General features: G+C 38.3%; 1 protein-coding gene across 2 annotated transcripts; it reads left to right on the top strand.

Moving 5' to 3' along the window:
• Positions 1-543: 543 nt before the first annotated feature.
• Positions 544-56,350, top strand: CPE (carboxypeptidase E). 2 transcript variants are annotated; one of them, XM_031504723.3, is made up of 9 exons: positions 544-873; positions 36,490-36,686; positions 38,402-38,569; positions 39,505-39,622; positions 40,674-40,856; positions 47,509-47,648; positions 49,663-49,762; positions 52,155-52,273; positions 53,636-56,350. In XM_031504723.3, exons 1-9 carry the CDS (start codon positions 594-596, stop codon positions 53,732-53,734), a joined length of 1,404 nt encoding a protein of 467 aa, XP_031360583.1. In that variant the 5' UTR covers positions 544-593; the 3' UTR covers positions 53,735-56,350. The 2 variants fall into 2 exon arrangements, with proteins under 2 accessions (XP_031360583.1, XP_085434132.1); XM_085578006.1 differs by having other exon boundaries at positions 550-903.
• The last annotated feature ends 4,598 nt before the right edge of the window (positions 56,351-60,948 follow it).

Genomic DNA, 60,948 nt, shown 5'->3' with positions numbered 1-60,948 from the left:
TTTGCGGTCTAGAAGAAACTGATTTATTAATATATGGTGAATGGTTCTTCACACAAGCATTTGCTTTGAACAGACTGGAGTATGCACTGTAAGTAATGTCAGTATCAGAAAATAAGTCTTGCTTTATCCTTTCCTTTCTGTAATGCAGCAAAGACGCCTTATAAATGAGGGCAAAGCGACCCTGCAGATGTGGGTTTATAGTTTTCCCTATCAATCAAATGCATTTGTGTTGCCCTGCAATAGCACTGAATCATTCATGGAGCACTCTGTTACTTTCCATTTGTGGGTTAACCCGCTGGGACCGCATAAAGTGACGAGGCGGTGCGGCAAACGCGAGCCCGGATTCCCGCAGCGTTTTTCTCGCAGCTGGTTGATCACAACAGCTTGAGCGGCTTTCCCCCGCATCCTGCGGCCGCGGCGCCCGCCCTCCGCGGGAGCGCTCGGGACGCGGATCGGGGCGGAGCGGCCGGTCGCGCCCCGCCCCGCCCGCCGCCCCCCGGCTCCCTCCCGCTCCCTCCCGCTCCCTGCTTCCCTCGCTGCTTCCCTCCGTACCGCTGGTGCCGCCGGCGCTGGCGGAGCAGCAGGCGGGCGGGATGGCGGCGCGGGTGCTGCTGCTGGCGCTGTGCGCGGTGCTCGCTGCCTGCCGGGCCGCGGCAGAGCCGGCGGCGGGGGCCGCCAGCCGGCGGCGGCGGCTGAGCGCCGAGGAGGGCATCTCCTTCGAGTACCACCGCTACGCCGAGCTGCGGGAGGCGCTGGTGGCCGTGTGGCTGCAGTGCCCCGCCATCAGCAGGATCTACACGGTGGGGCGCAGCGCCGAGGGCCGGGAGCTCCTGGTCATCGAGATCTCGGACCGGCCCGGCGAGCACGAGCCCGGTAAGGGGGCGCCGCCGCACCTGAGCGCAGGTACCGGCGGCGGGCGCGGCCCCGGGGCGCTCGCTGCGGCACCGGTGCCAGCCACCGTCCGCGCCCGGCGCGCAGCGGCTCTGAGCCGCTGCATTTAGCGCCCGGTGCCGCAAGACACGCCTGGGCTCCCCATGAAATACCCGGAGCGGGCTCGCCGGCAGGGCGGGCGCTGGCCGCCCTTCCCCGCACGAAGCGCAGCGCCCGGGGAGCGGCGAGTCCCGGCCGGGCTGTCCCCGGGACGTGTCACCCACCGCGGCACGCTGCGCCCGCCGGCACGGGTGCCTCGGGCTACGTGCTTGCGCGTACTTAGAGTTTGGGACACCTTCAGAAAAGGGAATTTGATTGATGCCGTGCGATTTATTGCAACTAGGATTGTCTCGATTTCATTGTTTCTGCTTTTAGAATGGATAGTGTCGCTAATGTCAGTATGTGGAAGGGCTTATCCGTGAGAGCTGCTCGGTACCTTTGGCCCAGCCATCAGCCTTCTGCAGTCACGTCCTCACATTTCCTTCTCTGGGTTACAGCACAGGTCTGGAAGTCCGTGACTTTTAGGTGGAGGTGTGGCTTCTGTGGCTCCCTGGGGATTTGGCAAATGCAATTAGTGCTTAATATTCTGCTTTATGGCCTGAATATAACCTTGCTTTGTGTCCTCAAGAGACTTAATTTTGGGGCTACAGATAGAACTTAGAGGTTATAGGATACTGGACATAGGGGGATGTAAGAGGAAGGCAGGGTAAGAAAGCATTGTCTTGGAATGAAAAATGTAGGGAATGCAGTGAAATTTGAATAATTTCTTTGTGGTGTGTTGCCATCTTGATAAGAGGGGATGAGGATCCCGAAGCTAAGAATGAATCTATTGCCATTGTGTAATTCGCACACTAGAGTAATAACAGTAATTCTGGGATTTTGTGTTGCTGCCAGGGAATAGCCACTATAGCTCATTGATGTGACTGTTGTGTCAAGACAGCTGAAAAGGACAAAAAGAGCAGCACACTGTGCAGCTGAGATGGAGCTATGCCTCTTCCTGGAGACACACTTCTCTTGGTGTCAGTGATGTGAGAAAGGGCCTGTCATTGAGCCCAAGCTAAAGGGAATACAGCAGTATATGAATAACAAACTACAAAAAATAAAAATTCCTATGGATTGCATCCACATACAAGCTATAGAGAGTGCCAAGCATTTTCTGGAACATGCTCGGGCACCTTACTAAGGGAGCCCTATAGACAAAAATGCCACATGTTGCAATGTCCAAATCACATGTCAGGGAATGTGATGAGGCCTGGCAGTCTTTAGTGGTGGATGCTGAAAATGCTGGTTTTTTGAAGGGGATTAACCAGAGTATGAACCACAGCAAATTCATTGTTTTATTTCAATCCTCACTTTCATTCTATGAGGTTCTGAACATTTTGCAAAAAGTGGGGGACTACTCCTCTCTGTAATAGTGCATGGGAAAAACTCGGGATCTTCTTGGGAAGGGTAGCAAGACAGACCTCATGCATAGTTACCCTTGCCCTCCTTAGAAATAACTGTGAAAGCTTTGATACCACCCTTGCTGCTTTATTACAGAGCCTAAGCACCTATATATTGTGCCAATGGTTGCATTAGAGGTGTTTTCTTCTTAAAAATGTGACCTTTCTTCTACTGTGTAGTAAAAGGCAGCACTGTTTATTTTTCTATGGGAGCTTTTTTAGCTGTGCAGTAAGAAAAGTGGAGCCTTGTATTAGCCTTGGCAGGAAATGTGAGGCTGATTCTGCTCATACCTGAAGGGGGAACCCTGCTCACTCTGAGCGTCCATGCTTGATCGGGGCAAAAACCTATTATTATTAAAAAATGATGGAATCAAAGACACACATATACAAGCACATAGTTACTTTTCATTTTTCCCAGACAGCCAAAAAGTTGTACGTTTTGAACATAATCTCTTCCTGCAGGACATCCTGAGTGTCACAGGATTTAATTTTTATATATAGGGAAGTATTAACAAAATATATACTGTCGTTTATAGATTTATAGTCTATAGAAAGCTCATACTTCTAGAAGGCTGATGAGGATAGAAGGATGATACCTGAATCATCTAGTGAACAGCTGTGAAACAAAAAGTTTGTGTTCCCTTAGTGAGCAAGTTGATGACAAAACAGATTAGGAAAGTGTCAGCAGAGCATCAGTAAAGACTCTTTGTACTGAGTAAAGAGGCTTTGTTCTGAGTAAATCAAATACTGCATATACATGCAACCATTGCATAATCACATATATTGCATGGTTGTGTAGCCTTGTGTGAATGCATTTGATCGTATGCAAGCATATAAATCAACTTCAATTTTTGAGCATCAGCTATTTTTTAAAATTAATTTGTAAAATATGTGCAATGTTTGAAAAAAAAATACTTGAGAGAAATAGAAAGACTTCAGAAATGTGCTTTAGACCTCCAAGGCAACTGGAAAAAATCCTCAGTGAATGAAGAAACTGGAACAAATCATAAAGGCCTTATTTTTTCCTGGGGTAAATATTCATTAGGAGGGGTTTTTTTTTGAAGTCCTGATACTGCGTTGGAAATCAGAATGACTTCACATGAGCCAGTGTGGTTTCTTGCACAGTCATACCACTTGTCTTTGTGACTCTTGGAGACCTGAATTAGTCACTTGCACACTGTGAGCTGAGCCTTCACTGAGCTCTTCCTGGGGACACGATAAATGCCAGAAGCATGAGACTGCCTGAAGTTTCTGCTGCTACATTAAACACGTAGAGAATGTGCTGCCTTCCTGCAAGGTTGAACACCACACTACCTGTGCTTCAATTGTGCTTCATGCCAAACAGTGTTTGGACTAATATCTGTAGTTTTGTGCATTTTGTTGTGATTTTTTAAAAATATTTGTTTGGGCATTTATTGTGGCAACAATTTCTCTAGGCTGATACTACATTTGTGTGGGAGATTAGAGCCTGCAATCACTGATGGAAAAGAAGCTCTTGTATAAGGAAAAGCACAATCTGGAGATGAAGGTATTTGAACTTGATAAAGTTTTATACCAAAGCAGAAAACATCACATTGAGTCACTGAGGACAAGGCAGTGAAGGCAGAGAAGACTTTAATGAGACTGTGTCAGTGCTTACATGTAGAAGATGTTGCGTGAACATAGACTGGAAGCAACCAAAATATTTTGAAGTAGCTGTGATTACATGAGGAAATACTGTTTTGTCCCTGTGCTCACCAAAAATTGACAAAGTTGACAGAAGCCTGTGGATGGCAATGTCAGATAAAATGAGGAGAAAGAAGTTGTGGGAAGTTCACGGTGGACCAGAGGAAAACAGGACATTTGATGGTAAAGCACAGATTTATTTTTGTTTTTTCTGGGACAATACTTTGCCTTCGTTCACATGCAGGAGAATACTGACTACTCCTGAGAGAGGAAATAGGCTCTTGCTGTGGATGTCTGATGTTCTGTTGAACAGAGTGTTAATGATTTTATTGTTCATCCTTTTCCCCACAAGCATCTTTAAAAATACTTCAAATAGAAGGAAACTACTAATAATTTGTAGTGGAGTGAGACAACAGATTTTCTATAAAATGACATAGTTTGCCATTTCAAACAACAAGGCATCATGAAGTGGTGAGGCAGGAGCACACCGAGTGTGAGTTCAGCAGTGCAGCTGTAACTTGGAACATTCACAGGGCCCTGTGGGTGTGACTTCAGTCAATTTTATGAGGTGCAGCTCAGCTACAATAATCCTTGGACCCATCACTTTATCAAAGACTCCACTTGGCAGGGTGAGGAAATGAGCTGGGTCAGTCACTGCTGGCACTGAGCCTAAATAAGCTTCTAGGCTTCCCAAATGGCAGCTTCTGTACTAGCCCCTCCAAAGCCCCAGATGTGAGGCTCTCAGTTTTTGCACACCCCAGCCATGCAGTGCTAGAACCATTTCCTCCTGCAAAAAAATAATTAGAGGGTGACTAAGAGAGAAGTGAAAATCGTGGCTCTGCATTGATGAATGAAGAAATCCAAGATCTGACTGCTAATACAAACAGGTTTTTATTCTGTTGGTCAAGTGCTCCTGTATTCAGCTGTGGCACCAGCCATGCAAACTGGTGCTTTCAGTGGTAAGAATTAGCAATAAGTAAAGCTGATGAATTTACAAGGAGAAAAATTGTTTCTCATAATATCTTCATCACTCTTGGACTAAACCCATTTAAAAATATTTCTTGATTTATTGTAATCTAAATAACTGCAGCCATTTAAGAGAACCATGAGCAAGTGCTGCTCTTTTTCAAAAGAGAGAGCAGGAAGAAGAAGGAGCTGCTGAGGTTTCAGGCCAGCATGAGCAGGAATCAGCTGTGCTGCTGTAGGTGGCAGCCAGAGTGGGATGTCACCATTGGATGTCACCTGTGGGTCTTATGGGCTGTCCTGCTTCAGATGAGTGGGTGCAGTGCTGGGGTTGGTGGCAGGGTGCTGTATCCCTGGTGATGTCAGAAAGCACACAGCTCGTCTCTTGGTTATGGAGTTGTCATCAGACACAGCTGTTCTGACCTCATTATCTACAGTTAATTGCACTTGATTTTCTGAATCTTTCTTTTCCTTGTGCCCCAAATCAGCACATAAAAATCTTATGAGTTCTTTGATTGGACCTGTTGGTTTCCCATATTTGAAAAGCGTTACTACAAATATTGCACATGGCAAGAGCTTGTTATTAAATCTAGATATTAGAGAGCAAGCCCAATTTGTGCTCGAGGTTTAAGCAAACGCCAGTTTTTATCAAGGCCCACTCATGTAGTGTTCCCTTTTTCAAGGGAGATGTTGAAGGGTACAGGGCTGGTTGCTCGTAAATGTGTGTGCTCTTGGTTCATACTCACCCAGCTGCACTGCATAAAGGTAGGGGCTGTAAATAGGTCGGTGTCAGCAGAGCAGTTTGTATCGGGAATACAGGAGATGCTGTGCTGTGTTCTCATCCTTTCTGTCAGCTGTGGTTCAGCTGCTCTCCTGGCTTAGGTTTGCAATCCTCTTTAAAGGTGAGCTGCTGCCTGGGCACCTACAGCACCAGATGAGCAGGAGCAGGGCAGCTGCTCGTGTCTCCATAGGGATGGATAGAAAATGCAGAGTAAAACATGGTTGAACTTACCTCTCATGTACCCTTCTGCAGTTGGAATTTTCTTTCCTTTATGCCTCAGGGAACAGATTATTTCAGAGCTTGTGAGGATGTTCTGGCTTTCTCATCAAAAACTGTCAGGGATATGCTACTGACTCGCCTGCTGGGAGTGCAGATCTGGGGCGGGCTGTACCTCCTGCGTTCTACAGAAGGCTGAGAAGCTGTAATTACCTTTCCAGCAAAATCCCTTATGGGTTTTTGTGCCGGTTAGGGTACCCCCTTGAAGTCACCCAGTCAGGATTTGGCCTGGGGTAGTTTCTGGCAGGATGATTTTAATGCTGCCTGCAATTCAGAGTGTCCTTCACAGACTGTGTAGGTTGTGCAGGACTCGGGAGGGATGTAGAGCAGCATGAAGACAGCTGCATGTATGTGCTCAGTGAATTTTTTTGACTTAGATTCTTCTTCCTTAATTTTATCTTTCTTAAATAATATTTCCTTAATAGTTCTGATTTCATGCTATCTCAGTTCTCATGTTCAGCTAAAAATAGAGGTGTAGAATACAAAACTAAAAATGTCTCACAGAATTGGTGGGAATCAAGGAGAGGCAGACACGTTTACAGATGACATTGGCAGCTAGTTGTTCATGCCATTCACGTTCCCATTGCAATCCATGGAAATTGCCAGTAGGTGTGGTTGGGCAGCTGTGCTAGGCAGTCTGCAGTGTTCTCCACAGATACAGTGCTCTCACTCCAAATCGCTTCACTGCCTGAGGTATTTAAAGACTTCTCTTTTTGTTAGAACATTTAAAATAGGGTTAATAGAGGCTGTGTGCTACCGGCAGGAGCACAGTGCATCACAGCTACCGCATCTCAGCAGTTTATCTTTTATTTACTGGAATAACATAAATGGTAAACAAGCCGGGGTAAAAAGGTCTGTAATCATTAAGAATAAACATGTCTCTACAGAAGGCAGTTGTTTTACTTTTCAGGCTTAAAATGAGTCTGAGTATGCAGATTATTCAGGGTTTGTTGATCTGACCCCAACTGCTTTTGACAATCCCACTCCTTTTGAAAGAGTTGATTACTTTAATTTCTTTCAAAGAGAAGAGTTGTCATCACCTCCCACACCTTCAGAATGCCTTAACAATTCCCAAAGAAAACAGAAGGGGAGCCTGTTTTGTTGTTGTCTTGGTTTAAAGTGATGTTTTATTAGGGTAACAATAATGCAAACTCCAGAGAATTTGTGAGAAGTCTATAAAGCATGGGTATTTCCCAAGGCATTGTGACATGTATTGTGAAAGCTAGTGAGTTGGTGTTGTGTGATTTATCAAAAGTGACCTCGTTATTAAAGTATTTTAGGATTTTTTTTTCAGGAAAAACTGTTTTTTTGTTTTGTAATTTAGTAATCAATATCTCAAGCCTTTAAATAGCATGGAGGGTGAAAAACACAAGAGAGGTGTTCTGATTTCAGAATAAGCACAAATTTTAGTTGCAACAGTGGAGTTGCTGCTAGACTCAGCTGATCATTTAGTATTAAAACTTGTTTGGAATCGGTTCTGTGTTCATTACATCTAATTTCTGTTTTCAAAGATGGCATGTGATTTAGCAGCCTACATACTGGGCATGCATATTCATGCTGTAATCTCCCTTTTCCTGGGCGGCAGGAGCACCTCTTGGTTAGGCTGCAGGGCTCTCTGAAAGCAGCTGTTTGCTCTACTGACTGTAAGGGGAGCTAACATTGGGCAGGCTTCTGGCTTAGGAACATGTGCAAGAGCTTATAGTTGTCTTATAGGTGAATCCCAGCCTTCATGTATCATCTTCTAACATACCTTGTTGTGCTTTATGTGTTATTTTTGCAAAACATACAGTTTATGTACCCTGTCTGAGCTTTTTTCTGATTAATTTATTTCGTTAAGTCTTCATGCCTATTTTAATTAATGTTCCTCATGAGTTAAAAGAAAAAAACCCAAACCATAATGTCACATATTTTTTTGGTCTACATTTTCTCTTTAAACAAAAGTCTCATGAATGTATTACCATAAAGCCTTGCTAGTTTGTTTTCTTTGTTTTTTTTTTTTTTTCCCTCCAATTGGATTGGAAATTAAAACTGTGAAGAAGACTAGTAACTCAATTGTCTTAAAATTTTGTGGAATCAAAAAAAGTGAAAACCACGGTATGTACTTCAAAGCTTCTCAGTAAGGTAATTGAAATGATTGCTAGGCTTACAAGGAGCAGAATAAAGGGTGCAAACTTCATTTTGAAGTGAGGTGCACATCAAAAGCCAGCATTTAATGAATTCAGTGGGAATGGGATGTTATATATGAAGATTATTTTCTAGTGTGCTGGGGCTAAATGAAGGCATCAAGGGTCTATGTGTTGCTGTCGGACAAGAAATGAGTACACAGAAGCTTGGTAAGTTCAAAAGAGAAAGAGACTCAGTTTTATTCAAACATCTGGTATTTATAGAATTCTAAAGGTGACCATGGATTGGAGGATGGAATTACCACTGCTCTAACCACACTGGTCCAAAGATCAATCAATCATTTCTCTCCACTCACAGAGAAATAGGTAAACCATTTTATTTATACATGAAATTGTGTGGGAACTCTGGCTCTCAAATATGTAACTATTATCAGAAGGCTAAAGAAATTTTATGAGAACTTTAAAACTTTCAAAATAACTATAAATGAAAACACTTTTAAAAATCAGGGCAACATCTGTGTGGTAAAAAGGTTGGAAAAAAAAATCCTTATCGGTAAAACAGTGGCAGAGTAGGCAGGTTTGACCTGCTGTGGGACAGGAAATGGAGCTCTTTTGTCTGCCATCCATCAGCTGGTATCATCTGAGGATGGTGATGTTCTGGGAGTGGGCTAGGAGCTCTGCAGAACAGCAGTGCTGAAACTGAGCTAGTCCCTGCTTCACATGCTGGGGTTTTGGATTTTTGGAACAGAAGTTCTGCCATACCATGAAGAAATGGCTGTACATGGCAAGGTGCAGTAGCTGCCCCTGGCAATGAAGTTGTTGCCTCTCTTGCTGCGAATCCTGAATCATATACCTGTGGCTGGCAGTTCAAAGGCAGTAAATATTTGTTTTTAATTAATTTCCAAAGAGAGATATTTATAACTGCATAAGCTAGTAGCTGCTTCCTGGGAGTTACTCATACTGAATTATGACCAGAACCTCACATCCTTGTTTGCTTGCAAATAAAGTCCCATGGACACAGCTGTTCTTTGCATGGAGCTGCACATAGCCTTGGAGTGTGAGCTGCCTGATTTATGATCACAGATACTGCTCTGGCTGCAGAGCCTGCCCTAAGCAAGAATAGCCTGAATGCCCTTTTGAGTACTTGTGCTTAGGTATGGACTTGCCTTAAAGCCAAATGAAAAGAGTTGTTTGATCAAGGGAAACATCAGACTGGCCAAAGTTTATTGAACTGTTCTCTTGGCATTCTTGCTAGTCTGCTGATATGGTAGGTGTCTAGAAATTATGGCCCAGACATTTACCATATTAGTTCTCCAAACAAAAGAGAAATCATACAGTAATGTGAAATATAACTAAGAGTTCAAAGATACAAAGAAAGTGGAAGGACAGTGAAACATTTCAAAGGTTAAAACTTTCTGCATAGTTGTGTTTCCCGTACCATCATATTAGAGATACCTGGATAATACATGTGAATTACCACATGCTTGTCTCCTGACATTTTTGGCTGCAAAACATTCATTTGAATTCTATTTTTGTGTCCCTCAAACTCAGCATAACTGCCTTGTTTCACGTTGTTGTCCTTCAGTGTTATGAGTGGTGCATTCCTTGCACATTGATCATTCAAAATGAAACTTTTCTTCCTGTGCTAAACAAAATGTTTTGCGGTTTTGGGAACATTTTGGCTTATTGTACAAAAGCACAGTTCTAGAACTATAAGCAAAATTGGGGTCAGTCTAAGACATAAATAGACACTTCTTACACACCTGAAAAATGGTACTTCAAAGGAAGCCTTGTGACTGTGGTAAGCTGCCTCTCCATGTCAGATCTGCACTTGATAAGACCTAGACCCTGCTTAAATTTTTCCTGCTGAACATCCACAAATCAAGCTGAAGTCAGTAGGAGCTATTAATCTGAATTTAAGAAGGAGGCTTATTAAATCCTGATACCAATGAATCCTAAATGTTTAAGCCAACTTGCATGTGTACCCTAAAAAAAGAAAGCTAAATATGACTTTAATTTTGTAATAGCCTGTACTTAAGGAACGAGTGGTCCAAGTTTAGGCTGCTCTTGATGAAATGTCTTCCTTCTCTTTGGTGACATCTGTACATAGAGGGATGGAGAGGAAGAAAAGATGTGGGGTTGGGAGCTGGGCTTTCACATGCTTAAATTTTAAACATTGTCATTATAAGAAGATGTTTCACAGAGAGGAAAATCTACTTTGTGGTAAAGGATAGCTGGCTGCTTTTCTGCCTCTGATGGGAATTTTTTGTGGTTTTGGGTAAGAGCATCCTCTCCCTGTGACTCAGGTTCTCCTCTCCATGCCTAGGTTCTCAGCTTCCGTGCTAGGTTTACGTGGGGCTGTGCCATGTACCTGGTGTAGAGGTACTTGAGAGAGAGCATGTGGTTCAGCATTTGATCTGCCTTTAAAACAGGCAGTTCCTACCTGCTTCCTGTCAGATTTTTCCTAGTAGCAAGTAGCCCCAATATCTGTGTTGACTTAGCTATGCTAATGGACATATGGTGAGGAGTTGTCAAGAGTTTCTCTCCCTATTTTCCTGCTGCAGATCCACAGTGTTTTGTTTTGTTTAAAAATCTGTCTTCATAGCAGATAAATATAAAGGAGGAACCAATTCCTTTTCTTCTGGTGCTGATAGGGAGAGTCACAACAGAGACATCAATATTTGCAAGGTTTCCACATGTTGCAGATAAGGGAACAAATCTATAGTCAAAATAAATATTGCTAACCTTCAGTGAAAATGTTTCAGTACAAATCTTTAGTGGAAAAGCCTATAAATAAACAGAGACACAGGAATATCTGTTCCTTGATACTCCATGAAGCAGCTGATAAAAATAAAATCTGTATTATAACAGTAGCCAATACAAGATGAAAAAGTACCTGACAATGGAACACCTCCTGAATAGAGAAGTTTAGGAGCCATGAAGCTCATCTGACTTGAAAATTGAAGAACTGTCTGAAATAGATGTTGCCATGGAGACAGATAGGATTAGCAGCCTGAGACTGATTTCATTGGTCTGCTGCTAGCACAAGTTGCTTGTTTGAGTAGCATTAATATGTTGTCTCATGCTGCTTTATATGCTGAGACCATCTGGCATTAGTGGTATTTAAAGGTGCAGTTCTGTTACGGAAGCAGTTGGCCAACACGGTTTTATTTATGTTTTTAAGACAAGCTAAAAGAGTTACAGGGTCTTTGAAAAGCTGTCTTGTGCACAAAAATATTCTGAGAAATCACAGCTCGTACAGAAATGAAGTGGGGCTTTGGGAAGCAGCACGAGGAATTTCAGAAGTTTGCTTTATACTCAGTCAGCACATATTTGAAATACTCTCTGCACAAACACACACTTCTGCATGTTTCTTCAGGTGTGAATGTGAAGGCAGCCACGTTTTTCAAAAATAAGCCTTTTCACTGCAAAGCTGCTTGGGAACTACAGCTCCACCACCTTGAACCAACACAAGATCATATTGTGTATTAAGGAAAAGTATGTTGTAATGTTGCACTGTTAAATGAAGAAATTAAGGTCTAACCAAACAGAGTCCCTTTAGCTTACTTCAGACTGTGATTTCAAGAAAAAAGTATTTTCTTTTAGTTTGGCTATATGCCTTCAAAAATGTATTTTTTAGCAAGGGATTTGATAAGAAAGTTTGTAGTGACTAAGATAAACCTTCTCTTTGATCTATTTATATCAATGAGTCTTCATCTGCTGTCCTTAATACCACTCTGGAGTGGGAGTTATCTTCCAAAGTAGCTTATATGACAGTGCTGACGTGCCTCAGATGCTTATAAATTTTCACTGGTTTGTTCTTTGATAATCATCATTGTGATACTTAATTATTCCTAGGACTTTTTCCCCAGGCAGAGATGAATGGTTAGAGTGACCGAATAAGAGTCAGGAAATATTCCTATCTGAGTTTGAGTTCCAGTGTGGAGGTTTTTCTGCAGGCTGGGCATGGTAAGGAAAGTGGCTAGAAGGAAAACTAGCTGGAGGTTTTGTTCTCCTGGATAGACTTAAAACTGGATGGAATTTGAAGTAAAACCTTGATAATTATCCCTAAGCTTGACAGGCATTTTTACATTTATATTACACTTTTAGAGCTTACTGATGTTCTGGAAATACTGATGCATTTCTAGCAGTGTTCTGCAGCAGTGTAACATTTGTCCTCAGGTATTGATGTGATTGATATTTCTTGGATATTAGAGTGAAGTGTGTAGTACGATAATAAAATGAAACAAGGGCATGGGGTCTGTTCTACAAATCTTTAGGTTTTAAGCTTTTATTCTGAAGCTCTGACTTTGCTGCCAAAACGAATTCTTCATATAATTTTGCTTCAAGTGCAGGACCCAAGAAATACATAGCTGTGGATGTCCTTACTCCTTGAAATAGCTTTAGAGTGATTATGTTTGGTGCTTAATGTTTTTACAGCTTCGTTCTGTTTTAACGAAATGAATATAGGGCACAGGAAGAAAGCCAAATAACTTGTATTCCCAGTCCATTCCCAACCCCTAGTTCCTAGTTTGCGAGTCAGTCTGCTCCCTGTTTGCTCGTTTTTAATGCTGTCATTCAGCTGTGTCTGAAACAAAGCTTGGGTGCAGTTTTGGGTGTCAGTTCACCCGAAGACCCACCTGATGGTGATGCAGATGTTACTGCCACAGAGCTGTTTGCTGCTGTTACCCCTGAGCAGCCTTCCAGCATTACCTTGGTATGTCTCGTAGCCTCCCATGCATCTTCTTATTCCCACAACACACCCCACTTCCACAGTGTGCAAAAGTATTAAAATCACCCTGGGAGGCTGTGACGCTACCCCTGCATGACTGTGGGCCCTTTGCTCTAGCTGAACCCACAAGTAAATACTTCCTAAAGACCCTGTGGGGCCAGGAGTAGCCTTCTCCACCTGTGGGGGAGGATCAGGAGGGAGCCTGGCCGGAGGAGCTGGGGTGTAACCACTCACACTGCTTGGTCTTCTGGGTGCTTGTTAGTTTTCTCTTTTATTATTCGTACTTAAAAACTTAATTTCTGAAGCTGCTAATTTTGGCCAGATGCTACTTCATTCTTTCACATTATTTCATTTGTTTCAGTTCTTCAGATACTGACATTTTACATACCAGTATTTATAGACTAGGAATGAACTTTTGTTTTTTTCTCCATTCCATTCATTTCCAGGGATGGAATGCTGCTTCAATTCTTGCTGCATTTCCATAGCATTTAAATGAGCTGACTACAGCCGATTAAGCTATTCACTGAATATTTCAGTGTGAGAAAAGGTGATAGAATTGAGAAACAATAGCATCTGAAATAGCACCAGTTGTGCTACATAACATTCTGCTGAGTTGCAAAGTCTGGTGACTTGACTGTCTGAAATTGAAATAGTTGCAACGAGGCTTTCTTGTCTGGAGTGTCCAACAAAGTTCTTTAAATTTACTATTAATGTGAAGTGGAATGAACACATATTAATGTACAGTAATTTTTTGTGATATATTTTACCAGTAGCCCTGAAAACTAATGTTATGGAAATGTGCTTTTGAAGCAACCAGCCATAGCTGGCTAATGATACATTGTTCTCAAAATACCACTGCAATAGCACTGTAGATACAATAGATTTATTTTAATAATAGATTTTCTATATTCAGTGGATTACTAAAATATTATTCCATATGATGGGGGAAATTTCAGAAACTTGTAGGTAAAAACAGCTAAATTATCAGAAGGTGGAATGTGTCCTGTATGAAGAATCAATAAAAGGCTCCAAAAATGCTTTGCTTAAATATAAACAGAGCTGTTATTAATTTCATACTTCTTGAGGTTTGTCCCAGGAAAATTACACCTTTGGATATCATTCCAGTGCAGCTCCTGTAATCCCAGTGAGGTCACAATATGAGATCAATCTGGAGTGCTCAGTTATTTGATCTGAAGACTAGAAGAAGATTTAGTGCCCGTGTATACCTCTGACTTCCCTCTTGGAGTTGCAGAGAGTATTTGTTGTGCCCTCTGGGACCTTGGGGCAACAGGGCTTGCACAGCTTGTGGCAACCTGTAGGGAGTCATTTGGTATCTGAGTTGGCCAGACACCACAGAAACTGTCTGGGACAGTCCAGTCCAGTCCATTCTTCACTTTCTCTTTCCTAGGAGCTGAAAGGATTAGGATGACCTAAACAAGAACAAAAGAGTTCTTTAGTGTCTTCTCTAATGACTTAGTGGCACTGCCTTCTGCTCATACTCATCCACTCTGTATGGACTTCCTAGCACTGAATATAGTGTCTCTATGGGTTCCTTATTCACTTGGTATCAAAATTTACTTTATGTAGCTTTAAATATAAATTACAAATCTCATGTTAGTTTTATTTTCTTTTTTCCAAGATAAAACAGATTGATGTGAGGCAGGACATTGAGCATCATGCTACTAACTAGAGCCAGGAAGAGAGCTGCATGTTGCAAGGGAAAAGTGATCATCTACAGCTGAACAAATTAAAATTTACTTATTGTCAGTGCCTGCATCTGGGAGCACATCCCACATTATTTGTATTAAATATATGCACATTGAGCTAGATGGATTGTACCCTATTGCTAGTATAAAAAATATAGGTTGAAACCTCTGCAAGCCTACAGTTATGATTTAGACTCATTGCACCCTAGAAAGTGAGGAATTATGTATATTTTTCTCTACAAAGATTCATTTAAAACATTTTTACTTCCTTTCTTTTTGCCGTTATTTCCATCCTTTTTACCCTTTTTTTTAGTCACCACAACTGCATTTTAAAAGCAGGCTGTCACAAGTACAGGAAGGGTGAAATAGAGGCGAGGAAACAGAGAAGACTAAAAAAATGTGGTTTTGTTACAGATTCTATGGACATTCTGTTTTCTCCAGCCTTAAAGGCTTCATTATAGGGTGTATCAAGATTGGACTGTCTAGAAGTAAGCTGTAGTTGTAATGTACAATAAGAACATGGCACATTAGTCAGCAATCTGTTTATAGCATTGTGGTTTAGTGCAGAAACTCTTTCTGGAGGAGATTCTCCAGCAGAATCTCAGGAAAATGGAAGCAGCTGCGGCTGTAAAAGGAAATGTACATTAAAAAGGCCAGGGAGAAACCACAGATAGAGATCCTCCTCTGTTATTTATAGCTGTATCATTAAATGTCCCTTTCAAAGCTTTGAACAGAGATAGAAATCACATTTACATTTAGATACATAAAAGGAATACACAAATGATGACATCAGTGGTTCAGCAGATGGCGAGATTTTGCTGCAGTCTCTTATGAACTGGGATCTGTCATTGCAGTTATTGTCCAAATAGAAACCTCTGAGCAAAAGAGCATGGGATTACAAGAGGTAGTAAGTGTACAGGGACTGTAAGTGTACCTAGTGTCTAGGAATAGAAGCAAGAAAAAAAATTGTAATAATTTCACCATTCAAAAAACAGGACTGTGTATCAAACTCTTCCCTGTGATTGCTTTAGGTTAGAAATAAGTCCAATTCAGTTCAGACATCCTGCTTTTCTTTTATTTTCCCTTTGGTTACCCTTGTTACTCTTTGTTGTTAAAAAATACATTGGAGGTAATGAGAATAATTTCTCTTTGTGTTTACTTGGCAAATTGGGTAGACCTTGTTTAATTTTTGAAGCAGTTTATAAGACATGCATAAGTGCATTTCAAGAAATGTATGTCAAGAATTGAGTCTTCCACCTTTCCCATTAATGGGTTCACAGTGTATCTTCCAGGAAAGCAGTTAAAATTATAAAGCAGGAAAATCTATATGGAATTTATTTCTGCATGCAGTGAAGTCAGTTGAAGCTTTGACAGTGACATCAAGGGGTCCAGAGTTTGATATATTGCTTAAACTACTAAGTACTGTAAAAGCAAGACTCAGGGGTGAGCTTGAGTCTTCATAAGCCATTAATAATAATATGAAATAACATACTGTGAATTAAAATCATGTGATTGTGTGTACATTGTGAGGTACATAAATTATGACATTTTGCTTTTACTGATGTTATTAGCAAATCTTTAATGATCTTCAGCATGTCCATTTGCTTGGTTATCCCTAGTAGCAATTACAATTTCAGACTACTTCAAAAGACCAGGCCTTTTTGCTAAGTTCTTGGGGAGGTCAAAAAACTCCCAACTGAAAACCAAACACCAAAATCAAATGAGAAACTCCTTCCAAACTGCTTTTGATTTTTAAAGCTTTGAAAAGCAAAAATGTATTTTTAAAATTTCTTTGGATATTGTTCTGTGGAAAATTACCAAAATGGAAAAGAGGAAAAATATCCATCTAAAAAACATGACAGTCTTGGTAGTTTAAAAAAATAATAATTTTTTTGACTTACGAATTGTCAAAAATCAAAAGTCTGCTCTGCCTTGTGTTTGTATTCCTTGTTTTCCTGGTTCAGTCAAGATGCTGTGGAGTGGTCTTTCCTGCAATTCTTCAGTGGCAATATTTCACTTGAAAAAAAAATTTTTTTTCCTCTAATATGGTTTGATTAAATAAGTTGTAACAAAAATGAATAAATTAATAAAATGATCCAATTATGAATCAGTTTGAAACGTGAAGGTATAGTTGAAATTCAAGTCTCGGTTTGCCATTGAAATTCACCAATTGTTTACTGGGTCTTTTCAGGTGGGTTCCTGGCTTATATTGACCCATTTTTCTAAACTTGAAGCATTATTACATGCTGTAGAAAAATATATTTTGAAATTTTTATCGACTATAAGAAAGTTACAGTGCACTCAGGGAAGGTTTCTCAGGCCAGCCTGTTTGCTTGACGTGCAGGAGTGGGGTCAGTGTCTGTGACGCTGTGGACACAGTGATCCTGTCCCAGCAGAGGATCAAGGCAAACCAGAATACCATTGGTAGGTGGCCAAATGAAAGATACCCCAGAAAACAGTGTTGCAAATGCTCACTTTAGGCTCAAAAGCTTCAAAGATCTATGCTTAAACTATGTTCAAGTCAAGAGCTTGCTTTGTCTGCTATTCAGTAATTTCAAAGGGGAAAAACATAAATAACTTTAAAAAGGAAGTGGTCTTAGAGAATGGGAACAAAAATACCAAACGTAACTTTCTAAAACTTTCTCATGTATTGAAGGAGTAAGAGCAGATAGGTTAGAGGGATATGGTGCATCTTGAATAACAGTTTCATTTAGTTCTCTGCAAATAGAGAAAAGACATGAAAGAAACTAGCTAATGTTAAAGTCTGTGAAAGTTCTTTAGATAAAAAGAAACAGAATTCTCCCAAGAGTGCTGATGTGTTGCTATGTGAACAATTATAGTGTGGTAGCAGAAAATGTTTACTGAGTGCCCGCTATTCTAGGAAGGATTTTCTGTAGGCTATATCAAAAGAGAAAGAAGTGTTTTGATGCCAGTTAAAAAGATCTGTCTGTTTTGAGATCTTTTCAGTTGTATTTACTCTGAAGAATCATGGCAAGCCTATTTACCAAGACTCAAACAGACTCCGAAATAGCACGAGAGTTAAGATGTTCAAGGAAAGTTTTGTTCTTTTAAATTATTGATATATGGGTAATTATATATGTGGAGGACAAAGTTTTTCAGAAGAGAGAGGCACAAACCCATCCCTTCATAAGGTATCCACTAAATAATTAAAACTGCAGTTGTATCAGAAAGTAGAAATGAAAATATGTTACCAGAACTTTTCCTCTCTGTTAAAAGAGCCTGAGGGTGTTGTAACTGGAGTTTTTGGTGCTTATTTGTAGTGCTAGCCTATGCTTAAAACCTGCATCTTCATCACTGTTGTCACCCACTTAAGTAGGTTAAACTTGTCCACGCTGCTTTCACACCTCCATTGACAAGATCTTCTTGTGCAGTGGGGCTCTTCAAATTGAAAGCTAAAGAAAGGACCAGGTTAAACAACCCACTCATTAAAGGAAACATCACAGGATTTTTAATGAGGACAGATGTGAATGTATTATATCTTTTAATAATCTGGAGGTGGGCAACCTCAGAAAGAAATGATCTTCAACAGTGTGAGATATTCATTCCCAGTAGGATTGGAGGTATTGTAAAATATTTGGTATTCTGTAGAAAGAGGCAAGGAAAGAAACATTCTTTCTTGAAATGATGATGACATTATCATTATTAGGTTTTTCTTAATATTTTTGTGTGAAATAGTGTCTTTAGCTGATATCACAAAAATGAAGTTGATTGTTCTCATTCTTTTTGGTAATACTGTGTTAATAAACTTCTTAAAATGAATTTTTTTCTTCACATTTCCTTAGCAAAATAAATATATATATTTTTAGAGTAGTCAAAATGAATATAACTATTATGATATCTTAAAAAAACATTTTCATTCATCAAGGAACACTTTGGAAATTAGTATAAAGCTTTATTATAATTTTAAAGTTCTTTCTCTGCTCTTTATTTCTTTACAATGTTTTTATGGGGTTTTTTTTGTTTTTTTTTTTAAGTCACAACTCTGGAGGGAAATTCCTGACCTTTTAATTTTTCCCATGGAAATGCTGGACTGTGTTTGACATGTCAACTCATAAAGTTGTCATAATGTCATAATTATGGTTTCAGACCTGTGTCTCTGTGAAATTTCCTCAGGAACCATGAGTCATAATTACATTTCACTGATAAGTGTAGTGCAAAAAATGAATTAAGATGTGTCCTTAGTTAATTATCAGGTGTTAACCATTTTTAGAATTATCAGAAGAGAAAAAACTGGGTAAAGCTCTTCATAATTCTAGTAAAAGTAAAATCACATTATATATTTTTTTTGTATTAATTTGACCTTTGAGAATAATCTGTAGTTGAAATGTAATTTTGATCCATATCATGGACCAAAACATCACTGTTAAGGATATTTTTTACTTAAGTTTATTTCACTTACAAGAAAGATGAATGCTTTGTTCCTGGATAGCAAAATCCACACAGCAGTAGAAGAAATGAGCTGGCTTTTCTATGAAAAGTTATGCAGTGCACTGCTTTTCACTGATCTAACTGACAGTAGAAATTGGTTACAAGATATTTTCCAGAGGTAATGTGATGATGGATATGATGGGAAAATGTAAGAGAGGAAGGTTACAAAATGGCTCAGAGGGAGCACTAATTTTTGAAGCACTGAGCCTGTAGAGGCAGCAGCTAAAATAATGTCACTTTTTGACAAATAAACTGAGTGCATGTCCCAGCACTGTTCCAATGCATGTGATGTTCCATCAATTCCAGTCACTTGAATAAACAGCCCCAGTGTTGTGGTGGGGGCTCTAGGAGGCCAAGCACTGGTTTTACTTCAGTGCTTGTCAGGGCCATAAGGAACATAAATGCAATTACATTAATTTGGCAGTAACCCAGGACACATAGCTGCTGCTGCTGCTTTGGGTGTCCAACAGGTCTCCAGTGAATTGGTGCTATTACTGTGCCAAACTGAGTATTTTTCAGGGTGGATGGACAGAAAGCAAAGGGTAAGGATTGAGCAGTGGTGGGGTCACATGTGGAAAAACTATTCAGAGTGGAATACTTCATCAGAGAGAAAGTAATTAACTGTTTAAACTTAGTAGTGAGGAAATGGTTTAAAAGAAAAAGGTGAAGACATGAAGTAAGGAAACAGCTGTATTAAAAAAAAGCCCATAGGAAAAAAAATCTAGTAGGACTGAAGCTAGAAAATTAAATTAAGAAAAAAAATATGGACAAATCCCAAGGTGCTCATTCTCTTCTTGTTCTTAGTCCAGTGTTAGGTGGTGTTGTCTGTGGCATGAGAAGTCAATGAAGATGTCCCACGTTCTGTCCTTTTTGTCCTTCCTATTGCCAGTGTGGTAGCTCTTTGCAATTTTAGATGATGTGAAAACAGCAGGATGTGTGGGTGGTTGGTCTGGGCTCTTGGTCTGGCAGGATGAATGAATGAAGAAGAAAAGCTGCTTGCCATGGGAACATCCAGGTGTCCCATGCTGCTGATGTGAGCCCAGCACCTGGGGGGCTGGTCTGTGTTCCATCCCCGGGCCCGTGCAGCACTGAGGCACTGCTGTGGGCTGGGAGCTCCACATCTGGCACCTCTGTTCCTCAGGCTTCAGGGAGTAGCACTGTTTGAGCTCAGGCTGCCAGGTTTGCACCTTTTCCCTGTTGTCTTCTCTCTTTCTTCTCCCTCACCCTTTATATAGAGGACCTCCAATTTCTTCAAAGCATTTCTCTGCTATTCTCAGAAACATTACCTTGAATCATGGAATAGCCTTCTGGGCAAGTGACTGAATTTCCAAGTGCTGTTTTCCAGTCATTGCAATGCTGTGAGACTGCTGCCTTTGTTCACTTACAAGCCTTGCAGCGGAACTGAGCTTGTTCCTTTCAGAGGCTGAAATGGTATGTAATTTCATATTTCATCTTATTGTCTGCTTAAGGTAGCTTACACTGGTCTTGTATTCTCTATAATTGCCTTTATTGTTTGGCCTCTTAGAGCAGCTTAGCTCTTAACTCACCCTAAAATCCACAAAAACTTTTGAAATATTTTGATTTGGTGGAAAAAGTCAAGACCATCTTCTGTATTGTATTTTAACCTCAGGAAATCCTGGCCTCCTGTTCCCTAGAATGAAGGATGTGTAAGTGCTTAAGGAGAACAGCATCATTTCTATTTCCACAGTCATTTCCAGAGGAAATCTTAGCATGTATTAAGTATTTATTTTTTAAAATAAAGCTTCTCATCTGAGTATGTAGTTTTAATAAGCCTCTCTGTCTCCCATTTCTAGCATTCTGTAAATGGTAAGGTAAATTAAAAATACACAAGTGTTTCTGAATGAAGATAAGTTCTTGGAAAAAAGACATTGTCTTAATGCTATACCTTATATACAGGATATAGGTTTATGAAAATAATTACAATGCCGTAGCCTTAAAAATTTTTAAAGGGAAAAAAAGTGTGTTTTTCTATCCCCTTTTCAAGCCTGAATGATGAGAAATTAATTTTTTGTCCACTGTGATGTAAAGTAGGATTTATAGCGCTACTATATATAAACATTGATTGGATGCTTTTGGCTTGATTTATTGCTTTTTGGATAATTTTTGCAATGTACAGATTCAGTGGAAAGTCTTGAACTTAGAAAGAATTGGGGTTTAACTTGGTCTGCTATCCAGGATTCTACTTCCAGATTAATGCTTTGAAATTATCTACATCAAAGTTTCTGTAAGAAAAATGTAGCACTAGGAATTTGTGCCAGCAAAATGTGTCGGGTTCAGTATCCAGTATCTCTAGGCAGAGAATACTGCCAAAGTAAAATCTCATTTTCCAATATTTGACAGAAAAAATGCATCTAACAGAAAATGTGCTCTGAGGGGGATCTGTCATGTGTTTCTAGACCTCTGACATGCACGGTGTCACTGAAAGCAGTGTAACTTCAGAGTGCATTATTCATGGAATGCACATCTGTTTTACGTGGTGCTCATTAGAACAATTACTGGGTTGCTTCTGTGGTTTGCTGCCACCCATACTTGGCTGTTCCCATCTGTTTACATCTGTTTACATCTGTTACTCCTTTATAACTAATCACAGGCAAATCTAGGAGAGAGAGTAATCCCATTCCACAAAACTGAATGAGTAAACCCATGAAACTAAACAATAACAAAAAGTCCAGCATAGAATAATTTTAAAGAATGAAGTTCTCTTTCTGTGTGAAATAATATAGCTAGGACCACATGTAATGGAAAAAAAGAAACAATAAAACCCAGAAAGTCTTACTTATCCTGATCTTAACACTTGTTTCTTTTGTATGTTCTTACACATTTGAGATTTTGCACTTTCAAACATCTGAGTTTTAACCTTTTACTAAAATGTGAATACTGTTAGAATAAGTAGATCATGTTATGAATTGGTGTGGTGATCTTTATGCCAGTTCTTCAAACTTACTTACTTAAAAACTTACTTCAGGCTACTTTTCTGCTCACCAGTAACTTGTTTCAGTGTAATACTGTAGAATGATCACTTCAGACAATAATCCCTCATTTGGTTGGCAATTCAGCACAGGATTTGGAATAATGTGGTTTGATATTGTTTTGTCAAATCTCAGAAGTGATAAAATATGTCTGTATTCTGTAGAGTGTTGTGTTTTTATGAATTAATGTTTTGAGCCCTTCGCAAAAGCCAGAAGTACTTCTTGAGTTTGCATGCTCACAGAGGAGCCATCACACTCTAATCTCCGTATCAATAAAGGTGAGAATCTGAACTGTCACAATACATTTGAATATCAACATTTATTCTCTTACTGATGAATTTAACTTCTAGATTCACTTTAAAAATAAAATTATTGTGTCATGGACCATAGCCTTTGGCACGTGCTTGGATGCTGGCTCTCCAGGATACTTGCAGAATCTTACAGCATTCACTTGTGGGGAAAAAAAACCAAAATAACCCACAATTTTGTCTAGCTCTACTTCAGAGCAAAATCTTCTGGCAGGAGGAGGAGACAGAATTTCCATACAGACATTATCTTTCTCACTTAACTGGTTAAAAAAATAGCTGTCTTTCACCCTTGTCTGTTGATTTATGACATTCAAGGGATTTACAGGAAGGGCACAATAAAAATGCTTCTCTAGTTTTGTGTAATTTGCCTGAAAAATTGTATGTTCACCAGTTGTGATATAATTTTCACAAAACACGTGTTCTCATTTGTAGGTGTATTTGTGTGACTGTAATCCCAATTCAGCAAACCTAAAATAAAACCATAAGATGGGACATTTCCTTCCTTCATGTAAATAGAGGCATTAGCTATAAAGCCAAATGATAAGCAAATAGCAGCTGAACATCACATGTCATCCTGCTTTCCCTTGTATGCATTGATGTGATAACAGAATTACGTCTGTTAGGATATTTCAGTAGCAAAAATCCATGGAGAAAAAGTTCTGCAGTACTTCTGCCCAGACTTTCAAAAATATCATAAGGCTCTTATTTATTTTTTTTTTTTTGAGTGGAACCATATTATCAATATACTCAAGAAAAGATTCAGTGTAATGAGAAGTGAGTGCTATGTATTTTTTTTCTCTGCCATTATTCACTTGCTTTCATACTAACAGTTCAGTGAAGTGATTTCATTTTGCTCAGTCCTTTTCTTACACCATTGTGTCTATTTCTTTATTTTGAAGTGTTTCTTACAAAAAATGCACTCATATTCAGTGTTCTAATTGAGCTGAATATTGCTTCTTCTGCCTGTTTTGGAGGTTTCTCTGAGTCCAGAGGCTTGGAGTATAATTTAGGATTAGTACTTGATTTTGTTGCTGTTGAAACATTAACAGACAAAATATTAGTAGATGTTAAAACCTCAGTGTAAGGTAATACAATTACTAGATGTTAAAGCCTTAGTGTTAAAATATTTATTTGTACTTGTGATCTGTTAATGATTGCTTCTGTTGTCCACTGAGCAAATTTTCAAACCACCTTTCTTGTTCTTGCTCTTGTGACAGGTAGCAAACCAATTCCCCATGGCAGTGTCAGAGGCCATGACTGATATCTTTCCTCAGATCTTTCCTTGATACTTATTTTTCTCACAGCAGTTCTTAAAGGCAAGGGAGGAAAAGCGGTTAATGAGGTCTGTGGTAAGACCATGGCCTGCCCTGTTCTGGCCATATGGTTTTATTCTCTCTTTCTTTCTTTTCTTTTCTTTTTTTTTTTTCTTTTTTTTTTTTTTTTTTTTTTGCTTACGTAGCAGATGCTTCCAGAGCAGGTCCATTCATTGCTCAGCAGTGGCACTGTGACTGACCCTTATAATGGGATGTTGCATGTTGGCAAGGAGGGACTATCAGCTCTCACTGATATGTTGGGTTTTAGGTGTGTAGTTTTGGAAGGCTTTTTTTTTTTACGTCTGTTGTTTAGTGATCAGTATAGTAAAGTGAGTTTTGGTATTTCTTAATTGGAGTTAAGCAACTTTGCTTTAACAAGCAATCTTAAATATGAACCTTTATTTTTCTGGGGAAAAAAATAATGGTTGCACTATTTTTGCTTCTTTGAAAAAGCTGTAAGCCAAAGATGCCCATAGCAGATGTGTATAATGCATAGGTCAGAAAGTCTGATAGAGTCTGGCTTCCTATGTTACAGTGTTATCTTTCAGCCTGGTACTTTGTAAGTTATGAAGCCATGAAAAAAACAACATTTCCTAGTCAGGAAACTCACAGTTCCTGAAATTATCTCCTGGACTACTTCTTTTTTCTTTCTTTTTATATTATTTTTTTTTTTTTTTACTTAGGTTTGCCCTCATATCCTGCTTCCTTTGACATGTTGAGTTGATTATTTAGATCTAATGGGGCATCCTGAATAGTGTAAGATGTGATAACAGCATTGTTCCCAGTGTGAAATCTTTTATGAGCAGACCTTGGTTTTGAGTTTGTCACTTTCATGGGGTTACAGTACGAGACTACCCAGCCCAGTGGGGGACAAAAAGCTTATCCTGGAATCCTGGAATGATTGGTTTCCCTCTGTAAAAAAAAATTCTCTAACAGGGGAGAATTTGAAATAGTTGTCTTAGCATAGCAATAGTGTAACATAGATTTGATTTTACCTTCTGTCTTCCTTTTTAAGCAAAATCAGGCAGTTAGACATTGACTCCCCACTACACCTATGTGCCCATCTGCACACTTTTTCTAGTATTTCATCAAGTAGTGTCAGGATTCTAAATCTCATCTTCAACATGGTGTTATCAAACTTTGTATAATCCTTTGGTTCATACCTAATTTGAAGAGCAGGTTTCAGTGAAAGCAAGCCGCCTGGAGAATTCTAGCATAAAAATTTAATTTTTATAGATACACAGCTGGAAAGAAAACGTCTTTGAAAATAAGAGTTGTTGAATAGAGCCTATATTTTTTTACCCTCAGATGACTTATAAATAGGTGAAAAGATTTTGCTTAAAAAAAAAATTGTTAAATGTGGATAGAAACCAAATGTGGATAGAAAAACTGCATCCAGAGAGGAACTTTTCAGAAATAACAATTTGATTGAGAATTTACAGGAGTCAGTGGAAAATCTTTTCTCAAAGTTGTTTTTGCTTGAATCTGTAATGCCTTTTTCTGTCATACTCCTGAGTGTATTCTTGACTTGACATTCCAGATGAACTCCTCCAGTGCTAATATGCTGCAGGTATGTATATGTTTAATGGTTCAAGTCCTGCATAAAGGAAAACAAGATAAAACTGAGCTCTCACTGCAATTTCAGTGGTAGTTTTTGCTACAGGTAACAGAGGAAATGTCCTTGTTGTATACATATAGAAGAAGAATGGTTCTATGGTTAAAATCAGGTCAAATATCACTGGGTTGTTTGGGGAGAAAAGTATAGTTCCTTCATGTAGGGTTAGGAGTTGTCTTGGTGAGTTTTGTGTGTTGGCTGCTCTTTGCCATATTTGTTGCCTTTTATTAGGTTTGGTTTCTAGTATTCAGTGTGGTAATCTGTAGTCCCTTTGCCTTCCTGATTCTGTGTTCCTAAAATCTGAACACACTTTTTTAGATTAGTTACATTTTGTAACTATTTATTTTTTCTTTATGGTTTAGCTGGAAAAAATATCCTGAAGCATGCTTTTGGCAGTCATCACACTGTGATCATAGAAGTTAAGACCAGGTTGAAAGAAAAGGTGACGTGCATCTAAAAAAAAGTAGAAAATGTGTCAAATACTGGAAAGCAAATATTTTATTAAACAATACAAACAACTTTGTCTTTTAGCACAAAAATATAATAATTTCATTAAAAATATTTTATTTCAGACTGTTTAATTAAGTAAGAATGAACTACTGAATCATAAGGTGTAACAGGGTTAATAAAAACAGGGAATACTAGGTCACTTCCCAAAAGGGTTTTTCTCTGTCTGTCTTGTAATCATGTGGTTTTGATTTTATTTGTGAACTGTGCCAAATCTGTCTTTTCATATGATTTTGAGTATCTGTAAATGCAATTTCTTTAGTTAAAAATAGAAGTGTGCTTTAGATCAAAGATGTTGTTAGCAAAAGAAACATGAAAATATTTTTTGTGACCTGGGGATGACCTCCTTGTTGCTTGAGTCTCTCCGTGAGGGATGTTCCTGCCTTTTTATGATATGTATGTATCCACATACAAACACAAAGGTAGAGAAGTGCTTCTATAGCTAGAAAAGGTTTTGAAGCCACACTACTCAGTACTGTTCCTCTCTTTGTTATATTACTGTTCTTGAATTAAGAGCTTGATAGATGTGTTTTGGGTCAGGCACCACATAATCTTCCTATTTGATTGGCATTATTATTTCTTAGGTTCCCTTTTTTCTTCATTTAGAGAAGTCTTCCTTCTCAAACTGCCCCAAATGCCTCAAGTGAGGATATTGCTGCAGGGGTTCTCAAGAGATGCTTTTTGACTCTATTATGCTCTCTTCTGTGGGCTGGCTAATTGGATACTTTATGGCTAACTCTGTGCCATGAATAATGGCAGTATGTGTGAGAACTCATTTCACAAATCTCAGAATATTTTGAATAAAGGTACAAAATGTATGAATCCAGCTTTTAAACATGCCAGATTTAATTATACCTCTTTGCTATACTGTGCCAGCTTTCTACACCTGCATAAAACTGAAATAAAACGCAATAAATCTTGAGAGGTAGCTCATTGTTTTCCTCCTGGTTTCAGTGCTTTAATATTGGTCTGAATTTCAGAGGTGTGCAAAATCTCACCTCCCAATATTTTATTACACTTACTAAAAAATTATAAGTGACTACACAAGAATTGTGGTGAAAATGCTCAAAATGATGTCAGATACCACTCACAAAAGTAACAAAAGCCCTTGGACTTTTATTAGTGGACAAAATTGTCCTTGGATAAGATGTACTTTTTTCACTAACATGATGTTTCCTCTGGATTGTCAGAAAAGAGCTCCTCTGATGTACTGCTAGTAATATAAAAGAGAAAGGAAGTTTCAAGTGAGATGAAAGGGACCACAAAAGATGGATTTTCTGTAGCTGCTTTGTATTGCTCAGTGGAAACAGTAATTAGACAGTGCTAGGAATTACTCCTTGGTTACTGACCCTGCTGGTCATTGCCCTTTAGTGTCCTTGGCATATTGGAGGCATAGTGGGCATAATGGTAGAACATGGTTCTTATTTGCCCTTTTGTGAGGAACGTGCCTTGTTACTTTGAAGTAGCCTTTCTGTATGCAATTAAAAAAACCCTAGCTAGGTTCATTTTATACCAAATTTCACAGAGCTCTATTGCCATACATAGGGTTCATTATGAAATAGGTGGTTGCTCAGCTGCTGGTTGACTTTCTGCATTTACAGAGTGCTCTTCAAGGTCAGGATTGCAATTTCTGTTGTTCTTGATTGAGGCCAAGTGCACAATGCATATTGTAAAGGTAAATGCATAAATATCTTACTACTCTTTGGAGGAAAAACCCAGTGGAAGCTCTGACGAAAACTGAGAAAATAAAAAACATTGTGTTGGTTCCCTATATGAGGAAAAATACCTGGTTTTAGGACAGTGCAGTGTGTGTCTGAGCAGACCTAAAAGCCATTACAGATTTTTTTGTTAACCATTTCTATCTTATGAAGACTGTTCTGTGTCTCAGCTATACAGCTGTACTGTGCTTTGCAGTGTCAGGGTCAATGTCCATATGAGATTCTTTTGTCTGGAACTCCCTTATTAAAAGGCAAAGCATCTCCTGCAAGCCTTCTGGATTCACTCACATCTGCTGTGGAGACAAAGGATTTGTCTGGTTCAGTTATCTCCATCATTACTATTGAGTCATAAATCTATTGTATGATTCACTTCTTCCTCTTACGCATGAAGGTTGATTTTATTAGTCACTGCACCACTTTAGCTTGCTCTCCTTAAACTATTACACTACCTTGCTAGGAGTAATAATCACTTCTTTGCTTTTTTATTGTGTAAGATGATGAGGGTTTTTCTAAAGGGTGTCTATTTCAAACATGTGTGAGTGTGAACAGATACCTCCTCCAAGCATGCAGGTCTGCATTTCTACTGACGGACTATAAATAAATTGTTAAGGTACAATGCTAATTTTTATTTAAACTTTTTACATAGCATTGAAAGTTTTTGGAGCCAATATTGCAATATGTAGTGTTGCTCTACCAGTGTTGATAACTCTCTGCCCGTTTAACCTTTATTTTCTTCTGCTTTATACTGACGTGATTAAACCACTGCTGTCTGAAGCACAAGTACAGTTGGGATTTACTGCTGGTTGTCACTTAAGCTTCATACCTTAAATACAGAAATTTGAGAGAGCATTAGCTGCTTAAATCAGGCAAGTTCCCATCAGGGTTTCAAAGTTTGACAGGTTTTTAAGGCTACAATGCACCCCCCCAGCATTTGAAATGACAGAACTCTGTTAAAAATTGGTATAAATATATTTTTAACTCTGTTAAAATTTTATATAAAAAGCATGATAATAAAAAAATTTTTATAACTAAAAGAAGCTACCTGGGTATCTATTGGTTTCTTAGAATATTGACATAAATCAGGTTGGTTGTAAATGGTGTCCCTGTTAGTCAATGACAAGTCAGTTTTTCATATTTTTTCCCACATGGGAGCAAATTAACAGCATAATTAACTTCTGCACTTTTCCTTTGTCCTTCTGTCATTTTAATAAAAGTCACTTTATAACAGTTTCTGTAACTTCCATGGCCAATAATTGACGAAGGGAAGATCAGTAAATATTCAGGTCTATCTAAGCAAGGGAAACTGAATAAATATGCCAGTGCAAAATGAGCTATTATTCTGTAGCATGCTGTCTACACAAGGGACTTGTTGCAGGGTTTAAATTTTTGAGGAAATTTTATCCCTTTCCCTCTGTTAGGAATGACCAGTGCATTTCAGCATCATCTGCCTGAATCACAGATCTGCAGCTCACAGGTTTTTTCACACAGTGTCAGATTGTGACAAAATAGCAGTGAAATAAAAGAATGCTCCAGTTACCACTCAAGAAGGAACGTCCAGGACCAGGAGCCTTGGTGGAGTGCCACTGTGATACCTCAGGAAGGCTCCTTGGAAATCCAGGAAGCAAGTCTGGAGGCTTACCACTAGTTATTTCTCTTAAGCAGAGAAAATATATTTCGCAAGGACACAGAACATCCTTGTGACAGAAATTGTGGTACTTTTCAGTCTGAAATAACTCTCCTCTATGGAGAGAGCAATGCAAGGAGTTTTGCTGGGTGAAGATGACCTCTGTGCTTCCCTCTCACATGCTGGTGCAGCCCAAGGCCCAAGGCAGTGCAGCCCTGGATGCTGCCCAAGCTTGCTTTCCTCCTGGAAAATGGCCTTGCAACGAGTTCTGGGGAATGATGCTACAGAGAAGGAGCCTTGACCTGACTTTACTGCCTCAGCTCTTTTCAAACTTGCTGTATGCTCTGGCACTGCTGGGAAAATCCCAGTGTCCATCATTTCCAACTTCAAAGTTGCTGCCACACAAGCTCTTGGCTGCACTTCTGTGGTTTTGGCCACCCGTATGGCAGAGGGAATCACAGGATGGTTTGGGTTGGAAGGAGCCTTAAAGATCATCTGGTTCCAGCTCCCCTGATGTGGGCATGGATCCTTGCACTAGACAGGTTGCTCAAAGCTCCATCCAGCCTGGCCTTGAGCACTTCCAAGGATTGGCCATCCACAGCTTCTCTGGGCAGCCTGTGCCAGTGCCTCCCCACCCTCACGAGAAATAATTTCTTATAATCTAAACCTATGTAACAATGTTTAATTTGGCCTGTATAATTTAGTGAAAAATAATTATTTGCGTGTTTTCATTGACTTTTTCCTTGTTTGTATCCAGTAAAAAAGGAGACCTTACCTTCACTTTTTTCAATTATTTGCCCAGCATTCCTGCCCAGTTCTTTGACTCTAGAGCCTGGAATCTAGGTATAAACGCTGTGGATTTTTTTCTGATTTTTATTTCTTCTCTTCATGGAATGACAATGAGGAAAAGCAGAGCCCAAATGTGTCTCCTGCTGGCAGCAGGCATTTGAACTAGTTTAGCTTTGAAATTCCCCATATAGTTGTTACATGCAAAAGGAATGAGATATTTGAGCTCGGTCCTTTTGAAGTGCTCTGATAACTGGCAAGTACCTTTGTAGCTGAAATGAAAAAGCTGATTCTGGAGTTTGCTGAAGAGAGAAAGCTTGTTAAAGTGAACTTGATGAGGAACCATCATGAATGCATGTCTAAATTATGTGTCAACTTGCTCATAACTTGGTTTATTTCCATGATAAATTGATAGATTGAAAATAAAAAAATCTTTGCTCTATCTGCCAACCAAAACTTGAGGGATACAGTGAGTGCTTTTGAAATGAAAATTCACTTGTTATAGATGGAAAATCCTCCTCTCCTACTGAGCACAGTGGAAGAGATGAATCTATTACATCCCAGAGCCAGCATCACAGCAGACAGAGTTACTCATGACATCTTTGTAGTGCCAGTGTCCTTTACAAAGAGTGCCAGGGGACATTTTTGGTCCGTGTTTTTTCCTAGCAGTGAGAGCAGAAACTGGTAGGCAAAAAATCCCTTGTTTTATCCTCTGCCACAGACTGGTAAGGGTGGTTCACAGATTGGTAAGGGTGAAAACCAATTTAATGTTTGGTTTCTTAGGAACCTTATCCTCGGTGCTGACCTAATGATACTTGCTGTTGTAACATTAAGGGATTCTGTAAATGCAAAGTCCTATTTGGTTTTCTTAGGGCAAAAAAAAATGCAATCTGTCATAAAACGAAGTTGGTTAATCCAGATGTATATGTAGAAGGTTATTTGTTGCTTCTAAAGTTCTGATGATTTTTAAAATCTGCTTTGAACTTGAGCGGCCTTTACATATCACATTTCAGTTTTTCTTACTAAGTTAAAAGTGTTTGATTAAATAAACTTGTTTTGCTTTACAAATGGTTTGTTATGATTCAAAAAATCATCACCACGTGTATTGAATAACACCAATCTAGGAGGCAAAAATTGTTGTATTCTGTGGTAAAGCAGGTGGGCTTTTCCCAAAATGCTGGATGCAGTGCTACATTGTGCAACGCTTCAGTGTAAGTGCAGCATATTGTGGAAAGATCACAGGGATGTGCCAGCAAAGAGCTGTAGGTGGGGACTGCAGGAGCTGAGCAGATGCTTTGCCCACTTTTTGTGGGAGGCTGTGTCAACTCCTGTAGCTGCCAGGGTAAGAGTGGGAAGTTGGAAACCTGGAGAAAGCACTGAGTCATCCAGACTTTTGTGGTGGAAATAGCTGTCTTGGGCATGAGGTAATCTGTCTGGAGAATTTAATTTCCAATGCAAAGGCACGTAAGATCCTAGTTTGAAGCCCAACTCAGAGGCTTTGTACTCAGTAGAATTGAGATTGCATCTTAATTTGTACATCAAGGCCAGCAGAAACAGCTGCTGCTTGTGAGCTTTCACTCCGAGTTTAATCTGTTGTACAGAATTCAGAATTTATTGTTAACTTTGATTTTCAGCAGTAGTGTTCAAGTAATAATGAAAATTTCCAGAAAGAGCTTGAAACTGATTTTAAATCATAGCTGTTAAAAGTACATGTAGGTTTTCTAAAGCAAGAGATTGCCAAAAAATCCTTGATTTTCTTTTCATCTTGTTTTCTTCCAGTGTTTTTTTCCAGCAGATAGTAGCAATAAAGAGAAATACTCAGTTTTTAAAAAAATCTTTGGTGTTGGCTGTTGACCTGCTTCTGCTTTCATGTAAACTACCTGCGAAACTTTCAGTAGTTTCTTCTTCAGCAAGTTTAGACCGATGCTACCATCTTAGTAAATGTTGTCCTAAATTTATGTAAGGCCTACCCTGTGATTTAGAAACTAATACTGCATTATGGCTCTGTCTTTCAATGCCATTTTCTCCACAAATTGTGGAGATCAATATTTCCATTGAAATGCTGTTATGAGGCAGGTTCAAAACAGTTATTTTACAGGGTATTAGAAATCTAAATTTTCTAATTTGTTCACTTTTCTATCTTGCATCTTCATTTATTCCTTTACTTGCTTTTTTCATATTTGAAGGAAAAGCCATTTTATAATCTTTGGTTTTCCATGTAGCTGATCTCCAGATAATTTTTTTTCTCTTTGAAATGCTAATAAAAATTTGGAGTGTAAAAAAGTCTTCAATAACATTTAATGAATGAATTTCTTGGCAGCAAGGTTTTTTGTCTGCCATTTATCTACAAGAGAAGTTTGCTGGTTGCCATATTAAAAAATGACAAGCAACTGTAAGTAATCAGAAACACTAAATTTATTTCAGAAATGTTGGCTTTTCCATAAGAAAAACAGGACAGCAGAAGGACTCAAATTTTTAAGGATATTTGAGGCTGGTTTGCAAAAGAGTTCTTTAAGCACTTAAACTTCCCGGACTTAATTGTTTTTCTCCCATATGGCCTTTCAGTTTCATGAGTGAAATAGTGCACATTTTGAGGCTAACTGCTTGACATTAAACCATGGCTACTGGCATGATGTTGACTTGACTTGTAGGATATATAATTAATAGGTGGAAAACTTTTTGTCCCTATGGTCTAGAAAATTACTGTCTTTACTGTACGAATACAGCCTGACCTGAAAATGGCAGTGGTTAGTCACTGTTAATTGGATGACCTGTCTAGCATTAATGATGTACAAGCTATTCCTAGAAAACTGTGGAAGACCTTTGCTGACAATAACTGCAGAAGTGAATGGTGATATTCGCAATGTTTGCCAGGCACCAGAAAAACGCGACATTTTAAAGTACTTTTTGCCTCAATTGTTCATCAGGTTGAAATAAATGTACCACACATAGTCTAAGAGGGATGTAAAAGCCTTCGAAGAGCTATAATGATGAAATGGCTTAGGTTTCACCAGAATTATGAAGATATTTACAAACTTGACTGCTGCATTTCATTTTTCGTGTTATAATTCACTCATTCCTTATCACAAACCTCTGTATCTGAGCTGAAATTAGATGTAAACATTTATAAATACCATACATGGTTTGCAAGACATACTTTTACTACTGTGAATGGCAGGCTATGGCTTGTAAAGATATATAATCAGAAAACTAATAAAATTAATGAAAGAAGAATTTTAAATACTCAGACAATGTAAATGTTCCTTTGTGTTTATTTTATCTTAGACCCTGGGAATCCATGAAAACAATCTTACTTTTTTTCTGTGGGGGTCAAATAAATGAGAGAAGGCAGTTATTATTTCTTCAAGTTTTTTCTTCTTTAAAGGTACTTCCAGTTCTGCAATGGAAGAGGCGTTTTTCTAGTGTTTTGAAGACACTGTTCAAAGGTTCTTCATCAAATTGACACAGAATATTTAAATTTTAAAAAATTAAAAATTCTATGAGGCAATTGCAGTTATGGAACCTAACAAAGGGTGATTAAGGTCTGCATTAAATGGCTCATGAAGGATTAATGGGAAGAACAGCTCTTCCTCTAGCTAAGTAGCTTGCTGGCAACAGGTGACCCAGAGGCTGTTCTCTCCATGGGCTGGGCCTTTTTCCAGAGAAGGCTGGAACTTGTGGAGATGGCATGGCAGGACATATTCAATGACTAGATTAGGGAAACCATGAAGTGTGAAGGTTGAATGACCTCATTGCTGGTACCCTTGGCTTTTGAGGTCTCTGTTAGCCCATGCAATGGAGGAGCAGCAGCAGGTGGTTCTTTCTGGTGCAGTAGGGCACGTGGATTGCTGGCTGCATTGCACTGATGACATGAATGAGTTTTCCTAAGATTTTTGGACACAGTATGACATTCAGTACTTATATTAAGAAGAAACCCAGTATCCCTTTGGTTGCTGTGCCTAGAATTAAGAAAGTGGTAGGGCTGAGAGCTGACAGAGGTGTGGACAGGTGTGGACTAAGCATCCTTGTTCTCTGCAGCCAGAGGATGGATAGGAGATGGGTTTCTTTGTTTCAGAGACAGGGATAAGAAAATGTCCAAGGGAGATAAAATATTAATACAGAATTTACATTTTGAAGAAGGGTTGTTACTCGGCTTTCTGTTATATTTTCATTATCTTTTCATTCTTTTTACATTTGCTTTTAGATACTTCAACTAATCTTTAATTCTTGATTTGCTAGCAAAACTTAGGAGTTGTGCAGATACCTCAGTGCTAAGAGGATTCTTTAAAAATTGGTTTCATATTTTGTGTTATGAGTTGTGTAATTTTTCTTTATCACTCCAGAAACTTCCTTTCAGTGAAAATCACTCCCTTGTTTGTGGTGTTGAGAAGTATTGTTCTCCTGATCAAGCCCTCCGTGACATAACAATCGGTATATTTGACCTAAGGAAAATGGGGCTGACCTCTTCAATCACTTTTCATAGGAAACACTTTCTATATTTCCAGTGACTTGGTACCTCTTCTTGGTTTATTTATTTGGGATGGTCATTACTACTGAAGATACAAAGCTGTACTCTTAGCTCACTGTGGACCCTGTGTGACTGTTTCCATGGTCCCTTCTAAACACTGTTAATGATTGCCTGGGGGCAAGGCCAAGAAATACCTTATGGGAAATATATGTTTCTCTTCACTCCTTTGAACCAGGCCTGTAAAATTCAAGTGGGTGACAAAGGTGGGGGATTGATGCACAGGTCTGGGAATCAGAAGAAAATATTTCTCCTTTAGGCTTCCTTAGGTATGTCCTAGGGAAAGCACAGGTGCAAAATGCAGTTGTGTTCATATTTACAGGAGTAGCAATTTTTCCTGTTAGCTTGTGAAGCATTTTCCCTGTAAGTAGCAGGCCAGTGTATGTGCATGAGTATTCTGAGTACATGTGATGTGCAGTGCTGTGTATTTCATTATACAGTATCCATCTGTTTTCATGGGATCAGGTTGATTGCGTGGTCTGATTACTCTTGATGATTAAATCTCTTCCATTCCCTGGTATTAGCAGATAGAAAGAAACAGTAAATAGGATCTCAATGCCAAAAGAGGAAATGGAGGGGTTTAGTCACAGTAATGGCATTCTGTCTGTCAGATAAAGTGAAACTGTTACACTTAAATCAGGAAACTTTTAAATCTGTCTAGCAAAACATTTCAGAGATGCATCCATATTTATAAAACCAATTTAGCTGGAAGGAGAGGAAGCCATGGTATTAATAGCACTGTATGTGCTAGCATCTTATCATTGGATTAAGGTTAACAAGCACAGACTGAAGGATTGTAAGTAGATATGGCTGCATGCTTGATTAGCAATTACTTAGGTCTTGTTTGTGTAACATTTTTCCTGGCTTCAATTTTCCCCTTTAATAGTGTTAAAGGCTATCACAAAGTGTAGTTGGAGACTACCAAGAGCCTATAATTAACAGAATGTTTGATTAAAGCAGTTACAACAGAACTATATTCTAAAATGAAAAGCATACAGTAAAATGAGCTTCAGCACGGAAAATAGCATTTTAGTTCCAGGACATCCCTCTTGATCTTGTTTAGTTATTTACATGTACACTAAAACCTCTCTGGAATGAGAGCCCAAAATGTAGTCTTTTAAAAGGCAAATCCTTCACTGCTCCATAAGGCATATATTGGTGTAGTTTTAAAGTCCGTGGTCATAAGAATGAGACTATTTAGCATTTGGGAATATTGGATGGGTTTTTATACATAGGAAAAAAATGTATATATTTTTAATACATTTTATAATGTATAAAAATATAATATACAGTAGAGAATATCTATTGAATATATATTGCACATTTAATATGTGTATTGTGTGATTATGTAATATGTATAAAATTTACATTAAATATACACATATGCATTACATATAAATTATATATATGGAATATTTAAGAATATAGTTTACTCTGTTTATTAGAATGTTAAATAGAAATTGTTGATTTTATGAGTTAGGCTGTTGCACTTGGCCCGTAGAGTCTGAGCTGAATATCCAAAACACCTGCTGAGTAAGATTTTTCAGATCACTGTGATCTGCAGCTGTTCACTGCCTTTGCTTTCATGAAAGAATTGCAGTTTAATGCGTGTGTAGTAGAATAAGCTTAACCTAATCTTGGAGAGAAGAGTTAAGATAGGAAGCTCTGTTAATGTCAGTTTATATATTTTAAAGCTATGTAATCGAGACACACTTTTGTGGTATTGATGCATCAACTGCATTAGATCTTAACAGTAGTAATGTTAATGTCAGTGCTTAGCATTCATTTTGGCACACTGTGTTGTCCTCTGTTCTTCTCGCTCTGCCTTTGGCAAACAGCTGAATATTAATTAGCATTTGTTAAGCCAGAGTTTAGAAAAAGCCCTAAACCCCATTTTCTGGAGGAGATTTGAAGCTTCCTGGGGATACCATGCCCAGTTGTAATAGTCATACCCACATCTCAGGTGTGCTGTGTGATCCGGTCCATGGGTGATTTTTATATGTTGTTCTAAGACAAGCTCTTCCTTTTTCTTGCAGGAGAGCCAGAATTTAAATATGTTGGGAATATGCATGGGAATGAAGCTGTTGGAAGAGAGTTACTCATCTTCTTGGCGCAGTACTTGTGTAATGAATACCAGAAAGGAAATGATACTATTATCAACTTGATCCACAGCACACGTATCCATATCATGCCATCTCTGAACCCAGATGGCTTTGAGAAGGCAGCATCCCAGGTTTGTAAGGATGTGTGTATAAGAATAGCTATCAGTGTCTGTCATCTTTATCGTAATGGCTCTTGAACTTACAGTTTTACTGGTACATGGACTGCTGCGGGCAATTGTTGAATGGAACAACAAAACCATACTATTTCCTAATAGTACAGTAGGCTTGTTATGTTTAACAAGGAGGATTTTATGAAGTAACCTTCTCTCATGTGAATTTAAAATATAATTATGCTTATGTTTCATGTATATTCTTTCACTGATTGAAGTTCACTGATTGCTTCTTAAAGACGCAACTTCCTAAACTGGTAATAAATGATGTTTCAAAAGTTCTAGAAAAGTGAAAGTTTGTTTTCTTTAAGGATATTCCCTGCAAATACACTTTAAAAGTTATTCACATTCACCAGAGCTTGGTCCCAAAACAACAGGCATTATGAGCCATCTTATTAATATTAATAACTTTGATTCTTAATTTCATGCATGAAGTACTTTAATTAAGGTATTAGTCAAGAAAATTTAGTATGCATTTTAGGGTGATAACTCATTCAAGAAACATATAATATATTAATGCATAATTAGCAAATTGAAGTCAAATACTAACCCTGTTATACAGACTCTGGTGTGTATTTTGTTATAAACAAAAATAATAATTTCCTTGCTTACAAGGTATATTTATGTTTTAAATTAATATTGAAATGTTGAAAGTTATCAAGTTCTCTGTTTATGATTAAATAAGTCAAACCTTATTAAGGTCTTTATTAAACTGATTCTTATGAAGTCTTTAAAAATACGCACAGACTCTTTATATTCGGTGGTACATCTCCCTCTCGTGGCAGTGAAGCAGAAGCTGTTCTCAGATTGGTGTGGCATTTTGCTACTTTGAAATCTCCCTCTCTGTAGAGGTTCATAATATTACCTGAAACTTTAGCTCCTTAGCCAAAGTACACCTGCTTTTATATGGTGGCCTTAAAATTTAAATAAGATTTATAATAAGATTCAATTTGGTACTGCTGTTCTAATTTAGGATCTCTTGATCCTGTACACAGTGTGACAGTAGATTCAGTATACCCCAAGATTAAAACCAGTAACCAAACTTAACCTACATTAAAGAACACTGAAAGTTTACAGAGAGAAGCTAGGGAAAACTATGCATTCTGAAGGCATTTCCTTAATGAAATCCAAAACTTATTTATGGGAATCCGTTTAAAAAAATAATTTTTGAAAAATTCTCATGGCTACCATTTCAGTGAACAAAGCTGCCAGACACAATAGGATTCAAGTAAAGATTAAGGTCCTTCTTTACCCTGAAGTATTTAGAGGAACTTGAAACATTCCTTTGACTTCCAGAAAAGCCTACAGGTGCTGTGACTCTCACTACAATGAAATCTGTAGTTCACAGTCAGGGCATGAGGCAATAGGGAAAAGCCAAATCTTGACACCACTGGCACTGAAAAATCTGGTACTGCTGGTAATTTTACTTGTCCTTAGTCCAAGCGTGCCATAAGAGAATAAGCCCGTCCTGCAAGACCCTCAGTGAAATAGGGTTTGGGTTTGTCCCCACAGAGCTCTAGCAAGGAGCAGGGGTGATTGCTTCAGCTCTTGGTGCCCCAGGAGTTTTTTCTCCCACATGGGAAGCCCATGGGAGGCAAACATACCTATATAAAACTTGATGTGCAATCTCCTGAATCTACTCATCTCTCCTCTTTGTTTTCCCTTTCCTCATTTAGCCTGGTGAATTTAAAGACTGGTTTGTTGGTCGAAGCAATGCCCAAGGGATAGATCTAAACCGAAATTTTCCTGATCTTGATAGAATAGTTTACGTTAATGAGAAAGAAGGTGGCCCAAACAACCATCTTCTGAAAAACATGAAAAAAGCTGTGGACCAGAATCCCAAGGTAAGCAGGGGCTGAATGTCAGATCACTGATATGCCCATCTCTTTCCTTTTATGTAAGCAAACAGTAGCGACCCGTAAGAGCTCTGTGTATGGTCTTTATTGTTCATATTGTTCTGAATATTTGGTTCATTTTGTTAAATTTATCTATCTGGTGCTTCTTCAAATTTTTCCTCAAAATGGGTTGCTGTAGTAAATTCTTTTGATCCATCTTAATCCAATCCTTAGACAATTCCTCAGTCAAAAGATATTTTATAATTTTTATAGCCTTTTCTCTTGATTTTAAACTGATTTTCCAAATATTCTGCATTTTTACCATTGCCAGAAATTCACTTTTTTATTGTGCTTAATTATATTGCTAGCCAGATAGCTGCTCTCACATATAACACATGCATTTTTGTTAAGTTTAAGCCTTTAATATGCAGCTGCATATCTGGAGGGATTTTTATCTTCTTGTGTTTACCCCCAGAGGAAGTTCTAGAAAATCGATTGTTGTGACTGCAGTCCCGTAGGACTGTGGCCTTAATATCTGTGTTCTGTCTTCAAATTCAAAATATTAATGAAGTAATTTTACCTTCCATGCAGAGAAAAGACTGCACCAACATTTATTTTTAATTATTTTATTTTCCTTTGTTTAAAATTTGGTAGGCTTTTTTATCCATAATGGGAAGAAGTAAAAGATTGAGATTGCTTTTTTTTTTTTTGTAGTCTTATTCTGAGATAGCTGACACCAGTTTTTGACTTATATTAATCCACTTAATATAATTATAAATCTAATGTAAGGACTGATAAAATTTTGCTGAAGCCAGAATAAAATTGCTGTTCACTTAACTGTCTTGCACAGTGTATGTGGTAATAATTAAGCCCACGGTATTTAACTGAATGTTTCTACATTGGACTACCAATTTCTAACTGCTAGTAATGCTATTTTGTTGTAGCTTGCTCCTGAAACAAAAGGTGTCATTCACTGGATTATGGATATTCCCTTTGTGCTCTCTGCCAATCTTCATGGAGGAGACCTTGTTGCAAACTATCCTTATGATGAGACTCGGACTGGTATGTAAATAGAAGTTAACATGAAATAGTAGGAGATCGACATTTCATTCTATATTTATTTCACTACTAGCTAAGATCCACTTAGCTAGAAGTGAAATAAGTATAGCTAAGATCCACTTTATAAACCTTGCAAAGAAAACTATAAACCACTGCAAAACCATAGCAAAACTGAAAAAAAATTATAAATGCTATTTATAGGAATTGTATTGTAATGACTTATTTTATCATGCTAATCATGTGATTAAAGCTAGTCACTGTATGACCATATTTTCTAGTTTTGAAGATGATTGTTTCAGTAGATTCACCTGACAAAAATGATGTAATGCCTGAGGGAATCATAGTCCCCCAGATATATTAATCAAGTCAACTTAGCTCTTAAATTAGCTGTGGCTGTTTGTACCCTGTTTAAATGAACTGAGAAAGATGTGTCTAGGTTAAGGTTTCTTGCACCTGTGAAAAATGAATTTCTGAAAGCAGTAGTGTGCTGACAGAAACAACTATCACTGTTGCCATTTTCAGTATTGGTCCCTTAGCAAAAGGATCACATTGTGGCATAGAGGTAATCATAAACTATACAGCAATATTTGTATTTTTCTGATACTATGGGATGAAGACATGACTGAAGTTTCATGAAATTATATTGTTTGTGATTCTCTTCTCTCTGTTGACTATATCACAGTTTGATTGCAAATCCTTCTAATACCTGACTATAAAATTTTTTAGGGAGAAATCTATGTTTTTGAACTGTGTGTTCTTCTAAAAAACGCCTAAAGCCTAGAATAGCTTGCGGTGCATTTTTAAAGTAGTATTTTTTTCTAAATATTGAGTCTGTTGTGATTAGCCACCTTAATGATAGGGCGACAATTAATGAAGTAATGGGGAAATGTTAATGCTAAAACGATAATGCCATATTAACTTGTGATGCTGTAGAACATTTAACCTGCGTACATAGTGCTTTCATGCACAGTTGTGCTGTTCAGTGATTGTGTTGTGAGCCTAGTCACTATAAGTGCCTTTTTAATAATTCTTGTTCCTGGAATTTCCTCCCTAGGCAGTGCTCATGAGTACAGCTCCTGCCCTGATGATGCTATTTTTCAAAGCCTGGCTCGCAGTTATTCTTCTTTTAACCCTGCTATGTCTGATCCGAACAGACCACCGTGTCGTAAAAATGATGATGACAGCAGCTTTGTGGATGGAACAACTAATGGTGGTGCATGGTACAGTGTCCCAGGAGGTGAGCCCACCCACGGGGTCACTGGCTATTCTGAATTATGTTAGCCACAGCTTTTGGTCTGGTTGAGGCTAAATGAAAGGCCGATCGCTCACCACAGTACATCTAGAAAATCCGATAAAGCTACTGTGATAACTATTAAAATACTCCTTTTTATTGGTTTTTCTACAGTGTTTCTTCAGGCTCCAGGTCATTGCAAATTTAATAGTTCTACAGTGGGCGAGTCATAGCTCTGCTATCATGAAATATTAAGAGTTTTTCTGAGGAAGAGGGGTTAAGAAAATAGTGAAAAATCCCCTGACAAACCCTTAATAGAGCAGGCTGCTGATGGCTCATTTGAACCTCAATAACAAAGGCATCCAAGCTGAAGGAAATGGGGAAGTCTGGTTGCCTGATTTTGCAGTGTTATAGAAAATGGAAGTTTGGCCTTGGATTTTAATGGGAACAAAACCAGCCGTGAAGATACTTGCATTTGCCTCTCCATACTTTGTGGCTTGGTTAGTGCCTGATTCCTGCCCAGGTGCTGTTTCCCTAGACTTTGTTAGAGCCTTCTGTGCTAAGAGGAGCAGCAGAGCTACTATGGGCATGTCCAGACTAATTTTCCAGAAGTCCAGAAGAGTAGTCTAAAATGAGACATTTAATTCAAATGAGACATTTCATTCCTTTCTATTAAAAATTTTGATATCTTTGTAAACTGAGCCAAACAGGTTTTAGGATAGTTAAATCTTAAAGAGTTCTGCCTCTGCTAAACTTGGAATGAAAACTGAGCTGAAGATTTCTGAGCCAGCATGTATTAGAGTGATTTGCCTGTGCTTTGGCTTTGTTGATTTATGCTGGATAACTTTGAAAACACACATACTGTTTTATGCTTTGCTGTTCTCTTGATATTCAATTATAATCTCTGAATGAATTTAAAATTTTTACCTGAAGTGAATAGGAATTTCTCAAAGCATTAGACAGCCTAAGTAGTAGCCTAACTCTTCTTCTCTTACAGTAAAGGCAGTACTTAAAGAAGAAAATATTTAAGCTCCTACGAAGAAATTAGAAACAGAACAATGACTGGTAGTGCTCACACAGCCAGGGACTGAGTGTGAAGTAAAATGCTGACATTTCTGAATGCAACTAAAACCCCAGAATATCTCTTTGCATGAGGCTTTTCAGACTTTGAATTGGAACCATTAAAACACCCTTGAAAACTGAAGTTTGCAAAAGCTGAAAAAAAAAAATAAAATTGAAAAGTTTAGAAGTTAAAATTTAATTTAGTTAAAATTTATCTTAATGCAATATTAAATATTAGGCATTAAAATGTGGATATATTTAATTTCAGCTTCTTCTTCCTTAAGAAAATGCTATGAAAAGTAGTTTTTCCATTGTTTTGATGAAATGCTTTGATTCTGATTAAACACCATATGGCAAAGACACATTTTGCCATTGGAAAAAGTTTTTGGAAAGTTTGATTTCCTCTTTTTGGATCTTGTTTTAATTAGACCGCCATATCCCTAAGCGAGGCCTTTCTTTTTCTCATATTTGTGTAGATATTAAAAGGCAGGAATCCTATTGCTAAGCAGGATCTATCATCCTAATATGTTGCAGATAATAAAAAATAGAAAGACAACAATAAACTTAGGACCATACAGATTGAATCTGTGATTGGTTTGGGATTTTTTTTCAAGTGTATAAATCAGTTGGCAAGATGTGACTTTTGAACAAAACCTCTGTGGTAGTGTTTGCTGAATAAAAAAGTAAATATAATTCAGTGATAATAGTTCTGCTCTTTCTATGTCTAGTGCAAAGGAAAATAACTAAGCACTGCTCAGTTCAAGTGAAAATTTTCTGGGAAGTTTTAATACGAAAAGTTCTGTCTGAAAACCAAAATGTGGCAATTAAGTTATTGATGGTATCAGTGATCTTTTGCTGTCCATATGGTAATGAACTCAAAGTTAGCAGCAGCATAAACTGTTAAAAAGCCATTTATGTTGCTTTTGGGAAAGTATTCCACTGTATATCCTTACCAGAGTTAGGAGTATATCAAAAATAACTCTGAAGGCCTTGTCTCCATCCAACAGGAGCATCTGTTTCTGTTGGAGCTAAGGTGGTGCTTCTCTACCTTTGCACCCTTGGACTCCTTTGGGCTTTTTTCCCCTAATTTCCCCTTTACCCTTCCTTTATCACTCTTCTACTAAAGATTCCTTTCTGCAGCAAGCACAGCCCTAGTATCCACTCCTGCCCATTTTCTGTCTCTATTCCTGATCATCTCCTAGATGATGCCTTTGACAGTAGGAAAGGATGATTTCTCATTCTAATTAATTACTATAGGTGCTGTTGCCCTATAGAGCTTATTATGGTGCCCCAGTTGTGCAACATCAATTCTTTGCCCATATAATTGATCCTCAGGGCCTTGTACCTTCTGTAAAAGACAAGTGGGCCAGCAGCCATCTTCACTGGTTCTTCAGTCTGCAGGGGTGGTGTACGGATGGCTCTCATGGGACTGTGGGTTGCTTTTCATGGCTTTCTGAATACCTGGGTTCTTTCAGTTGGAAGGCTGAACATCTGTGGCAGAGACATCTGGTAATAGTCCTTGTCTCTAACTGGAAGTAAAGAGGTGTGGGTTTTCTGGGTTTTTTTCCTACTTTTATTGGGGTTGCGACTGAAGGCATTTGGGATGATAGTTTGCATTTAGACTCAGGTGTTTATTGTTTCTTACTAATGTTACAGCCTCACAGCTGTGACTTTTGTAGTCTTTATTAGTAAGGTACAAAATGGTTAACTGTTTTGTGTTATAAGGTGTTTTAAGACTGAACTATCTAATTAAGAAATGACACCTAAATTATTTTCCTTTTAAACTCAATAACTGATCACAAGAAGCTTGTAATGTGGTCTTTATTGTCTAATTACAAAATACTAATTAAACTTATGAAGAAGAAGGAAAAAGAATGTAAAAAAGAACAACTTGTTTTCATTCTAAAACTTGTATTTTGCTTCATGTTTATTACTCTATTCTAAAACTCTTAAGTTTTCTGCCTTGTGATATTACACATTTCTAACCAACTATACACTCATAATCCTAGTGCTATCAATCAATTTTGGAAGTCTTCTCTACAGGTCAAACGCAGTGTTCTCTTGTGAGTCTATGCCTTTCAGCACAGAAAGTTTAAAATTCTCAGCATCTAGGGTTCTGGCAAGGAGGAACCCTCCATTGCATTCCTGCTCTGTCCTTCCCTTTCATCTGATGTCAGGATTTCCTCACCAGCCTCATGCAAGGTGGCAGTTCCCCTTTCTGGCTTTTTGGGTGGAGAGAGGGGATGTTGTAGAGGAATATTTGACTTTTTCTTCTCTCTCTTAATTACACTTTCTGTGAGGTTTTTCTCAGCATTACTGTTTGGTAGTTTCTTCCTTCTGTAGAGCAGGGATACAGAGAAAAATTCCACCCAAGAGCACCTTTGTGCCAAATCTGAGGCCATGATGCTGTTACTCTTGTAGTAGTTGTCATCTCTAATCAGTTGATCCATGTAGGTTTTTCAGACAGCAAGCAAAGGCAAAGACATCATTCTTCTTTGTTCAAGATTGCCTCTTTTAGTTATCAGACTCTGGGAGAAACAAGTTTGTACACAACAACCAGGTTGTTTTTAACTGAGGCCTTCTCTCTGTTAGCATGGAATTAATGATTTCACTCATGCACAAGAAAGAAAAAATAAATTTGCACAAACAGTTTAATTTTTGGCATTTCCTTAGCTGCTGACTGTATAACTTTTCAACACCCTTAATGACTTTTTAATATGCCTTTTGTGTGAAGTACCTATCTGGAACCATAAATGAGAAGAACAGATAGTAATAAATTACTACCTAGCCACATGCCTGTTCTGCTTTTTCTGTCATGACAGAGTCACCTGAGTCTAATCAGATTCATGTCATTACAAAAATAGTTTTTCAAAGTAGCTTACTTTGCTGTACTATTAGGCTATTGTTTAAGTGTCTTTTTTTAAATTTTCAAATACTCTCAGATCACCCTTGGCACTCAACTAATTCCTGACTTGGATTATGAGTTTTGGAAGCAGTGTTAGGGTTTTTTTAGGATTTTACAGAAGACTAACGTAGGAGGCATTAATGTTCTTCCATTCAAGTACATCCTGTCCAGCTAAAGGTTACTGTCTTTTCTATGTGAAGAAGCTGAGCTAAGTTAGTGCTGTAGCTTGCAGTTCAAAGTCTTAAGTAATTCTGATGCCTGGATTCCAGGAGCACACCCTGCATTCCAATTCATTTATGAAGCTTGATGTTCCTTTATTAAAACCTGAAGAAATTAGTTTTTTTCCCGTATTCCAAGCTTACTTTTGTAAGCAGTAACATAAAGACACTATAGTCCCTCAATCACTGGAGTAGTGCAACAAAGAAGTTTTTGTGTTCTTAGTTTCAAAGTCCTACTCATGGTCAGCAATAAAGGTCATTCATTGCTGAATCTCAGTTATATCTGAGGTATCTAAGCCTTTCGGAACTTCAGAGGACATTCCTGTTAAAGTGTGAGAAAGTCAGTGCTACACTGTCACAGGGAGGGGCTTTGGGAGCGTGATGATGTGCATGCATGGGATACATGCCGTGGATAGGGCATTTTGAGGACTTGACCAGGGGCAGCAAAGTTGCTGCAATATTCGATAAATCTTTAGAAACATTTTGGTCTTTTGTGCATTGCACCTAATCACCATTGTGAACAGCGAGGTCGAGAGTGCACAGCCCGATGCACTCCTGATTGCATATGTGGTAGGCCATAGTTTAGATCTTGGCCAGCTTCATCCCATTCTCTGTCCCAGACATAAAAGATGAATTTTTTCAGGAGCAACACATGGCCAGGACAAGGCCTGACCCTGGGAAACAAACTATAGGGTATGGATATTGTGCAGAAAACTGGAAAATATATTGCTTCTTTTTTCTGTTCTTGAGAAACTAGGGCATCCCTGAGTAATACTGTGGGAGGAAAGTGAAATTTTCTGACAATTGGAACAGTAATAGTCAAGAATTACTGTCACTAGAGTAAAATTACATTGTGCCCTTTGGCTCCCTGTTCTCCTCTTCATGCATTCTTTCTTTCTATTAGAAGTACAAAAATCAACAAAAACATTATCTGGTGTCCACAACAGATGTATCATAGTCAGCATCACTGTTAGGATTTTACTCATGACTCCACTGCTCTCTTGCTGTGTATTGCTAAATGGTCCATCTAAGAGTTCTGCCTGCTGGAAAACCAGAGCCATCCCTCCCAGGAGCCTTTGCCGTCTGTGTCCTCATTGTTCTAAAGAAAAAAAAAAAAAAAGGTGTTAAAAATAAAAAGGTTCTTATAGCAATCAGAAAAATCCCTGTGCCTGTCAGTAACTGGGAGTCTTAGTCTTGTTGCCTGGTCTCTCTGGGATGTGACACCAGCTCTCTGGGCAGCTATGGACCCATGAACAGCACTGGTGCTTGGTAAAGAGACTGCCTCAGGTATCATGCGTAGCTTGCAAAGGGAACACAGAGCTGCATGAATTAGCTGTCCTAGAAACCCTTCCAAATCCCTCAGTGACCTCCATGGGGCTGCTCAAAAAGCTTGATGGATGCTTTCTTTTCAGGCCTCCATTTGAGAATCCACTGACTCTGTTAACTAGATAGACTGGGGAGGTGAAGGATGGTCCTACATCAGCTTCTACAAAACAGATGTTTATAACCCTCCTGGGGACAGCCACTGTCCCTCTCCAGTTAGCTGATCCACTTACAAAACTGGAAACCTCCTTCGATTTTGGTTGACCAGTTTAAGCAAATAGCCAATACACCCATGTAGTAAGAGGTGGGGCTCAGAAATGTAAAATAATGAATATTCACCATCAAGTTTTTATTCTTAGTGATGATGCCACTGTGCTACTTATGTTTTAAAATTTCAATTATTAAAGTTGCATTTGTAGTGGTGTTTCTCCTCTCTTTCAAAGGTTATCAAATATTGATTTTGCAGAGGCATTGAGTTGAAGAAACCCATCCCATAGAAATAATTTCATAAAAATAAATTTTATAGGAAGTTTTACTTTGTATTTTTTTGGTGGAGAATATTTCAAATCTATGCAGAAAATCTTGATAATGAAATGTTTTCCATGTAAAATGTTAATAACGTGAAACATATTTTCAGAAAAAAACCTCAACACATTTTTTGACCCATCTTTATAAATGTCTTTTTCAATGTCACTTTATGATGTTTAATTTGTCTTATAATTAATTGTAATTCTTCTTGGCTTACAAGGTGAACATCTTTTTTGGTTGTCCTTTTAATATGGAAATATTTTAGCAATCATCTAAAATAATTTTATTTTCCAAAGAGGAAAAATATAATTTATATATCAGCAATCCAAAAATGCATGAGCTAAAAGTAAACAGGTCACACACAGCATCAAGTAGAAGTATACAGCCTATTTATCAAGGCTTTTCTAAACCTTCCCTGGGAAGAAAATATATTTTGGAATTATTTGTCCTATTGGTTTCTCTTTTTTAAAGCATCTGAATTCAAAATTAAGAAGATGAAGTGGAGCTGCATAAATTGTATTTATAACTGTTCTTTTCTTAATAGTCCCAACATTTCATGTGTCCCCCGTTATTTACTTCAGAATATGCCAAATGCATCACTGCCTCTTTTCTGGCATTGCAGGAATGCAGGATTTCAATTACCTCAGCAGCAACTGCTTTGAAATCACAGTGGAGCTTAGCTGTGAAAAATTCCCACCTGAAGAAACTCTGAAGGGCTACTGGGAGGACAACAAGAACTCTCTTATAAATTACATTGAGCAGGTAACAGAGAAGAGGATGGCAAAACCAGTTATTGTGCATAAACCTTCTAAACTTTGTGCTTTGTGAACATCTAATTCAAAATATCATATTAATCTAGATGTTGCTTTAATTCTTATTTGTGTCTGTGGTGGTAAATCCTGTGTGACATTTCTAAATAAGTGGAAGAAGAGTGGAAAAGAAGGATAAATTTACAGTATAGAATCCTTCTCAACCTACTTAAGCTGTTGCAGACATTTAATTTAAATTATTTGTGTTGGGTTCCTCAATGAAAAAATATACAAATCTCCATAGTCTATGACTGACTCCCCCAGTGCTGGTGTGTGGGCTCAGAGAGATGAATTGACCTTTGCAGATATTCCAATGTATGTGCAGATGTGGGATGAATGTACAGGAACCTGGGCAGCTGGATTAGACCACAGAGAATTTCTAAAACCTGAATATTGCAGTTAAAAGTTAAAAATAAATCTGATATCATTAGTGGTTGCACACCTGAGATCATGAAATGAGAAACACACTTTGTTAGCAGAGCCCATCAATTAATACATTTATTTATTTAAGGACTTAATTATGCAGAAATGCTTCAGTTACCCAGAAATCTGAAATATTTTAATATTTGAAGTGTTATAATCTTGTGTTAAAACATGATCTGTAGGCTGAGGAAAAAGCTGTACTTGTTCTGCAGGTTTTTACCCATTCTTTATGGAATCCATCTCAAATTGTTAAGCTCCGCTGCACAGGGGTTAATTTTCTCTGACTCATGGAAAGCTATGTTGTCACTGCATTTTCAAAATTACTCATGTATAAAATAGTATTTTGCCAACTTCCTTTGCTCCTGCAGAGCTACTGGCTTTATCCTTGAAGTTCAGATGGTCTGTTTGGCATTGGATTTTATCTTCTTGCAGGATAAGATGACCAGGTCTATGCTCCAGCTCCCCTGGGAGTGCTGAGGACAGTGCAATTATGTAATTGCTGCTTTTCTAAGGCTTCTCCCACAGTGTATATTAGAGGAATCTGAACTAAACTATAGCAGCTGAATACACCATGTAGATTCATAAAGGGGAACGTCAGTATCTCAAAATAAAACTCGGGATCCACAAGCCTTTTCAAAGGAATCTGGGAGAAGCCTGAACTCTACAGTACTTTGCTGCTTTGTGTCAGGCTCACAGTGAGGGGCATCTCCACAGAGGGTCCCAACATCCCCTCGTCCCCAGCACCAGGAGTTCCTATTTCAGGACATGGAGAGGCAGTAGATCCTATGGAGAGGCAGTAGATCCTGTCTCTTGCTTCTGAGGAGTTTGCTTTCAGACTGTGCTTAAGATACCCTGGCAGGACTGGTCTCTCTGCACACTGAGATCATATCAGTGTTTTAATTTCATATACAGTGGGAGCAGACAGTTAAGGTGCTGGGACTGTTACCTGGAGCATGAAGGAGCAAGGACATGACCCACTACTGCCCTTCTCCCACAGGCCAGGAGGGATGATTGTGACTCTCTGTGGTCCCAGCTCACAGGAATGGATATTTGAGGTGCACTATAGAAAGCTCAAGCATCTCACAGAGGGACTGCCCACTGAAGTCCAAGTGACTGCATTTACTTTGCTAATGCTTCACCTTTAAGAAATGATCTCATTAGCTCTACATTCTTACAGTTGATGAAACTTTAAAGAAAAGGTTTCTGTAGGCTGTTCTTTCAGAGCTTTTCTGTGCATTCATTAATCCCCAATATGACAAAGATTTGCAAGTGAATGTTTACAGGTGTTATGAGTTGCTGTGTATTTCTGAGAATTACTTGCATTGAAGAGATATATTATTATAACTACCTGGTGAATTATTTTCCTCTTCATTCCCTGCTCCATTATGATATTTAGTATTTATCATTGATAGTAGTCAACCTGTAAACTGTGGGGTTCATAGCATGCTTTGTTAGATATATCAATAGATATTCCATTGCCAAAAAATACCATATTTTTTAAGAATTCTTTATTTACCATTTGTTGGTGACCTTATTTATTTTAGATTCATCGAGGAGTGAAGGGATTTGTTAAAGATCTTCAGGGCAATCCAATAGCAAATGCTACAATTTCTGTGGAGGGAATAAGCCATGATGTTACATCAGGTGAGTGTGGTACCTCTGCAGTGCTTCTCCTTGGCTTGGCTTGGCAACCTGCAGCCATTTCACATCCTTTTACCTGCAGTTTTAAGGGAGCAAAACCTTGAAAACAGGATGGTGCTTTGTACTTCAAGAAGTTTGTTGCCCTCAGGATTTCACAAATCATTCACTTGTATTTTACTCTCAGAGTAGCTGAGATTGTTTTTTTTACTTCATGGGTCTCTGATTTGGGTGACTCTTGGTTATTAATGTTCTAGTCTGTCTTCTGATTTTTGAAGTAAATAGTGTTTCACAGTTTTGAAAGGATTTAAAGCCATGTCAACAGTGCTGCTTTCAGTTTGAAGGCTAAATTTTAGTCCAAAAGTGTTATATTTTTCATAATGCAGTCATAACTTTTGGTACGTAAATTCTTGACAGATTTCCAATTTACATAACTTCCTTCAGCAGAGATAAATTCTCTGCTGTTTACAATTATGTGATGTTTTGTCAGAAGGGTGATTCTAAAAGATGAAAGCATTATGTTGGTTGGTGTTGACAGAAAATGACATGTCACTTCTTCAGTGATGATGTGCTTTGTTCTAGGAATGAGTTCAGAAGGTAGCTTGCACAGTGTGCCAACTTTCAGCCTTCCCTATACACCTATCCTCTCCTATCCTGAACAACATTTTTTTTGCAAAAGATAGATAGCAATTAGAAAAACAATAAGTAAATGTCACTGCTTTATGCATGAGCTTATTTTATGGTGATCTTCTTGATGATATGTCTCACTATACTATCACAGAAATGCAGAATATTATGGAACAGGACTGGTAGACTATTCAGTCACCTCTGATTTGTATTTGCACATCACCTGCAAAGAGACTGCCAGCACTTCTTCCAAGCAGGAGAACAGTCTGTGAAAACATTAGTTACCTTCTGTCACAGTAAACAAGGAGGCAAAGTGTATAGAGACTGGAAATAAATTTTCAGGCATAATAAAAAGGGAATAAACTGTGCAAAAAGGTATTTGAGAGAGAGGAGCTCATGCTTCTATGATACAAAAGTTGCATCTAATAATAAATCTTTTCACATCATTGTGTGTATGTATAAGACTAAAAGTCATGTATTGTCAAAACAGGAATGAAAACAAATACTTGAATAGTAGCACAGTCAGAATGAGGGAGAAATATTATTTGGCTTTTCTCCTGCTTCTTTATTCAAGAGTTGAAATTCTGCTTTGTTCCAGTGGCAGAAATTAAAATAAATCATTGCTATAGTTCTACAGCATTATATTTTTTTCCATTTTGTTTTATGAAGAGAAAAATCTGGGAACAACTGGACTAACTACTGACATTTTTTTGACCTTGCAAATAGCAGATATTTAAGTAATTTTTCCCTTCGTACACTGTGTAGCTGCAGATGTGGTGAAAAAGCATTTAAGGAAGTAGTACAAAGAGCATGGCCAAATCTTCTAAATGGAACTGTTAGCTGAACTTTAGAATAGCTCTGCAATGCTTTCTGGAGGTAGAGATAATCAAAGTATTAGTCTGTGATAAATTAGATAATTTACTACTGCTTGTGCAGGGAAATCTGAGTCTTTGTGAAAATACATCATTTCTAAAGAAGATGATGATTAATTTTGATTCTGGAAAAGATAATCTGTAGTAACAGTGTAGTAGTAGCCTATCTTTGACCCGAGTGGATCAAGCTTCCATTTCTGTATTTCTCTGAACCAAAGAAAAAACTCTTGACAATGCCTGGATACTGAAATATGTAGGTAATGATGCTTCAAGGGTGATACACATGCAATATTCTAGGAAATTATGATTTATAGCTTTTTCTGAAAGATGAGAAAGATAGTCCCACTTATTTAAATTTTATGAGAATAACATTTATTTACACTTGGATTATCAGAATACTGAGGATTAAAAATCCATATCACATTGCAAACAGAATCTCTGACACTTATCAGGGACTTTACATTGGCTGGGGGGTGCTTCTAAAGTGGAATAATGTCCCATATTGTCCTTTTCTTCCGTGTTGTGGAGAGCCTTCAGCCTCAACAGGCATAAACTTTCATGGGGGTTCCAGCACAACTTCAAAATACAAATTGCTTTTGATTACATGAAAGGAAGCATATATATATATTTATATATATATATATATATATATATACATATATATATATATATATATATATGTGTATATATATATATACATATATATATATATACATATATATATATATAGATATAGATATAGATATAGCTTTTACTGGAAAAAAGAAGAAAGACTCCTTTCAGGCAGTCAAAAAGAAAGCACTGACAGGAATATAAAAGACTGACATATAAGCCTTTCTTCTCAGCTGTGCAATTAGTCTTACACATATTTATTTGGGTCCTTTTCTCCTTCTTTTCAGCCAAGGATGGTGATTACTGGAGATTGCTTGTGCCTGGAAATTACAAAGTTACTGCCTCAGCACCAGGCTATCTAGCAATAACTAAAAAAGTGGCTGTGCCCTTCAGCCCTGCTGTTGTGGTAAGTGCTCACCACTTGTGTTAGTTTATCATCTGTTATACATTTAAAAGGTCCCTTTTTCCTTTGCAGTATAAACATAAGCAGGAGGTGATTTTTCAGAATATTCCAGAACATGTTGATTTAGAAAGTCTGGAAATTGCTCTTCCAGCACTTGATGCACCATCCACTGAGAGTAATGTCCCTGTAAACTCATTTAATCTCTTGGCATTCTTATTTATAATAAAAAGACACAGAGAAGGGTAATATTGAAATAACATGTTATTAGCACATGTCTGAATAGCCAATCAGAATATCTTTTAATAGCACAACATAAGAAGTAAGGGCTGTTGAGGTTTTGATTGAGACACATGTGTATTTAATTTGTCAGATGAGTACCTGTCTAGGTTAAACCCAGTGGCCAGCTCTCTGCAGAAGGGTAGCAATGGGCCACTGCTTTGCATTGATATATTGATTAATAAGACCTAGACTGCATCTAAGGTTTCAAAAGCATTTTTAATTCACTTTCTGAACAGATGTGGAGGTATTTAAAACAAATGCCATTTCACTAGTGTGAATCACATGTTAAGATATACTAAAGGAAGAAGTTTTTTACAGAAAGGGTGATAAAGTACTGGAATGGTCTGCCCAGGGATGTGTTGGAGTCACCATCCCTGGATGTGTTTAAGAAAAGACTGGATGTGGCACTCAGTGCCATGGTTTAGTTGAAGAGTTAGGACATGGGTTGGACTCAATGATCTTTAAGGTCTCTTCCAACCTAGTCATTCTGTGAAACTAGCACATTCTATCTACATTAATGAGCCATGTGTTAGGAAAAGCTCTTTGGATCTTTTTGATGGCTTAAAATTGAATGCATGTTTTAATATGCTGGGGGTCTGCAGTGCTAGGTGTTAGCTGAGATTAGCTCAGCTGGTTAGAGAATGGAGCTCATAAGAGTTGGACTTGATGACCCTCGTGGGTCCCATCCAACTCAGAATATTCTGTGATCTGTGTTGGCAATATGCTGATGATACCTTTTATAATGTGCTATATGATTTATATGGCTGGCTATTACTCAGTTTTAATTTCATTGGCCCATGCTTTCTGAAACTTTTAGTCAAATATGAGTGGACAGATGTCTGGTTCTTTAGGAAATTCTGATCACCTGTGTGTATTTTTAGACAAGTTACTGTGCAGATATACTAGTATTGTACATACTTAAATCAGCTCTGAGACACTTACGAATAAACCCAGCCTGAACCAGAAGGTACCTCTCTAAGCTCTATGATTGAGTTAAGCATCTTCTTTCAATACATGACTCTTAAAAGCCTAACTATTCTCTATCTGTAAGTCTTATTGAGGTTTTTGATTGTTTCTCTTAATCAGGTTGATTTTGAACTGGAGTCATTGTCTGAAAGGAAAGAAGAGGAAAAAGAAGAGTTGATGGAATGGTGGAAGATGATGTCAGAGACATTAAATTTTTAAATAAGGATTTTGGCTTTACAACTTTTAATCTATTATATGTTGACTTAGTATAATGTACTGTGGAAACTCCCTATATTCTAGATTTTGTGCACTTCACAATAATTAACTTTGAATTTTTCAGTCATCTTTTGATTAATATGATTACAAATAACTACTAGCCTCCTAGGTAGATAAATAAGTTATTAATTTTCTTTCCTATTGTTATAGAAAATTTACTCTTCTATAAAAATCAGAAAAAAATGAATGAATATGCAGCCTATATGACAGTAAAATCTGTTGTGTATTATTTGAAAGTTCAGAATATGTAGGTTAACACTTGATTTTAAAAAAGAAATATGCTGTAGTCGATTACTGATATTGCCAGAAATATTTGACAGTGCATAGTAGTAGACAGTGCTCTTTACTGAGTTCTATAATGGATGTTATTGAAAAGATTTATAATAACAGTGTGTGGTGAAATAATGTTTTACAAGGATTAAAATTCAGTATAACACTTTGGATGTCTCTGGTGTTGGAGCTATTTAAATATGTAAGAAACACAAACTGACTTCATTTTAGTAACCAGAAGGAATCTGCATAAGCTCTTTAATAAAAGATGGCATAGAATGAATTCAGGAAAAAGCAGAGCTTTCTTCCTTGAAGAGGTGATGATGTTTCAAGATCAAGTTTTAATTATTTCTCATTACTTGTTAAACAAATTAGAAATTCTGAGTGGAAGAAGAAGAGTTAGTGCATTTCATTTTTATGCTGCTTGTGTTTGTTTTTCAACAAGAAAAAAATCATTTCAGGTGAAGTCTGTTTTAATTAAATAATTACTTTTTCAACAATCTTTACTTGTATCAGTGATGTCTAGATAATCAGTTAAAAGTTAGTCTTTTCACTGAATGCTATCAAAGTATTACAGTTTAGACAATGAACTGGAAATCTACTGAGATTGTATTTTTAGTGTTGCAAGTCATGAATGGATTTATTTCAAGCTCTGTTTCTGCTGCTGGCTAGTCTTATCTAAAACTAGAAACAAGACAGATAAGTGAAACTTTTTTCTGTGTGATGAAATTTTCAGAAAATTGTTGAAGGTGATACAAAAGGAACTTTGGTTTAAAAAACAGTTCTTTTTTGTCCCTTTTTGTTTTTTTGTACTTTAATTAACATGCTATAGTATTTTGGCCAAGATGAGTGAAATTTGCAGAGCCAGAGAATACACATGGACCATAGTAGGTGCAAGTTTGGTATAATTCTTCGGAAGTGACTCCTGGTATGCTACTTGAGATAAGCTAAGCATTTCATCTGTTTGAAAGCTTACATATATTGCTAGTCTATTTTAATTCAAGATCAGATATTTGATATAGATTTCCTTCCTCTGTTTCTTTAATACCAGACTCTGTGTTTTGATTAGCATATTATTTTAGCTGATGCTCGTTCAGAACCAATCAAGAGTGGATTATCACACTCCTGCTGTAAGTGGAAAATCACATATTCAGGGATAGGATCCAAATTTACCTCCTTTGGGTATTTAAAAATTTACTGCAAATACTGTTTTTTGATAATTTTAAATTCTTTAATAAAAATAGCACTTGATCCTTTTAAGGAACAGTTTAAGGTTTGACATACAATGGTAAACTGAATAGCAATAAAAAAGCATAAACTTTCTCTCTCTGATGAAGAGTTTGTGATGTAACCTGAAGCTCATTGGGGCTGTAGATGTTTGACTCCAAATTTCAGAGGAAATTTACTTAATATAAGTCATTATATAGTGATGAGCTTTGAATCTCCACTGTAATGAAAAACCCAAGTGGCAAATAAAGAATTTTATCTGAATGTGTCTTAATAACACCTTGTGGCTAGCTGTGCACAAGAGCATGCATAAAGGATGCCTGGTTCCACCAAATTGGGTGTCAATGACAATTTGAAAGGCCAAGATGTGGCACAGAACACATTCTGTGTCTGTGAGTAATGATCTTGTTTTTAATTGAACCAGGTCAAGTTGAAGTAAATGATATAAAAATTAATTATAACAAGATGTTGCTGTCACATGGGCAAATGGCTACAGGAGTGTAAACGAATGTAATAAGGCAAGTGTATATTTGTACAGAACACCCTGGTCTGCCTCTTCCAAACCTAAGAATTTCAATCCAAATGACACTTCTTCATGGTACGATGCCTGTCATGCATCCAGTCTTCCTGTGGCATAGTTAGTGCAAACATTACATCAAGTGATCTCATAACAGGTTTCTAATCCACACTGTGTGATGTGTGTGAGATCTGGTCTACTGTTTCATACATTTGCAATTAAATGTGGTGTCCCTTAAGTGATCTGTTTGTTGTGCTCTAGATGACTGCTTGCTATTACTGTGTTGAGAAAAGGTTAAAGTGATTAAATGTTACAGCACCAGAACCACTGCCACTGTTCTTGCTCTAGGTAAACATCCTTAAGAACAGCGTAGCCAGGAATCTCAATAAATAAATTCATTATGTAGCTTGCTGAGCTGAGCTGTGTTGTAGGACTGTGTATGTTTAATGGAAGATTAAAGTGTTATGTGATGCTGAGCTTTTGGTTAAAAAGGCACATGCTGTACTATTGTACAATAAATCTGCAGTTTTATTTAAAATGTAAAATGTGTGAGTAATTTGCAGGTTCAAAATTTGACCTCTTTGGCCATGCATGTCTGCAAAATATGCCATAAACATCCTCAGTGAATGTGTATGACAATTGATTTGCTATTTGAACACAGAAAGGATAATAGGATTATTGCTGATATCTCATTGAGATCCATCCACAACCCATTAACTTTGCACCAGAACATCCTCCTTTTGGAGTATACAGCCTTCTGAGCACTGCTTCCCTGGAGACTTTCAAGTCAAGTAAGGGACATTAATGAGATGCTCTGCTTCCATGCAGGGTTCATGTGGACAGGGCATACACTTCTGTGTGTCTGTCTTACAGTATTTACAAATCTTTTTCTATATTGATCCTTAGGATTAAAAAGCACATTGTTCAGTGTGTTTGCAAATCTGTGGTGCTACACATTCCTTATAAATGCAGGGGTCAGGATTATAGAAAACAGAGGTCGGTCAAATAAAATCACTGCATCTGAATTGTGTTTGCCAGCTAGGTTGTGGTGTTCACATCCGTATATGTAAGTTCACATACAGCCTTGGCTAATTCTGAGCTGCTAACAACATAATTAAACTGTAAATTAAAACTGAGATGGTGGATTAGAAATAATTGCTACCACATTTTTCTGAGTTTTTTTTTTTACCAGCTATAACAGGTGTCTTAGGAATACTTAATACTAGGCCATTGAAGGAAAAGGTTTCAGAGAAGATGGAATTTAAAGTTAAAAGGTGCTGTTCCAATGAGCTGATGTTCTCCCGTATCTGTGTTTAGCTTGACTCATGTTTGTGGGGGCTGTAGATAGAATAGCAGCAGTTTAATGACGGCGTCTCTGAGTTCGAGCAGCTCTCTAGAGCTTCCCAGTAAACCTGCTCCACTGCAGGGGTGCCTTGTTTCCTGTTCTGCTTAGCTCTGGAAATGCAGGACTGAGAAATGCCACTGCAGTGCTCACTTTCTGCTTTCCTGAATCTTGCAAAATACTTGTTCTGATCATCTCCTTGCTAGTATTTTATTCCCAGTGTATGTTTCTGTTTGTGTAGAGCTATGTCTGTTATGAATAATTTACTGCTTGTTAAACTGGCTCATAGATTTGGTCATTGACACACCCTCTCTTCCATTATTTCTGACATAGATAATTAAACCCAGAAACAAAGACACTCGGGAGATTTTTTGAAATCCATGGCATTAAAAACCCCAAAACAGTGTGTTTGTTTGCCTCTTGGCTTTGAGGGTTTCAATTGAGCTTGCTTCAAATTTTTGTTTCTAAAGCCTGCTTTAAGGAGAGAGGTAGATGACAACTGAGAAGTTAGTGTAATCCTATGCATCCAGAGACCAAGGCTTTCAGCAGTATAACAAGTACTGGAATCAGCAGTATAAAAATTAGATACTTAGAAACAACTGCTGCTTGCTTTTATTGACAGTGATAATGGGAGTATATTAATTAAGTTAAATTGGCCTCGCAAAGCTGATCATTTTTCATCCCTCCTTATTTTACCTCTCTGCTCTGTTTAAGTCATTTCAGCAATGACTTAAACACATCCATGATTAGGCATCATTTACCACAGTGTTAGATTTTTCCCTGAATTAATGGTTAATAATCCATGTTATTTTATCTTGGTTCTCCTTTTGTATTCAGTTAAGTCACTACAGGTTTTTGTAATCACACATCCCTGTGCACAGTGGAAATTGTCAAAGAGAGAAGCTGAAGAATTTGGCTCCTGCATTGGGAATGTAGAGGGAATTTGACATCTGGAAATGCATTGGAAGCAGTCTGGTGTTGAGAAATAAGTAGATTTTACAGACCTTTTTTCTAATTGTTCTTCGGTAAAGGCAGAATAGGGTTATGTGGCTGTGGGATTCTAGGAGTACAGTATGTCCATGTCTTTAGCATTAAAGTAAAGCTACTCTGGAAAGGTTCCTGTTATTACAAGACCTTAAAGCCTGGAATCTGAGTAGTCAGAACTATCTGCTGTCAGGGCTGCTCATTCTACGTGAACAGTAGTTGTTCTCATCTTTTATATGAGAAAGAAGCAAAATAATAAACAAGAAATGAAGTCACTTTCACAATGTACAAAACTGGTTATAGAACTTACATTTCAAGACACAAAGTAGAAATCAAGGGGATGAGCTGGACCAGCTGCAACCTACAACTCACTTAATCGTTTGAAAGATAAGAAGGTATATCTGGGTGCCATTTTTGTTTCATTCACCCTCTGAGAATGTGATTGGGGCCCCAATTTCGAAACAAAATACAGAGCTAGATGAACATCTCACCTGCCAGTAGCATGGCAGCAAAAGAAGGATCCACAGTGTTGCAAGACCACACTGCAATAGGAGAGTCCAGTTCATGAGCTTAGCAGAGCATCAGCCCTGCAGTCTGCTGTGTGCACATGCTGGTATCCAAGGGTGTAGAACCAACATCCTTCCTCTATATCCCAGCACCCCTTGCACAAAAGGTAAATTAAACACATTTCAGAAAGTATGGACAACACTGAAGAGAGGACTTGGCTGCCAAGAACAGTATTACAGTCTGACTTCCCTCCCTTCAGCTCACTAAATATCCGCTCCTGTGGCTTTTCTTGGCTGCTTCCAGTTCTCTCACAGGGTGTGTCAAAAACTAGCCCAGCTTGAGAAGCTCAAGGATCACTTGTTCCAAGACCCATCAGGAGTGGATTACAGGGCTTTCTGGTATCTACAAAGATCCCAAGTTTGTGCTTAGAATTACAGAATCACAGAATGGTTTGTGTTGGAAGGACCTCAAAGACCATGTAATTCCAACCCTCTGCAATAGGCAGGGAACCTTCTGTCGCCATCAAGGCAGGACAGGAATGAAGAAGACTCTGATTCAGAAGGCTGTGAGAGTAAACTCTGGTTTATTCAAAATGCACCGCTCTTTTATACAGAACTTCGCAAGGATCAAATCCATTGGTTCTGAGGTGAAAACAACCCACCACCATTGTTTCAGAGTGTTTGACGCACAGTGATAGAACTTAACTATAAACAATGTGAAAAACAAGAGAGATAAAGAATTATTTGCATTCTTTCTCAGCACTTTCCCAGGCCTTTTGCCTGGTAGAAACTCTCAGTTTCTTTCTTTGACTGAATCTGAGACCCACAAACCTTCCACTAGACCAGGTTGCTCCAAGCCACATCCAGCCTGATTTTGAACACTTCCAGGGGTGAGGCATTCAGAACTTCCTGTCTGCTGTCCACACCATATTTGGCGCAACTGTGAATTTACTGGGGTGCTGCAGTGTCCTGTTCAGTCAGATGCCCTAGCATGGCCTGGCATTGTGAATCTTCAGGTCTCCAGAGCAGGGACCCCACCAGGAGCTTGCTTCTGGCCTGTGTGCTTGGGTTTCCTTTAGCAGCACTCAGCTGCTGCACTTTGCTGGTGGTATAGAAGGGATGAGCTGGCCTGCGCCTGTGACTCCACACCAGAGTGTGGGAGGCACACATTCAGACTTGGAAACTGGGAGTTGTTCCTGGATTCCATAGGTTAGACATGATTGAGACATGGTTTCTGAGCAGTGACTAAAGAAACTCAAAATCTGTAAAGGAATATCAGCGTCATACCACCTACTTTCCCCCTCAGAGTCAGGGAATATATTTGAAGGTTTATCATGTTGCTCATATTTATCCCTGTATATGCATATATCAGCATATCTGCTTTGTTTCCTGTGGGGGAGGGAATGCTTTTTGATTTAAAGAAGTTTTGGATGAAATACAGAAGCAGCTTTGGGAGTATGAGTACACTGGAAAACAACTGACTGACTGGCTCATGCTGCACAGCACTTATTAGTAATGTGAGGGAAAGGAGGGCATTCACTCCAATCCCAGTGCTACTAGCTTTCAATAGACATAAATAAAAAGTTTTGGAGGTCTGTTTTTGCACACATTTAATGCATAAAAACTTAGGACCCAGAAAGTGCTTACTGCAAAGAACAACAGTACTGCAGTTTATTTTTTGGATTCACTGTGTGCGTACATACATAAGCATGTGTGGGAGCAAGGGAGCAGGGCAAGCATGTACATCATCTTCCCTGGGCCATTTTAGTCATTAACTGCCCAGAAATCCTTAAAGGCACCTACTCTGTTTGTCATCAAGGGGCTGCAGGCTCCTTGGTTTATGAATCATGTCTAAATTAGACTCCTATGGCAGGCAAGTGAACCCCAGGCTGACCCTCGTGTTAGGGGGCTGGGTGTCCCCAGAGGGCAAAGAAGGTGCCCCCGATTAGAGAGAGCCAGGCAGACACCTCAAACAAGGGCAATGGAATCCTGGAATGCACCTAGTGCTTACAGGGATGCTTTAAAATACATATCATGCAGCTCTGCTGTAGCTATGACTGCCAGACTATGCGCCTGCCCTGCATTGCCTCTGAGGCACCAGGTGCCTGTCATGCACTGTGCTGAAGCCTTTGTAGATGTAGAGCTGAATATTTTACTGCATTTCAACCTAAAAATCTTATCAGCTGTTTTAGCAGGGCTTTTGCAAAAGAAACTTCTAAAGGGACTTCTTTCTCATGCCTTCTTCTGGAAACTGAAAGAATAAATGAAAAGAAACTTGTTATACCAGGACATGATATATGCCCTTCCAAAT

The sequence above is a fragment of the Lonchura striata genome, chromosome 4, assembly GCF_050655825.1.
Source record: "Lonchura striata isolate lonStrDom1 chromosome 4, ASM5065582v1, whole genome shotgun sequence".
NCBI classification, from domain to species: domain Eukaryota; kingdom Metazoa; phylum Chordata; class Aves; order Passeriformes; family Estrildidae; genus Lonchura; species Lonchura striata.
The sequence above is the reverse complement of the archived record's forward strand: the minus strand, read 5'-3'. Positions and strand labels throughout refer to the sequence as shown.

What these genes read in the sequence shown, in the direction of transcription:
- CPE (XM_085578006.1), top strand. Translation starts at nt 594, where the DNA reads ATGGCGGCGCGGGTGCTGCTGCTGGCGCTGTGCGCGGTGCTCGCTGCC. An exon ending in GCCGCCGCACCTGAGCGCAG is followed by an intron (nt 904 to 36,489) that starts GTACCGGCGGCG and finishes TTTTTCTTGCAG; the next exon opens with GAGAGCCAGAATTTAAATAT. An exon ending in CTGTGGACCAGAATCCCAAG is followed by an intron (nt 38,570 to 39,504) that starts GTAAGCAGGGGC and finishes ATTTTGTTGTAG; the next exon opens with CTTGCTCCTGAAACAAAAGG.